At 29.5% G+C, this 70,480-nt stretch overlaps 1 protein-coding gene across 1 annotated transcript; it reads right to left on the bottom strand.

The window, feature by feature from the left end:
• Positions 1 to 11,884: 11,884 nt before the first annotated feature.
• LOC147066094 (trissin receptor-like) lies at positions 11,885 to 43,814 on the bottom strand. The gene is made up of 6 exons (XM_085955721.1): positions 43,601 to 43,814; positions 40,933 to 41,077; positions 32,118 to 32,277; positions 28,262 to 28,459; positions 23,341 to 23,472; positions 11,885 to 12,406 (listed from the first exon to the last, which is right to left on the bottom strand). Exons 1-6 carry the CDS (start codon positions 43,761 to 43,763, stop codon positions 11,885 to 11,887), a joined length of 1,320 nt encoding a protein of 439 aa, XP_085811847.1. The 5' UTR covers positions 43,764 to 43,814.
• Positions 43,815 to 70,480: the final 26,666 nt, after the last annotated feature.

The following is a 70,480-nucleotide window of genomic DNA, read 5'->3' as shown; positions in this document are numbered from 1 at the left end:
GATATTTATACCTAAGCATTTATATAAATTTTATAATTGTATCAATAAAACAAATGTCTCTATATCTCTATTTATTACTAGTGTTCTAGAAACACATACTTTATACTTGGTAATTTATTTATATCACATTTTTGTAATTAAACGTAGAAGTAGGTACATAGTATGTAGATAAATGTTTTTTTAATTCAATTATATTATCTTCAATATTATTATTTACTATTATAGTGGAGAGAATGTTTATATCTCAGTTTTTTTTTTTAAATATCGAAATCCAATTAATAAGTTATTTTCTTTTGAAAACTCTGAGCTATCACGAAAATTTAAAAAAAAAATTAATAAAATAAAGGGACGGGTGTTTTCTTATCAAAATTCTTTTATGCGAGAGCTTCCAGAAAATTTGCATAAAATATTGCCAATGACTTTCAAAAAATACGGTCTACTGAGATTGTCAGCTTTCGAAACAATCCCGGAGATTGTGAGGCATATTCACACGACCAATTCTGCAGAAGATTGGTCTGTATAGGGTGCGGCAAAAAAAATGGTGAGTTTAAATAGTAAGAAAAATAACACTTAATGTGAATTTTTCACGGCCCATTTCGTATCACTCGCTATAATAGTGGAGGCTCTCACGAGACAATAAATCAGATAAAAACAGAATAAACTAGCTACGCAAGGTAACTTTTATATTCTCATGAAAAATATATATACGCTTTTTGTTTTATAGTCTACTTTTAAGATAGGTCTACCTTGTAACTTATTGATGTAATTTGAGGGGAGTAAATAATATAGTGAGTATATTTAAAGTACACTATAGATGATAATATAGGTATTTAAATTATAATTTATTTCACTTTTGTACTATTCCACTTGAGTCATTTTTTGCAACTCGGGCTTTGTCTTTCGGCATCTTCATGCACTATGCGCACTCAAGTGGCAAATACCTACACACTGAAATAAATATAATAAAAGAATATTGTAAAAGTCTGTCTTATGGTAATTACTACGGGTTTTTACAATCACTTCAAATATTCAAAATCTATTTTTATACTTGATCCTTTACGTAATATTTTTTAACGTTATTTTAGTGTATTAAATTGCTAAATAAAACAATTAACTGTAATTAACTTCGTTGTCAGTGTGTATAAGCCATTAATAAGTGCACATAGTGCCTGAAGGGGTCTAGGACGATTTGGCACCGGACAACTGGACGCCACGGAAATGGAAAATAAATAGACGTTATGTACTTAGGTATAGGTACTTTAAAAAAAATATTCAATATTATTATTTATATTTAAATGATTATATTATGATTTAATAGTTGGTGAGAATGTAAATATGCAGACGTGAACAATGATTTATTCGTGCATATGTTTAAGTTCCAACGAAAAAAGAGTTTTTTTATTTTATATAAAGCCTTAGGCATGGTTATTCTCAATCTGCGATAAAGAATACATTATTTTAACAGTATAATGAATTCAAACTACTAAGTAGTAGATAGAAACTGATTAAAATACGTCGTCTACGTTATGTATACGTGTCTACGACAGTGCGGCGTCCAATTGTCTGGAGGTCAGTCGTCCCATTCCCTGCCTGAAGGTACCGAAAGAAGAAACCCAGTTTGCAAAAAATACTGAAATGTAATAGCATAAAACAGAAATGATTTACAATTTAAATTCAAATTCCATCAAGTACCTTGTATTAATTTTCTTTTATATTAAGTATATAATTATATGATGTGTGCTAACGGCGTTAGGGATAGTGTAGTGAAAATGAGTTGTTTGTGCGATTACATTATTTAAAATGTATTTTCTGATTATCAATGGTCTATTTAAATAGTGATACTGTGATGAAGTTATAACTATTTTTGGCATGATAAAAATTTATTATAAACCCATCAAAGTTTTTTTTTCAAATTGACTTTACACTGTTTGATATTAATCACGATTCATCACAAATTGACATGAAATCTTTTATTATGTTAACTGTAAATTCATGGTGAAAATGTATTGTATTATGAATTTAATTTGTATCGAACTTCCGTTGAAAATGTCCGTCTGAGGCGAACAAAGCCGGTCCAGATAATAATTAATAAAAGTGGAATAAGTACGATATAAATTTGCGTTATAATAAATATAATAAATAATACATTAACGTTAATTATTTAAGTATACTGTAAACATCGTTTGATATTTAGATTAATAATGCTTTCCAATTAATCATCCTAATCCGGCTGTGCTCTGTGCAAGATCAGATCTATGAACATGTCCAAAAAGACAGTTATACATCTTCGTTTGTTTAGTTGTTTTGTCTTGCTTATAATGTTGATTATTTACCTACCACAATTAAAGACGTTGTCACCAAACTACTTCCATTTATGTTATTAATTCAGTCACTTTCTTGATAATGTCACTCTATCGAGAAGGCGTAGGCCCGAATGACCACTTCTGCTCGGTGTTATCAGTTATCATCCTTCCCTCCAAACTATGGCATGTGTAATACCCTCCACTCCTAGAATAGAGATATTTTTGCGCATGGTGTTCATGTAATATGGTGTATCCTCCACCAGTTCCGACCATATCCGATCCTAATAAGATCATATGGGCCTCCACAGAATAGAAATTTTTATTATCAGAATTTTTATTACGAGAAATGGATGTCAGCCACTTACTCAACCTATTTAGTCCAGACTCTGACTCATACACAAATTGAAAAACAATGTGATGTGTGCTTGCCAGACCCAGGAGTCAAACATGAGATCCACGGCGCTATAGACCGATGCTTAAGCTGCGCGGCTATCGTGGGTACCAGTACCGCTAGTACCATATCAATAATACATAAAATCTCTTCCTATTTGATTCTCTAAAAGTCCAGATTTCAACATCGTACTGGAAGATTTATTTTTTCGCTTTTTATGAGTATTTTTTTCTGTTGTTATAATATAAATACCACTGCAATTTTTCTGACTCGAAACAACTTATAGCATTCTTGGGTATCGCAATTATTCACCTAATTTATTTCTTTCAGCTACTGGAGTCAATGAGGCATGAGTTGTTTTATGAGTTTTTAAAATAGGGTCTATCAACCTTGTTCTGTGTGCTTCCATGTGCTTTTATTGTTTATTATTTTATTATTTACTTATACTACCTACCCTGTATTTTTATTTTAACGTTATTAACACTTTGAATTCATAATTTGTTATGTTCATTATAATATGTAAAATAAATAAATTTGAATGAGAAAATATTTAGTTATTATTAATGAATAATGCAACCAAAGTATGACAAAACATATCGCATTCCTAAATCCAGTTTAGGGTAGTTTAATTACATCACCTTGTTGTGTTTTGCTAGTGTATGTGAATATTTAAATCGTTTAATTTTTTCACAACTGTCAGTTGAAATAGTTTTCTGATTTATTGTTTAAATCCCAAGGTTTCGCGCCCTACTAACAAGACTTACCCCGCAGCGTAAGAACGTTAAGTATGATTCAGTTGAATGTAGCTGGAATTCTTTGCTGGGAATCTCTCCAGGGGATCTCGGCATCAATTACGTAAGATGTACTTATGTGCTTTACCGAAAATAATACTATCGGGATTTATGCGACGATTCATTTTTTTTAAATCGCCAGACTTAAATTATCACTTCTTTTAAAATAAGCTTTAGCCCTTAAAATAATTTACTCTGAAAAAGCTACACGTTTTATTGAATGAAATGAAATAGCAGCCCACTCAGTATTTTAAATCCGAGAATAAAACTAATTAAGCTTCAAGTTAGAAAGATATTATAATATTATTTATATGAATGAAAAATAAATGACTAATATTTATATAAGCATCGTACTTAACGAATAAAGGTCGTTAGCCTTAAATGACTTTTTCAGTACTGAGTATTTTCATTTTAATTAGTTTCTCTTAATAATCTCCCTTAAATCGTTTCAATCTTAATTAACCGCTACTCAGCTCATTCGTCGTTTCACTAAAAAATGATACAATATTTGACTATTTAAAATAAATATTTTGCACACTGTTAAACTTACAACACAAATGAATGGCTAGAGTTATTAATTTAGCTTAATCGCTTGTTATATATTTCAATTTATTTATTTTTAGCATATTCTGGACATTACAAATTATAAGTTTTAAGACGCTCACAACATGACATGAAACATTATTATAAAGAAGGAAGAAAAAAATAATAAAAGCGATAAAAATAAAAATATAAAAAGAGAACATAATATAAACATACAAAAGCAATGACAATACAATTAAGTATACATCTATAGAAGTTCACAGAAGTACACCAAGTTTGTTAAGAAGGCTCTATTTTAATAATTTATAAAATAGCGTCCACATAAACTGACTCTCTCGCAAGTGGAATATATCAACACTCGAAGCAATTTGGTTGAACATATGTATCGCCCTCCCAATTGGCATTACCAGTAGCATGTTGGTTCTGCACCTTGAGAGAATAAACAACTGGTGCTCTCTATTTCTAAGATAGTTATCAGCAACATACAGGTCAACACTGCCCAGAATGGCAGAGTTCTCATTTATACGTAATTTATACCTATATTATATTTAGTTATTCATTTAAAAAACTTATTGAGGCCACATCAAAATATATTTTATTATAATTAATTCAATAAGTTCACAAAATGACATTTAAAATAAATAATTACAAGATAAAAGAACTTTTTATATAACACGTTTTTAAATTTTCTGTTGAATCATATAAACTTGACAATTCTATGTATTAAATAATACTTTTTATTGTACTTGATAGAAATACTGAATAAATATAGTATACTGAAATGTCATTTTGACATTTCATATTGATTTCCATAGTAACGCATGTATATATTAATAATTAATTGCTTAGCAACCAACAATAATAAGTTTCCATACAAAACAGAATTAACTGAAAATTAATTCAATGCTGCTTAAAAATGGCTAATAGTATTAAAAGAATGCATTGTCGTCGTGTTCTGATATATTTTTAAAGTTTTAAATGTCTAGCTAGTCGGGAAGTTAGTTAAAAATCTTCAATCGTTAATACAAATCTTGGACAAACAAGAACAAATGTATACTGGACACACAAGAATACAAGCTAATAAAATCGTGGTAAAATGACAGGTAGGTAAATCTAGTTATAATAGAAAAACAAATCAAAGAATAATAGTAAGTATAAAAAAAGAAAAAAAATAAACACCGAAGGAAAATTTCCCAATGAAAAATAATGCTAGAAATGCGATAAAATTTAATTTAAAAACAAAATACACAGCACATCACTAAAATGAAATGAAATGAAAAATGAATCATATTGACAAACCGCACAGCCCTAACTATTGGTGGTACCTGATAAGGCTGACATGACGAACATTTTCATCCATAAGAGACCACGCATGTAAAGAGACGAACATTCTTTGAAGAAATATCGTCGTTTGAGAAAATGCTTATATGCGTTGAAATGAAAGATGTCGAAAAACTTGTTCTGGAGACGTTCTAAAACAAGCTTGTACGACATTTGGTTTCTTAAATAGCTTAACGGCCCACATGCTCGTCGTAGGTCAAAATTGAGTTTTTATTGTATTTTCAAACCATGATCCTGGACACTCCTTAAACGTTGTAGATAATCTATTTATATAATTTTGTAGCCTTATTATTCTATATATTTATTTTAAACATTTGATGACTGCACAAAGTATTTTTGTTACATAAAATAGTATTCTTTTAAACCTCTCGCTCTAATGTTTTAGAATATAGTCATATTTCGGTACATGAATGTGCAGTGGTGTTAAGATTTTTTACATTTATTAATTTTTAATCGCATTTATAAAACCATTAGTATAATTTATAACGAGATAATTTTAGTAAAATATTTACGATAAAAAATTATATTGATAATCTCTGTGATCCCAAATTTGACAAGAATTAGGCATTTTATTATTCAAAAAATCGGCAAGATTAACACATTTGAAGATAATTCTAAAGATACTTATTATAATCTATGTCTTTGACCATTCAAATGTGATGAACATTTTATGAATAATGATTGCTTTATAATAATTATTGACCTAAGAATAAGGTAGTGTTTTTTTGAAATACGCCATTTTTTTGTCATTTCCCAGTAGTTAAGCTACAACATACGGCCGTAGCCATAAATTGACAAACTGCAATTGAAGTAGGGAGTAAAATGATATCAACGCGCGTGTTTGAACATTGTCTCATGATGAATCCTAGAATCTTGCTTGCACACAGAGCTGTGTTAGTAGAAGTGATGTGTGAATGAAACAATAATCTTGAGTTAAACAATATATCAAGATATTTTTGTTCTTACATTGACAATTCAGTAAGCTGTTTGACATATACGTAAGACATATTTTGGTCCAATGCGGCAGATATTATACATACAGTAAATGGTACAATAAAAAATATATGTATTTAATTAACAATTAAAAATGGTATGTCTTTTTCATCAGCCAGTGATAATCCATTGCTGCATGAATACCTCTCCAAACTGATTTAATTTCTCATCTTTCTGTGTGTTGAACTGTCATGTTTTTTCAGCAATCTCTTGATTTACGTTTTTTTTAATTTAAAGTTTCAAAATTTTATAAACTTTCGGGAACTGTGTTTCTCTGAGTTTTCCCTTACTCAAACTATCTCCCTGCCGACTTTCATTTAAGGTTTTTACCAAACTCTATTACATCCTATACCTTTCATACCCAATTATTCGGCTTTTTGTCTTTCCCGTTATGCCCAAAATGATCCTCTCCATACAACGCTGTGCTACTTGAACGTTCAACAAAACATATTTCCATTTTAACAGCGTATTTAAATAGTTCAACGTCATTGTGTCATAATGCAGAATATTATTTCTATTAACGCGAACAAATACATCACTCAGAAGAATTCTAGAAGAAGAATCTAATTTCAACATAATATATTATATTTATATTATAAATAGCTCAAACTTGCAATATCGAAAACAAAGGATATTTAATTATTTGTTATTCATAGTTATACTTTTATTTTAATTCTCTGCTTCAAAATATTCCCTCTTTCAGGGACTTGGCCAAAACCAGCTTCCAGCGGTCTTATAATCAAGAGTTGGCTTCAACATATATACATATTATTATTTTTATTATTATAAGTATTGGTATTCTTATTAATATTATTGTTGTTATTATTATTATGTTTTATTTAAGCAGTTTTATAAATATCCAAAACTATGCATAAAATGGTAACTAACCGTGTACCTGATTTTTTTTACTTTATGGATTTGTATTGCATTTTCTTTTAACATGCTGTGTCTTACTGAGGACGTGAATGAAAATGACTCAACACGTAGAATATTGTCACGTCAGTTTAAATTAGGTTAGTTCTTCGTGCTTTTGTCTACCGTGGACCGTGTGATTAACAAATTCAATTTAAACTCAGTCAAAGCACACTTACGTGCGTGGCGATCTTGGTCTGTGACAATTTATTGTTGAAGCTTTACGTCTGAACGTAAGTCCGCTTGATTGTTCGATTAAGATGGCGTATTGTATGGGGCTGTTTGGTTTGCTAATCCATGAATGTGTTGAACTTGAATGCTCTGTTAGTGATCCATTTCCGAGAAATTCACACTTGCGCTTCTCAACGGGAGGAAGCAGCCAATAATTATTAGATATTATTGAGTGTGAGATATTCAGGTAATGCCAATTAGTAGCCCAACCCTGGCCGGGCAAACCACTTCATTTTAATTGTTAATTTTATGAAATAATTATTTTAAACTGTACGCTGTCTGTATTGACTTATAAAACATTAACCGGTCTACAACCAAATATTGAATAAATAAAAAAACATGATGATGTAAAAAAGGATTTTTGTTAAAATTAATTTTTCATGAATTAAATCAGTATTCATATAAATGTTTTTGATAGAAGTAACATCATTTGTTTTAAATCTAGTTTTTTACTGATAGAAAATGTGATATGCGTGTAATGCTCAAATTATAATTTTTCTCCCCGACAAGAAATTTTAAATTTCGTTATCATTATGATGCTACATTTTACAGTGCAATTTAAAAAATGATTTTTTTTATCTCGAAAAATTTTCATGGTCGATTATTTGAGTGAAAAATATGTGTATCTTTGCCGGCAACGACGGCGGATAAAGGTTAATGTGCGGAACGTGAGCTATAAGGTGATTTGCTGCCACGCCACATAGGCACTCGTAGGTTAAGTATCTGCCGGAGGTTATCACCGTGTCTACATTATTAAATTTAAGTAATAGACAACTATTTTGGTATCATCAAACGTTATGCCAAGTTTGTAGATAGTTTAGTTCCGATTTTCTAACAGTGTCCCATGGATAGGGACGTCAAAGATGTTGTGATATTTTTTTTAATAAATAAATCCCTCGCAGAGTATCATTGCATATTATCGATACTTTTTGACTGATACTAATACCGTAATTGTCACTTTTTCTTTCGATATGACGTCCCTAGTGTCACACCCCCAAATCGGCACCAATAAAATGCGGGATGTCTCCTCTGGGGGACTAGAGAGGCCGGAGCCATTTTTGAGCTGACTCATAATAATGGTCGATTACGAGAAAATAAAAATACGCGGCAACGTTGTTTGTCGCTGTAACAAAAATACTTTATGCAGTCATCAAATGTATAAAATAACTATAATGGATAATAAGGCTTCAAAATTATATAAATAGATTATCTACTACGTTTAAGGAGTGTCCAGGATCATGGTTTGAAAATACAATAAAAACTCAATTTTGACCTTCGACGAGCATGTCCCCCCTTAAGTTTTAAAATATATTTCTTAATACATACTATAATAATTTATAATATCTTGAATGATAATAACAAAGGGTAGTTATGTGCTATTTCAGTTATTAAATCAATATTAATTTGTATTTTTTTTTCGACCATGTCCGATCCGAATAGGATCATATGGGCCTCCACAGAGTAAAGGTTTGTATTAACAGATTTTTTTTACGAGAAATGGGTGTTAGCCACTTGCTCAACCTATTAGGTCCATACCCTGACTCACACACATATTGAAAAACAATATGTGTACTTGCCAGACCCAGGATTCGAACCTGGGACCCACGGCATGATATTCCATATATTAATATATTATAGTATATATATATTAATTATTGTAATATTCTAGTTGTGGATAATTAAATTTCACGCTAGTAAAATAATTTTGATAAATAATATTAGGTATTATGATGAATGAGGTGGTTCATTTATTGAAATATAAGTTCAGTACATTGACATTTGAAGACAAACTAGAAGTGAAACGATTAAGACCTCACCAACCAGTCACCAACAGATTTAGTTATTGTGTATGAACTAATCAAAACAAAAAAAGCATTTAACTCCGAACAGTTTACCAAAAAAACATGGTTGACGGCGAGTGTATCCTTGAAAAGACTATTTTGTTTTTCTTGTAGCAATAAGATTCTTTTGAATGCAGGAGGCATATGAAGATGAAGTAATAGCTACAAAAGATATTATGTTTTTTACGATCTGATTAATATTGATTAGGTATGTACTTATTAGATATTTCACTCCATCTGACCCCACTTACTAAAAGATGCTAGAGCCGCCACTGATGACTAGCATACTGAGCGAGAAAAGGAAAGCGCTCCTCGCTCTCGCAGATGAGATGATGGGATGGGATGATCTCGGGAGATGACACTAGCCGTGAGGCTTGTCAAAGATATGAACATTTTTTATTACTTTTTACTTCGACTCATGTTTATATCGAGTTATTAAGTTGGTGCTCTAGATCCAAATACATATTGAAAAAAACAACACGTGGATTTGTCAAATCCACGATTCGAATCTGATACACATATCTTTATAAGTTGACACCTTACCGTTTGGCCAGTCGAACAGTACTAAAATACGATTCCAAAACAAAATATGTAATACAACCTCCACTCCGAGGAGGCCCATAATATACTTTAGAATTAATCATGGTAATTTACTTTTAGATTACATTACATCACCATATTTCTTTCTAAGATAACCATATTGGCCACCACAGAGAGGAGGTTGTACTAAAAAAATACCACGAGAAATATTTATGTTAACAACTTGCTCAACCTATTCGGTCCATACTCTGATTCTTTTTCTGAAGTTTACATAATGTAAGATCTGTTTCTGAAAATGCTCCTTACGATTTTATATAATATGATAATTTAAATAATTTACTTATATACTCGTAAACTATTTTTTTCTAGCAATTAAATTTTACAAAAAATCCATGTTCCCAAATTTTAAAATACCACTTACAATCATAAGGAATAGATTCATTTAGCGGGATTGTTTTGATTTTCTTACTTGTCTTTTATTTGATCGCCTCCATGACCCTATATGCCAATCTCTGTCTCTTACTATTCTCCAGTCCCCATGCCCTTTCTATTCAGTCTTCTGTGACGTATATTGCCCACCTACTCCCAACCCCTTCTCTAGATTATTTCCTTTGGGACACTGACTTGGTCAAGATCTTTAGCGTATATTTTTGCATTTCCATTTATGTTAAATAGATAACACAAAATTACACGTAACTACCCTACCACTAGGGCTATAATTAATAGCATGGCAATTAACTCAAAAATCAAAAAAGGTGATAAATATGGTCCACCGTATTCAGATAATTAATTATCCCGGGATGTGAACTGTCGTCTGGTGTGATATTTTTAACACGGCCGCTCATGACTGATTTAGAGCGACAAATTGCATATTGAGAATTGCAATACAGCGATTTCTAAAAATTGCCGCTTCATACTTGATTCCAAATGCATCCCATTATAATTTACAATTGTATAAAAATATCTAATTAATGTATTATTCATTGAAAAAAATGTTTAATTAAAAATTATGACCAAATGCAAGTAGGTACGTTAAAACTAAAATTTGGAGAGATCCTGGTGAATTCCAGGAATTGAGTAGGTACCTATTGTTAATACCGTGATTCATAACCACAAAATATGGTTGACTATATTAACGAAATTTGATAATACTTCAGACGCATAACTATTAGTTAATTTTTGCGTAATTGTGTTTTCAAAAATATTTTTTATAATATGTACTTATGTGTATTTCTGAGGTATTCCGAATTAAGTCTGTTAAATAATTATTCATAACTTTAAACAAAAAAGAGTTAAGTAACTTAAATTTATTTTGATTAAAAAAATAAAACACAGCTTATTTTAATATATTGTAAAAAATGATTTTTATTCCGTTGTATAAAGTAAATTGTGAATAATGATAACAATATGCTTACAAATATGGATAACAGTTTTGTACTTCATTAAATATTTCTTACATTGGATAGTTTCTTCATAAAACTAATTTTTATAATTTCATATAAAAACATATTACACGGTAAATTAGTTTTCGATGTGAAATTACCAATGATATTAGAAGGCGTCGCATCCAAACTGACAAAATGAAAGTTTGAAAAAAGTAAATGGTATCACTATCGCTTTCTTTTCTTTACGCGTACCTACATATGTGTATTTACCCGTTTCAATAAGTCTTGCTTCAATACCCATAATACTAAATTCGGTCTCATGGTAGTCAATACTGATCGGTTACAGCCATTTTTCAATATTTTAGTAAGTCTACATTTTGGTAAAATATAAGATATTTTTTCATTAAAAAAAATATATATATATAAATTGCAAATTATCTTCAAGATTATCTTATGTCAAAATTCTTTATTGTGATAACATATTTTTTAAAGTTTTACACCGATAATATTATGTACATTAAGTTTAATTTAAGTTGTATTTAATAATTTAATTTTACATAGGTAAGTATATATTGTGTAAAACATTAATACTATTATCTCATAAAACTTTCATTCAGCCAGTTACGGTGTCTGAACTAGTTGTAGGCACCACATATGAACTATAAGTCGCTCTTGTAGATGTGGAACTTCTCCTTAGAAACGTAGCCAGCTGACTACTCGAGTTTCTTTTCAAAAGCAATTGTTTCTTTTTCTTCTGAGACGCCCTGCAGTTACAAAACAGCAGTTCCCTCATACCGCGGCGAAAATTTCTCGACAAGAATGCGTAGACAAAAGGATTGACGCCCGAATTGGAAAAGGATATCAGGAATGTTAGGGGTGTGAAAAGGGTACTGAAATCGCTGCTACCCCTATAGTCCGAGGACCAGTACTGCCACATTTTCCGGGCGTGAAAAGGTAAATTGCAGATTGCAAACGTTAGAACGACTACGATGAGCATTCTGACGACTCTCCGACGTGCTCGCAATACGTTCTGTGATGGGTCCGTCATGCGGAGGATATTCGGGTAGACGCCTCGTGTCCGCCATGTTGTTATTCCGTTTCTGCAGCACGTAGACTGGTCGATTTTCCGCACAAACTGCCAAAGTAAAAAATGTACATGTAGTTAATTTAAACAACACGTAAAGTAAAACAAGTATACTACATATTAAACCCCTTATACCATTATTATATATATTATTTTCAACACCTCAGGAGCATACCCAGAATAACTATACTATGATGAAAAATATATATCCGTTTCTGATCGGTTCGAAATTATCTCAATGATAATATTATGTTCTATGATGAATACTACAATATTAAATGATTCATTATCAATGGTCGTATTATTATATGCGTACGATTAATCAATAAATATATATATTATAGCAGGTACAATAGTATTTATGAATTTTATTCACTATTCAATATTGACATATATTCTGTAAAAACCACAGAATTATATTATATAAGTACACCTATTAGAACATTTTCAAATATCGTCAAAAAATAGCTACGTACATAATAAAAAAATAACAAGTACGATATATATATATATAAACAAAATATGGATTACTACTGATGCCAACTGTACATCATATTAATTATTTCATTACCTTAATTTAAATTACAAGTTGGTAATCATCTTTTAAGAAAATTAAAACACCTCAATCATTTGTATATTTTTCAAGATATATATTTATAATTAATAGTATTATCAAATTTCAAATTAAGGATATTTTAAATAACGTGAAATAGACTAGACACCAATTTTGTATCTTATCGAAAGAAAAAAAATATTCTTGAAAAGTATCAGGTATACATTTTAATTGTAATAATAATTACTTAGTGAAATTATAATCATCTTTATTCTCCTTATAAAGTGAGATATAATTAGATGTAGTACGATACGATTTGAACACGCCGTCTGGGAAATGATTAATTCAATTTCAAATCTTAAAGTGAAACCATATTTTGTTAGCGTCGTCGGAAGTTCTCTCTAAAATGTTCAATGTGATACCGGTGATACCTATCTACCCATAAAGTACTTGATACAGTAAGTTGAAGTGTGGTACGCATATTAAATTATAAGCAATCGGCTTATCTCAACTCAATGTCACAAATGGAAGTCCTCGAAGATGGTTTTTTCTTTTACAAAAGAAAAAATATGAACAGCCTAAATGAAATACATATAGGTTGTTTCATAAAATATGTATATTAAATAATAAAATCAGTGGCAATATATATTTTTTAATATAATAAAATTAATATTCAAATTAATTGTTCTGCGTCAACATATTATATCGCGAAAGTCACCAAGTTTATAGGCATAGTTTTTTTAGAATAACTAGTTGCATATAAAATGAATAAAACCATATTTTCTTAAACTATGATTTCAAATTGACATATTGTATGAGATTTAGTTTCAAAAATGATACTCAGTTTTTTATAGTGCTATAAAATTATTATTTAACAATGATTGTCTTTGGTATTAAGTCAATCATAATAAAGTGGAAATTGTTAAATTAGTGATAGGAATACATTTTTACTAAGTTTTGTATGCACTTTCGTGAGATCAACAGACTATTAAAATAAAGATGGTATTTCATAAATTGTTTAATAAATTTAGCAGTGTAACCCTTTTTATGTAACATTGACACTGTGTTACCAAACACTGTAGATATATTTTGTGTATATTGAAAGTATCACCTGCCTAACGGGTTTATTTAAGTGAAAATAATGTTAAGAAAATTGTTTATCGGTAATAGAGCTGTGGTAGCGATCTTATCGCTCATGAGCTACCGGTAGCCCGCGACAACCTTTTGATTGTGATTGATTGACACATCTCAGTTTTCTATATTTTTAAGGATGATCTTCACCGGTTTTAGTAAAGCGCTAAAAATATTTTTGTTTTAAAAACTTATGGTAAACCAATAATTTTCACTTCCTACTCAAAAAATTTTGCCTGTGGCACATTTTTATTTTAATTTGATTAACATTACAGTAATTAATATTATAGTTACATATATTTTATGTACAAAGTGGCTTGCTACCTAACACCAAAAATATTGAACATAGAACACGCATCGTTGACATTGTTTAGTTTTAGAATGAAATATTTTTTTAAATATGTATTTTTCACTAAACTTAATGGTGATAAATGTAAATTTTTAGTGGAAAAACATTGTATCAATTAAAATAAAAGACAATATTATTTTATACTTATTTCACATAATTGAATAATGATCAAATCTGGGTTTATTCATTTCAATAGGACTATTTTAACCAATATAATAATATGTATTTTTTTGTGAATTAAGATTTTTCAAACTATTAAATAGGTACGTAATATCGGTAAAGCAATAATCAATATAAAATAATAATAAATAAATAATTTCAAAAATTTTATGATGAAAAATATTTTTTGTAGAAATGTGCTTTCAAAAACACTTTCAATCAACATTTTCAGGATTTTCTCGTTAAAAGGTAGACCTCTTATAACACGTTTAAAAAGTGACGTTGAGAGGTTTCTTGCCAGCGAGCATACTCAAAATAATATCAGTTACAAGAAGTCGAGTGGCTGTAAATTTCTCTGGCTTTATTGAAATTTAACAGACAGAAAAAATATTGCCAAGTATGTAATAAGTAAGCAGTCACGAGAAAAAAACCGCCCGCAAATTGAAAATTCCGCACCTAAAATTTACTCATTGTCTAAAATTGTATTTAAATGCATTTCATTTTTTGGGCTATATTAAAGCCGAAAAATTAGTCGAAAAAATGTATCCGAGCTCTGAAAAGTATGTTTCTGTATCATTACTTCACAGTTCCTTATTTTTTACCAATGAAAATGTGCCGCTTCCAAGCAGCGAATGGCATGTTATAACTTTCACAGACCGTCACTGTGAGGGTTACATGTAAATTGAATGGAAAACATTTTACCGTGAGCTTTTTTCTCGGAAAGAGATGATCGTACACTATACGGTCTCCAATTTTATTAGATTCAATATGAACATTAATTCAATTTTCACAGCTAATTTTGGCAAAATTCATGAATTCAAGATTGAAAACCTAACCTAACCTAACAAATAATCTATATAATATATCGGTTATTTTCAAAATTTGTTTGCTGCTGGCTTCTTGCAAAGTATAAACCAACAAGAACCGTGTTTTATTTAGACATGAATTTTATGTCAATACTATACGACCCAAAGAGGTTCGACGGTCTTTACTACTTCCCGTGATACTCTCGATTCCCGTGATACTCTCGATTTCCCGTGATACTCTCGATTAAGACCGAGGGTGGTACGGGGCGGGTTTGGTGGAGGGACATTAACTTCAATGGTCTTTACTATACGGCCATATATTTCCGATACAACATTTTGCGGTGAATTACGGCGAACTGCATACGTACAAGTTTCCGGACACGCACTGTGAGTTAGTGATATCTACTGATAAGTATCAAAACAAATAATCATTTTAAAATGATCTTTTCATACTATCGAAATAAAAAAGGTATATCTTAAGTATTATAATGAGAAAGGAGAAGCCATAAACCTGATGCATCCACATGAAAATATAAATATTTAAAATTAATTATTCGAGAAATCCAACCTATCTACGATCCATCGTCACCATTAACAACAATATGGAAATAAAAACCAGATGGAATCTGTAAAGATCTTAAATCCAAACATAAAAATCTGTATGTGCAAAATACTGCTGAGACCAGCCTTCATACATGGATCAAAATGTATGGTTGTTGTCAGTAACAAAAAATAATAAAACTGCTTCAAAGAAGGTCGAAATTCGGTGGAAAGCAACTTTCGTTCCGTTAGGCCATCCCGTGGGGTTCTAAAGACTTCTTCGTGAGTAATTGCACTTTTCCTGGTAAAATATAAAATCTCTTTGACAAGATTCGTATAATATTATAATTTATTCAAAAATAAAACATTATATATACCTAATAACAAACTCATATTTCAGGATATTAACATTAAAAATCTATCAATCTAAGGCTTAAATTAATCTCAGAAGAGAGAAAAAATCACAATACACAGCACATCACTAAAATGTATATTATGTCTCTGGGGAGCACATTGACAAGTCTGGCAACCTTTGTTAATATTGATTTACATAAAGAAACACTTTTGATCAACAAAAAATTCATAGCTACGTTTTTCCAGTTTTTTTAGATAAAATTTTACTCGAAATTAAGGATGTTATAAGACAATGTCAAGAATTGAAGAGTCCGTCTTTAAAAAATTACTTGCTAGGTCTCAGCAGTACTAAAAGTTTCAAGACCCACGGGATAAGTATACAATTATTGCGGAGCTAATTTAAATGGCACTAAAGTGTAATGAGATTAGTGAGTAAACTCATTCTTTTTTAATAATGTAATGGAACTTTCCTTAGAAATGGAAATAGGGAGGGTAAGTTATCATGTAATAATCTTTAGATTAAAAACTATATAGATACATATCATTATAACCCAATAAAAGCCTGTTTATGTAAACGCATAATGGTGAACAAAACAAATCAGAGACGATAAATAACACACCAGCGTAAATGGAGTAATTTATGTAATAGCTTCATAAATATAGAAAAAAACTTCACGTTATAGTAAAATTGGTTATGGCCCATTTATAAATAATGCCTAGTCGATATATAAAATTTTGAATACTGTAGGTGCTTAATAGCAAGTTACACCTGTATGGGGGTAGTAAATTAAGTCACTGACTAAGGGTGGTACTAAAAAATACAGTATAAATTTTAAGAAATAATATAAATGTGTTATGCAAACTCTTTTTTATTGTTTAAAGAATTTCAGTAACCATAACATCAAATATATTTTATATTAAGGGCGGACGTGCTCAGCGTGGGTCAAAATGGAGCTTTTTTTCTATTTTCAAAGCATGATCCTGGACAAACCTTAAACGTTGTAGATAATCTATTTATATAATTTTGAAGCCTTATTATCCTTTATATTTATTTTAGACATTTGATGACTGCATAAAGTATTTTTATTATATAAAATAGTATTCTTTTAAACCGTGTTGTATTCTTTAAAACACGTTAAAAAATGTGTTAATCTTGCCCATTTTTTGAATAATAAAATGCCCAATTCTTGTCAAATTTGGGATCACAGAGATTATCAATATAATTTCTTATCGTAAATATTTCACTATAATAATGTCAATATAAATTATACTGATGGTTTTATAAATGCGTTTAAATATTAATAAATGTAAAAAATCATAAGACCACTGCACATTTATGTACTGAAATATGACTTTATTCTAAAACATTAGAGCGAGAGGCTTAAAAGAATACTATTTTATGTACTCGTAATAAAAATACTTTATGCAGTCATCAAATGTTTAAAATAAATATAAAGAATAATAAGGCTTCAAAATTATATAAATAGAGTATCTACAACGTTTAAGGTATGTCCAGGATCATGCTTTGAAAATAGAACAAAAGCTCCATTTTAACCTACGCTGAGCATGTCCCTCCTTAACCTAATGAATAAACGATAACCAATTTATTCCTACATTCGATGGACTTTCATGTTTAAAAAGACAGTATTTGTTTCTGCCTCAGGATAAACCTATTCTTAGAACTGTGATTATTAAAAACGCTATCATTTATTTCAGACATTAATATTATTTATTCTGCTTTATAGCTCTTCTGAGTTTTGCGGGAAAATTACTATATCATCAGCAAAGCGCAGGTATTCTCCATTTATGAGGATCATTTTGTCATTCCAGTCAAGTTGCCTGAATAAGTGTTCAAGTGAGCAACAAAGTATGCTTGAAAATAAATATAACATAGACAAAAGTCATGTTCAACTGCTTAACGTGCCAAAAAAAGATCCTTATCAATGGCCCTAAGTTCAAACAAGTGAAAAACTACATCTATCTAAGACAACAAGTGTCTATAGATAGATGGATGTATGTTTGATGAAATTGTTTGCAGAATAAAACTGGGGTGGAGTGCTTTTGGCTGCCTGAATAATGTCTTCAAAAATGACCTACCACTGTGCCTAAAGCGCAAAATATTCAACCAGTGTGTGATTCCCGTAATCACATATACGTGTGAAATAATATTTCCATATTATGGATCCTAAGTAAAAGAAAGATCCAGAAACTTAGAGTTGCACAGCGTGGTATGGAGAAGTGAATGCTCGACATAACGCGACAGGGCAAAAAGCAGAATGATTGGATAAAATAAGGGTTTGCGATGTAATAGAGTTCGCTTAAAACCTCAAATTCTCATGCCATAGCTCAAATAAGGGACAATCGCTACACAGATCTTGTCATCCAGTGGTACCCAAAAGGTACAAACCATCCGCAAGGTAGACCTAAAGACCACTGGATCAATGAAATGGTTAAATTCTGCGAAAGTACGTGGAATTAGCTTGGAGAGACCTTCATCCAGCAGTGGATAGATTCACGCTGATAATGATGATGATGAATATTATTTAAAATATAGAAATAAGATGAGGTTTCAAATTTAAAGCTCTCAGATATTTAAAGATATTATATTATATTATATTATATCTAAGTTTTCCGTACGTACTTAATAATCTGAACAATGTCAGATAATAATTAAATGATAACTATGAAGTTTATGAAATGTAAATTCATTTTACATACCTAATATAAAACCTTTTCCATTTGTATATGCCTTACAGATTACATACAAACTATTAATTAAAATAAAACATAGTAATGTAGCATAGTACGAGAGTGGGTCAATAAGTCCTTAGAAAAGCCGACAGGTGGCGCGACTAGTACTGTAAGAGGTTTGTTTTCATGCAGCGGCACTACCGATTCAGTATGCTGCGAAGTTTCAATCAGATTGGTCGGGTTGTTGTTTTTTATTTTCGTACATTTAAAAAAAAATTGCTTGTTTACGAAAATGGAGAAAATTGAGTTTAGAGCTGTTATTAAACATTTTAATATAAAAGAGTTAACAGCAAAGGAAATAAAAAATGAGTTGGATTTAGTTCACGGCATATCTGTTCCTTCACTTGCAACTATTTATAACTGGTTAAATGAATTTAAACGTGGTCGTACATCAACAAAGGATGAACCACGTCCAGGACGTCCTGTAGAGGTGACTACACCAGAAATGATCAATAAAATCCACGATATGGTGTTAAGTGACCGAAGATTAAAGTTGAGTGAGATAATTGAGGTTACAGGGATCTCAAAAGGTAGCGTCATTTCTATTTTACATGACAAATTTGGCATGAAAAAAGTTTCTGCAAGATGGGTGCCGCGTTTGCTCACAGTCGACAATAAACGCAATAGGGTGGTGGCCTCTAAAGCCCTGTTGTCGCTCATACAACACAATCGGGATGAATTTTTTCGTCGCTTTGTGACTGTAGATGAAACATGGATACACCACTATACTCCCGAGACGAAAGAACAGTCAAAGCAGTGGATTGCGAAAGGCGAACCATGTCCAAAGAAGGCGAAAACCGTAAAATCAGCTGGTAAGGTTATGGCTACTGTATTTTGGGATGCACGTGGAATTATTTTCGTTGACTATTTGGAAAAAGGAAAAACAATAACAGGGGATTATCATGCATCTTTATTGGACCAGCTAAAAAACAAAATTGAAGAAAAACGGCCTCATTTAAACAGGAAAAAAATCCTCTTTCATCAGGACAATGCCCGTGTTCACACATGTTTACGATCAATGGCTAAAATTGAAGAATTGAAGTTCGAATTGGTCGACCACCCACCGTATTCGCCAGATTTAGCCCCCAGTGACTTTTTCCTTTTCCCAAACTTAAACAAATGGCTAAGTGGACAACGTTTTTTTTCAAATGAAGAAGTTATCGATCGGACAAATGCTTATTTTGAGGACCTTCCGAAAACTTATTTTTCTGACGGTTTAAAAAAATTGAGAAACGTCTAACCAAATGTATTGAGCTCCAAGGAGATTATGTTGAGAAATAAAAAAAAAATACAAAAATAAAAACTGTTTTAATGCTTTTTTCTAAGGAATTATTGACCCACCCTCGTATCTAATATATATTATATTTTATGTAATTGTTTTATTCAATGTCTATCTACCATTAATGTTGTTCGTATATAGTCAGTAATGATACATAATATGCCAGCTATTCAAATCCACGATCATAATAATTTCGCAATCATTATGATTTTATTCAAATAAAGTTTTGGTACTTATCTATACTAAAAGATTACAATGATTCCTTATTTTCGAGTACAAACATATAACGTTTGGGAACATTTTTGAAATATAACTATACTTAAGCTTTACTGAGTAAAAATTTGACACAATGACATATCTTGTACGTTTAGCAGACATTTCCAAAAAAAATGTTAAATTATGTCATAATACCGCGGAGAAGAAAATAATACGATCATATTGCGATTTATAATTTAATAGTGTTTCAACAATTTAATTTTCAATTTAATCAAAAACAAAACGTTGTGAATATTTAAATATAAGCTATATACGATATAATAAATATAAATAACATTCCATTTCCTCTTTTCAATATTTCAACGGAAACTTCGTTTTGCGTGCGTCAAACATTCGTTTGAAAACTAAGCAAAAAATCAAAAAAATATATACTCTTATGTAGTTGGGAAATGTTCATTCAAACATTCAAAAATCATATTTTACTTTATTCAGCAGGTATACGAAATCTGTTAAAAGTTAGAAAGTTAAATATGTGGTACATGTTGGATAGGTCACCAGTGAGACATGTGTAGACACCTGATAAATTTTTATTTCAGTTGATTACAAATAATATTAATAATAAGATGTTAATTTATCAACGTATAAGTTACAACGCATGACAACTTTTTATGACTTGAAAATGTACGTGTTGCCTATGCCGAGGCCCGTAGCGGACTACCTGAGTCGGCGACGCTACAAATATTGTTTACCTCAGAATAAGTTTAAAAAAAGTAGATATATTTTAAATATAAAACAATGATAAACTGACTAATATTTAAGATAATAAAAAGCCTGAAAGTGGAGTTAATAAAACATTAGTAAAAAATAATTAAGGTGCGTCATACTCTCAATATTTTCTATGCATTCAGAATAATAATTGTTTGATAATTTAAATAATGTAAAATAATTAGTCTGTATCTAAGAAAAGGGCAAAAGAAATATTTTGCGAATTCATTCAAAATTCTTTCAATCATGTTGAATCACTTTTATTACAAAACACGTGTCACGTAAACTGTATTATGTATATTGTAATGGATTCCAAAATGAAATCCGTAGACCTCTTACAGTGAACTGTATAAAGACTGCCGTGAATTAAAAAGGAAATTCTGTTATATATTTTGCTTCTACATTGAAACAACAATAAATAGCTCTTTTTATATTGCTAAATAAATAAAATGGACAAAACGTCTGGAATCATCAATCGTAAATTCGGAATGGGAAAAAAATATTATAATTTCTATTATGTTAAGTCAACTATGATACAGTGGGTTAAAAAATCGATCATCTATTAATATGGCGTAGCGACTAGTATTGAGTTGGTTTACAATTAAAATGTATAATAATTATCACGTAGGCAGCTATCGTGGTGCAGTGCATAAGGCGTTTGCCTTCCATGTGAAAGTTTTGGGTTCAATTTCCGGTGAGTACACAATATTTATTTATGTCATTTTCACAAAGCCATTAATTATATGGTTATTAATAATTACAAAAAAAAATGACGTTTACAACACAATATGAAAAATCAAAGAAATACTATTAAAAACAAAGAAATGGAAGCTGTATTAAAAAGAGTATTAATTAATTTTTCATATTTTTCAAGAATTTATAAAACGACGTCCACGTAAACTCATCATGTAGGTAAAATGTATCTTTGGCGATTTGGTTGAATACAGCTATTGCTCTTCCAATTGATGAAAGTAAATTTCAAATTTCAAAAATAAACTAAAACTTCACTTGAAATGTATATGTGTATGTCTCTGAGGAGTGCAATGATTAGTTTCGCACCGCTCGCTAATAGTGCCTGATAAGCCTGATAGAGAAACAGTGCTGATCTAGAAGAAGTCATGACTACGACCACATAAATACCAAAAAAAAATATTCTTTATGACGTGAGCATTCATTCAAAACCATCCCTCGTGAGAGCAGGCAAAAATTTCTTACAAGCATAAGTGACCTGTGAGTTAATAGATAGAGAGATAATAGAGTAAAAAACAAGAATGCTTGAAATAAAGGCATTTGTAAAATAATCGTTTGGCATATCATTGTAAGGTCAGTAGTTATATTTGTTAAAATAAATACGAGTGCTTAAAGTCAGACAACGTTATCTACAAAAAAGTGTTTCTTTTTTTTTTGAGATAACGTTATTTTACATTGATGGCTACATGATAGTCAAACAACGTTATGTCAATCTTTTCTAATTTCTTATTAAATCGTCACTAAAGTTTAACGCTAACTACATAAGTTACCCTTATTTTCATATTTTTTAAAAACTATCCCTATAAATTTTCACATCATCATAAGCAAGATAAATGTACAATACACATTAAACTATAAAATATTAACATTAGGTTTTAAATAAACATTTTCCTTGTTGAGTTAAAAGAATCTAAAATAACGATTTTTGGCTCTCCTGTAAAGTTGCACTTTTGTAGATAGTGTTGTTTGACACTAAGCCCTCGAATATATCGAATACATGTATTCTGAACGCGGTGCGGTCTACATTAAACTTGTAGGAAACTTCATAATGATTCCAGATAATTGACCCATATTCAAGACTACTACGTGACAAACTCACTTTAGTGTTAGTGTCATTGAAAAATAACGATACCAATACATATATGAGTCACCTGCACTGCCAGAAGAATTTTATGCCATTCTACCATTAAATTATTTAAATTACAGTAAAGTTCAGGAACTGCTTCCTGGCCAATGGAAAAAAAATATTTACATAAACCAGTAATAATGCAGATGAAATTCTTTTCAATAAAATGCACTTGGATTCATATAAATGCATTAAAGTTATCTTACCTGTTTCTCCTGCGGCATTCTGAAGCATTGACGTGTGCAATGGGAAGCTCCGCACGTCCCGTTTATGGCGGCCGACGTGGTAATCCCTCGAGAACTCTTCCAAAGTCCTACTGCTATGCGGGTGTAAAGTACCTGCAGGATTTAAAACGTGTAAAATCTTATATTCACAAATCGACTTTTGGCACAATACACATCGATGACGCAGCGCGTCAACCCAGATGGAAAATATTTAAGTAATTCATTCACTCTTTCAGCCGCAGGGTGTCGACAACGATCTAGAAAAATCTATAGAAATAAAACGAGTCACCAAAACAAAATCGTAATGTCAAAAATTATAGAGGTATTCATAGAAAGTTTTCTATGCCAACGCATTTACTTTAGCTTGGAGAAAACAAAAATACCCCCAGGAGAACAATACAGGACACAGGTATCATAATCATTGATTTTTATAACGGGATTTTATTCCCACTATACATGCTATCACATAGGTTGTGTTAGACCATTTAGATAATAATACTGAGCATTTATTCTAAGCCATCTGCACTATGTTTCCTTTACTTTTTCTAAGAGCTTGTGTACACGGATTTATTACTAATTATTAGTATTTGCACGAATATCGACACGTTCTAATAAGTCCAATACTAATGTTTGTTACTAATACGGCCTATTCACACATGACAGTATTATTTATGTATTATTATTTTTTATGTTTGTTTCTTTATTAAACGCCACAACAGGCCGTGAAGCCCAATAATAGTGGTAAAACTCCCAGGTTTGAGGAATTTACATATGATATTATTACCTCACTGGGAATTGAACCCAGAACTCCGTGATGGAAGGCCAGCGCCTTGCGCACTGCACCACGAGAGCCGTCAAAATTGATTACTAATGATTAGTACTAAGCCTGTGTAAACAATCTTTTACATACGACAGTATCACAAGTTAATCAAGCTCTAATGAATACGTTTATGAAGTTGTCCGAAATTATGTAGACAATTTTATAAAATAAAATATTACCAACTTAATCATTTAACAATAAAATTAAGAAATATTTTAATAATTACTACTTTTACAAATATATTCCATCTCGTTATAATGACCAAAACGTATATTATTATTTTTGTCTCCTAAAAAATGATACTTTTCAAAAAGGTTTTAATTTTAATGTTTAACAACAGATTCAAAAACAGAGTTTTACACTGTTATTAGTTATATGCCACAAGTAAATAACATTGATTATTAAATTGATCATCATCATCAGCTTATTTCAATTCACTACTGGATGAAGGTATCCTCAAACTCTCTCCACACTGTTCGGTTCTTTGTTCTTCGTTACTACGTAAATCCGCCTATATATCTCTGGTACCACTGAATTGGTAGGCTGTATTTACAGCTTAGGTACACAACCAAAATAAATCTGTATTTCAACGACATTTTACACAATGTCAGAAAAAAATTCTAACGTTTATCATTAATATTCAACGCTTCGTGGAGACCATGATCATATATTTTAATATTAGTAAGCAATGTTATACGACAGCGAACTATCTTTCCCATTTGAAAAAAATATTAGCGCTAATCTGAAAGAATTTCGTGATCTTCAACGTAATACATTGCAAATATATACGTGATATTGCGTTATGCTGTCTATCGTGCGGTTGACAGATTTGATATAAAAGTAAAGTTTCACTTTATTTTAACAATTACTATTAATTTTGAGGATTCGTTAAATATTTTTGATTTATAATAGCTATCTTTATTAATTTATTTTATCTGTTATCTACTTTAACATTCGTTTTCTCTGTATAACCTTATCATTTATCATGTTATCATTTTTGTCTATTGCGTGTTTTTCGTTGAACTGTTTATTCAAATTAAACTGTACTTTTTACTTTTACTGTAATTGTTCAATTAATAATATGCCATTATAATATTTGTCTTAATTATTCAATAAAATGAGGTTATATTTGTTGATTATATAATTGGCATCAAACGATTTAATGAAATCATATATTGTTACTTACTTATGATATACTTACATAAAAACCATAAACAATGAGAAGGGATATAAATAAGTTTCCTAAAATTGGTAGTATGCATAATAAATCTTATGTCTATATTACAGAAAACTCATTTATTTTTCATCCGTGATTTTGGCTTATCATTAATAAAATATCCGTATATTGTCTTCATACATTCCGTATTCGCATCCGTGATTTTGCAAAAATAAGCGTTCTCTATAATGTTATATTATAACCGGTATCTTTTGTTTGCGTTGACAATGAATTATTAAACTCTATAGAGGTCAAATTAATCCATCTCAAAAAACATCCACTATAAAAAAGATGAAAAATTATAGTTCTTTATAGCGGAAAATAGTTCACTGTATAGTTTAATTAAATGGCAATTTTAACTAAACGACGAAATTTCTGATACTCAAGTTAGGTACTTTATTTAAAGATTTATTTTAAAAGGACGTAGTTAAATTCACAGCAAATTATTAAAACTGTTAAAGAGAAATATAATTTATATTTTTTATTCTTTTAATAACGTCTTAATCAAATTAATGCATAGAAATTATAAATAGTTTTCGAACAAGTTAATCTTTTCAGAGGGTTTTCTTGCCAAATAATATTGTTTAATTTTCTAACTTTTATGTTGTAGCATTTTGAACAAATAGCGGAAACCACTTTGTGGGAACAAGGGAAACTAATTAGATTATTTTGATGGGTACGTATAGAATTTACATAAATACATTTGTTTTTAATTGAAAATATTTAATCAAACCAAAATTCAATAATTATTTAATTAAATATGTTTTTCGAAATACCAAGTAAGAATCATTACGTATTCGTATTGCATCATTGATTCTACGATACTAATTTGAAAATGTGCGCATCTTTTGGCGGTTTTGAGTAAACATCGACATAGAAAATATTTTTCCTTAACTAGTTTAATTGATTTGTGTTTATAATTATCAAAATATTTTTCATTTGTTTGTAAAAGTCAAAATCGTTTACGTTAGTAGAAATATTAATGATTGTTTATTTTCATTCTTTAAATTGGATAATCTTCAGATTCAACTAACGTTATAAAGATTATTAAAATCAATCCATCTTTATTTTGTACCATTACAGTTTTTCCTTATGAACAATGCGTTTTCGTTTACTTGTCAAAATGGGTTAAATATATTTTTTTTAATATTTAACTAAATAATAAAATTCGGTCGATTTTATATTTTTGAGGAAATTTTTAAGCAAAATTTTAATGATAACAACTATTTATTTTCAGCAAACCGAAAATGTATATTCAGATAACCGTAAATGAATGTCTTTATCACAAATATATTTATTATGGATTGCTTATTAATAAATAGTTTTTTTTTAATTAAAATCAAAATAATTAGTGTTTCACTGTCAAGTTTAATATGATAAATTGTAACGAAATAAATGATAAACTATGTTGGCACCTTCAAAAAGAAAGGTTAGTTTAGTTAGGGAGGCACGGAATATTTTTATAAAATAATACACGTTTTTGTGGAATAATAATAATTAATAATAAAACCGTCACTTTTACTTAGTGAAAATTTTGTTACACTAAAGAGTAAAAATTTTAACTCACCCACCAAAAAATGGTTCAAATAATATCAAATATATAGTTAGGTATCAAAAAATATAATATAATAATATTTTAAATACGATTTTAAATAGGCCGTTATGGTCATTTTAGTGGTTTTGTAGAATGTTATTTTTATGTTTTTAGTAAACATAATAATATATCGCATATTAACTTGGGTGATTTCATTTTGTTGAAGTAAAGGTTAAACTCGATTTCTACTTCTGCTAAAATCTACACAATAATTTATTTATTCAGATAACCTGAAAATAATATTTTTATTTTTAGCCTTGAAAAGGGTGGGTACAAAAATATATATTTTTAATAAATATATTTCTTAGGTACAGATTTAAATATTTACTTTGAAATATTTTGTCAGTGAACTTTTTTAAACAGTTATTTTTATACAAACATAATATACCATTTCTCTATATTTATTATTGCTTAAAAAATATCCTTATTATTATATATAATATTATAAGGACGTGTTGACAGAGATTTTTAATTGGTTGTAGAATAACATAGTAGGTACTATAATACAGTAACGGCAAACCTAAGACATAAGTGCCACTTTTTCCATTCGGAGAAATTCTTTTTGCATGCAAAAGAATAAAGTTGTAGAATCATGTAAAACCTCAAGCACTGATATGCAGAATGTTCCGGTTGGCTTAGCACTAGACAAAACTTAAATTCTGAAATGAATTAAAAAATTGGAAGTTATGCCAAAAAAAGCTCTCGGACTGGTTTAAAAGCTGTTGAAGAACACATTCAATAAAAGTATTAGACTTTGACATTTTTCTATAATATTATATTAATATTCAAATTACATATTAAATAAATTAATACAAATATTACACATGTATGTTGTAACGCTAGAGAGGTCATTCAGTGTTAATTATTTGTTGTTATAATATAACGTATTTGCATCAGAGTACCAAAAGCTATAAATATTTTATTTAACTAAATGACTTATGTTTTGATGGATTTAAGTTTTATACTACGTATTCCATTTGAGTCACAAAACTTAAATTCAAATCCCATCAAGTACCCTCGGTTGATAGTAATAATATATAATTTATGCTTGCCTCATATATACTGACATTGATTACATTTCTAAAGAATGCATAATAAATTATTTTCGTTTATACCAAACGTATTTAAGATTAAGATTAGTATCAATTAGCATGTTTTAAAATTGTATTACAGTATAAGATAATAAAACTGATATTATAGCCCACTTGTTGGCATAACATAATAAATTGCACCGAATGGCGTCGGAAAAATATAATAGCCATAGATTACTTACGGACATGATGCAGAGTGGAGTTAGGTAAAGAAAGCAGAAGTTGATTATGTCGAACAATTCCGAGTCGTACTTCTTTCTGTGCGAAATACAAATAGTTTCCGTTTGATTATTCCCCAAGTCATTCGTAATGGTTTGCACCCAGATAAACTTCGGAGCACTGTATATTGCGCTGGTAAACCAAACTCCCACTATAACCAGCTGAAAGTGAAATACTTTATAAAAATAAAGAAAATAGTGTGGTTACAAAGAAAACTTTAATAAAATTGTATGAAATATTATATAACAAATTATGGTATAGCAAAAAAAAACATTATTAATACACATATATACGGGCTATAAAATAAATATTTGGTAATACGGTGCCGCGAAACTGCCATTCGAAGAACCATAGATTAAAAGATTAGGAGAAATAAATTGTTTTTATTGTATGTAATTCCTTTTTTTCCCTTTTACGTTAATGCGAAATTATTATATTAGTGTTTGTTAATCTATTAAGGAACACATTTTTATTATATAATTGGTATAGAGTTACTTGTTGCTGAAATTATTAAACCCTGTTTTCATATGAAAATATTTTATATTTATTTATAGTTTTCATGAATTTTATAATTTATCTTAGATTTGGTTAATTAATTAATCATTGTACACGAATCTTTGTAAATAACTACTGTAGGTATAAGTAACATTGTCGGAAGGGTTGAATAATTATAACCCGTTTACTGAGTATTGTTGCGTTTATTCGGATTGATACCAATACTATAAGTTAAGTCACTTGAGCCAGTATTGGTATAGTACCCCCCTCGTAGTGAAATGCTTCATTTAATCAAAAATCAATCAATAAAAACTAAGCTACTGCAGTGTCTGAAAGTGGTGACTTCAGTATATTCTGTGTCAGTTGTGTATAACTTTTTTTTTGTTTACAATTGTGTTGTGAGATTCGAAAAAAAATGTTAATGTACTTTTTTTACAAAGGCGCGTTTTATTGATACCAATAATTTTAGCAGACTCATTTGTATGAGTGTTGCTACACTGCAAGGCAATGTGAAAATATTTTTTTCTAAATCAACCAATATGACAATAACATGAAATTTATTGCACGTGAAATGATTATAATTACTAATATATGTGTATATTAATTCATAATTAGTTTACAACGTCATTATATATAATTATTTATCAATATATTATATTAGATGATGATTACATGTATGGAGTTTATAAATTTAACCCTACTTTGTTAAAAAATATTTCTTTTGATATCATTATCAAGTGCTTTAATTTCATAACGAATTGAATTGTGTTTTGTGAAGACGCTATTAATAGTAAAGCATTGTCATTATAATAAAATTATTAAACGAGTTTAATCAGGTTGTGGTATGAATTTCGTAAGACACTAATGTGTCTATATGAATGGAAATTAAGATAATGATCCGGTTCTATCAAAAAAAAAACACTTATTTGGCCACATAACTAGAAGAGATGACAAACATTAAATGAAACTTATTGTCTATGGCGGCAATTCTCTATTCAATTAAATATTCTACTATGTTTAACTTTGAGTACATGGAATGCGGATATTACTAAAGAGTAATAACGGTTTAAGTTAAATAACAATCCTCAATTTGAAAAAAAAATTAAAGTATTTCAATATCTATAAAAAAAGATTTAAATCATCTTGTAGATTTAGTAAAAAAAACAGAAATATATAATTTTCGCTGTTTATTAGTGATTCGTTTCACTAAATCAAGTAAACATTTAACAATGTATGGAAATGTAGTAAATCGTCGTTGATCTGTAAAAACTTACAACGTGATAAAAAATTATGTTTTCTAGGAGAGACAAAAAATGTTTTACAAGCACATTGACTTTTAATAATAATTGTATTTAAATGAATAAGGCTAATAAGTGGATCATCATCATGGAGTGGTTGATATATCTGCAATGCGATGATTACATACATTATTATGGTTTTTTTTTAAATTATAAATGGTAAATCGAAGGTTTCATATTATCATTGAAGGTTTTGTAAAACTAAGCGATTTATTATAAATGAAAATCAAACATAAAACAACTTAATTTGTTAAAGAGTATTGCTGTTTATTGTTATGATTGATATTTTCCAATATAAATAAGGTTCAATCAAGTATGTATCAAAAGCTCGTTTTTTTATTATTATTTCACTAAATACCTTTTATCAAAAGCAAATTGTAAAGAATATTTTTATCTATTTTGGCCTAGAACTATTGCTTTTACATTATGTAATATGTAAGAAAATGTAATTTTCACTGAAGCAAGCTTTGCGCTAGCTTATGTAACCTAAAAATATACGGTGTTTTAAGAAATACTGTAAAACAAAAAAGATAACACTAAAACGGTCGGTGTTTGACTTCAGGCATGTTTTTTGAATTGTAATAAGATGACACAATACGGCTGTAATAAATTTTATATTTTTATGTGCCATAAAAGTCTCCTCTGCAATCTTTTACTTTTAAAGTGTACCCTTTGTGGCACACTTGTTTGATGAAATTGCGTTGATTTTATGAACCAAGCGTAACCTAAATTAACTTACACATGGCAAAGTTTTATAGTATCTACCTACTTTGTATTGTATTTAACATCCAATTCTTCGCTACCTTATTTTTATTAGAAGAACGTGATTATTAAGGGAAGAAAGTGTCCAATTAATAAAAATCGTTTGTTCAAAAAATATAAATAAAAGTTTTCAAAAAACAAACTTTATTATACGGTCGAAGAAATTGTAAATTTAAAAGTTTCCATGCTATGAGGAGCTATAAGATATTTCAGCTCATTGAATCGATGGATGTGATTATGGTCTCAAAATAAATTCAATTTAGATGAATTTAGAGAAGACCATCGTTATAAATAGATGGGGATTTTTCTTTGATCATTGCATCAGTATTGACGAAATATGTTACTTATAAAGCTCTGGTATTTTTACTTAATTCGCAAATTATCAACGAATATAAGTACAACAACTTGACAAGAATACTCAATGTTCCAAGTCCCGGACCGCCCCCAAATTGAAGCATTACAATTTACACTGGGTATAATTTTTATTACATCCATTGACAGCTTAAGCAGCAGATATATAAATATACATAATATAATAATATTACATATTAAGGTAATATAAATTTATAAAGTATATTATGTAATACATTACAATATAATATACCACTTTTATTCTCAATGTGTACCCCAATGTTAGTATTTGCATTTAATGGAAGAAGAAAAACATTGTATTTAATATTTTGGCATATACTTAGGTATTTAATTATCACAGCTTATAATAATACAGTAATTATCATTATTTAACAATAATATTACGCCCTACACTGAAATATTTAACTGTCTTAATGTGTCAATCAATTAACTAACAGTTAAGTGAGTAAAATTTCTAATTCATATGTAACCGGATTATAAATCCCCCTACGTCGTGTATGGCTAATCCGTTAGGTTATTTTACTGGATCAAAAATACTTGGAAAAAACAACCACCACCAATAACAGGAAACAGACCCATGGTTTCAGACTCTACCAAATAAACTACCCTCAGTGCATGGTTATGAATTTGAATTATTTTATATTTTCTCTCTAACATCTACAACTGAGTTAACATTTTTATTATGACAGGATCTTCGTAATGCAATAAGTGTCGGGTAGGATGATAGTTAAAAACTCAATAAAAAATCAATCATATCTTTATATCAATGCAATAAATTTAAACAGTATTCTATCATTTACTTGTTTATACTTTATAATAGTTTGCACATTTTTTTAAAAATAAGTATAATATTATCATAATACATATAAAAAATACAAATTAATGTTCTTACCCTTAATCGTGATGGAGTCATAATTTGTTTACAAGTTATGGGATGTATAATAGCAAAGTATCTCTCTGTACAAATCACTACCAAAATAAATATGGATGCTGTATAACTCAATGAATGAATAAATTGATACATCTTGCATAAAAAGTCTCCAAACACCCAGCTGAAAGAAAAAAAAACAATTTTATTAATTGTTTAATACAGTTAGCTCGCATAAAAAATCACATAATTATATAATGTATGTATGCGGAACGTTGAGAAGAATCTTATGTAATATAATAATATTATATGAAAAGTTGGGATAAAAGCGACGGCAAAATACAAGGATAATGAGATAAAGTACTGTATCAGAATTCATCGAATTACACGGTCTTTGTATTACCATATGTTTAGGTGAATAGTACTTGTATGGATGTGTAAGGATTATTTTTTCCCAACTTGCCACAATTCAAATGATTTATATACAAGATACTGCACTAAAAATGCCCACCTGAAGCAAACTCGTCCACTCGATTTCTCCAGAATAAACCACCGGAATCGTTTTCCATTTGGACCATTAAGCAAGGGGCGCTTCGTTGGTGCTTGTTCATAATATAATATACACATCGCGTGGCCAATATAAATAAGATGATTAGTTTATATAAATCTGACTACGTCTAGCTTATCGAAAGGATTATAAAACTCATGATTACATCGACGTCACCAAGTGCCATCCTCATAGAATAAGTCAAAAATGTTTCCCAAGATTGTGAACTGTAAAACCTATAGCATCTAGGAAACACTGATAGTTTAATGTTAACTTGAAACAAGGCATTTTTTTAATCTAATGTGTGTGTATAATATGAGCTTGTTTAAAATGCTGTTATTTAAAAAAAAATATTTTTACATTTACACTAGACAATATTTGAAATTCGAAATCATTTTCCACATAACATTATCTCGACCCTCTTTGTATTTTGTGAAAACATATACAGCCATACAACTCTATATCCATTGTTAGTATTTTCCAAGTCAAATTTGAAATTCCTAGTGCATTCAATTTGAATTTTAGACAAAATTTGAAACACAAAAGCTGAGAAAAGTTTTATCGAGAATGAAACTATAATAGAAATAATTTTCATCTTCTCCCATACCTATAATGAGATTCAAAACCGTTATCACTCGGGGCACTTAAGCACTAACATCAATGTAACCTAAATCCGATTATCGAATTAATACGATATTATTAGACGCAAATGTAATTACAATTTAATATTGAACGAAATTTGTAACATGTATTTTGTATAATATGTAATAAAAATTTGTAAATTAGTAATCTTCAGTCGATATATTTTAATGAAACCATACACAAAATGTTACTTTATCACAGAATTACTCTTGATGATGATATTGGATGCTGAAAATAAAATTGTGACTATGTAAAACAATGACTTATTCATGTTCTTCAAAATGTTCTTTAAGCCTTTTTTATAAACAACCTCAATATATAAATGCTAAATGGAGTATAAAATATAAGTGTACATTACAAATAGAACTTTTTCGATGATAAAAATGAAATTCTGAATAATCTAACTTTATAAATAATTAATTTTTGACAAAATTGTTTTTAAACCTTTTTTAACCAATCTCGATATATAATTTTTAACTGGGGTATATAATTCAGTTGTAGGTACATAATAATCTCGCAGTTATTTATAATTTTTACTGACAGGACTTTTAGGATACTGAAATTTCTGAATAAACTAATCCCATAGGTGATTAATGTTCATCAAAATGTTCCTTAAGCTATTTTTATAATGATTTTTAGAATATAGTTTTACATAACAATATTGCAGTTATGTATCATCTTTATCAACAGGATTTTTAGAATGCTGAAAATAAAATTCTGAACAATCAAACCCGATACGTATTTGATCTCGTCAAAATATCCCTTAAGTCCTTTTTTATATATTAGATATTATAAATTTAAAAAGTTGTATAAAATATAGTTTTACATAAAAATATGACAGCTTTTCATTGCTCTAATAGCATAAGGCTATGGAAATAAAATCCCATCCGAAAGTTATACCAATATAATTGTACGCCATTTTACTGGAAGAATGCCTTATTAATAAAAACACAACTTACCGATAATAATATATATGTACCAAGAAATCAGAAAGTGATAATTTTCTAAGCCCATTAAATTCATAGCCACTTTTACGATCACGGAATAAAATGTCAAATCACAAAACAGATACGTTTTAAATATTTAACAATAATTAATGAACATCGCCATAAATTCGAATACATACAATATACTAAATTGTTAATTCATTTATCATACCATATGGTTTCAGATGAATCAATAAAAGATGTATACATATTGAAAACGTTACTTATCCATGTAAACATAATATTTATATAATATAAAGAACCTGAACATCAATAATTTAACAGAATGCAGTGTTTTTGTATTGTCGAGCTTCTGGTTATTTCGAGGTAAAATGGTAAAAAGATACACTGTTTAAAATTTTTTTGTAGTAATTAACAGCTGCTATCACATTATGGAAAGATGAGTTATAGTAATCTTGTATACCTATACAAAGAACCCAAGTGAAATCAATTTAAGGTTAGTAATAATAAATGCACAGCAATAAAGAGAGAAAGGTGAACCGTAATAATCGAAGAAATATTATGGAATTGTTTTGAAACCCCTTCGACAATTAAAATGGGGCAACGTGTTTTTCTTTTGTATAAAAATGAAGTGAATCAAACTATAAAATCTTTTGCGTTGACTTTTAGATGAAATTTCCATGTTTTCGTCTAATTTTACTTTCCTATATATTTTGGGTCATTGATTTTTTGCAAAGTTCACAATGTTAATATTTTACATAACCGTCAACACTTCTGCCAACGTCTTCTTTTCCTTAGATATATTCACGTCTCACCAAAGTTAACAAGCTCCGCTAGTATAATAATTTATATATTGCCAGAGGCGACAGATTACTTTTTATTTTTTTGACAATTTGATATTTTAATTTAAATACTAATAAATGTTTACCTTTACATAATATTTGAACAAGGTAGTATATTTTTAAAACGTTTTCACGTAATTATTTAATATTATCAAAATGCTATTACTAATTATTTAAATTTTTAAATTAAAACATTGATTTTATTTTTTTCGGTTACGAATATTATACTATAGCAAATGCATTCTTTATATTCGTATATTGAACAATTTTAATACTGTAAAAATTTTAGCAAGGTGTATTCATATCATGATTTTTATATTTAAATGTGTGTGTCATTCTTCTTCCCCATTTTTTAATTTATTTCTGAGTACACTTAACAACTATTTAGATATATTTAGAAAACTATAAATTCAATGCCTACTATTTGTTATAATTTAATAATATCAACTAAAATGATACAAACAGATGGTTACTGAGGTAAGTATTTATTTAAATATAACGATTTCTAATACATTTCAAATCAAGTGTATATTATAATCATGTTTGTTACAAAATATAATTTATACGCCTACACACATTTCATCTCTTATTTGTTTTTATTCCTGTTACATAACAATGCTAGTTAACTTTATCATCATTAGTAATAGTAATGTTCATTCATATTATACACCATAAAGCAAATTTTAATAGATTACATAAGCTAAGAACTTAAATCTTAGTTGCTTATTACTGTAACTAGCGTTTCGGACCATTTTACTCCATATCCAACCGCATAACCGTTCTCTAGGAGTCGTATCCTGACTAGTTACTCTTTTTCTCTCTATTCGGTCAGCTTCGTTATCTCCGTCTTGGCGGTGTTCGCCCATATTCTTTGAGACCAATCCAAGGGGTGATTGCCTGAGGTACATACACCCAATAAATTACTTACAAAAGTTGTATGCAACGTTCACGGTTATTTGTTTTTTGAGTTGTTACCACATTTTTTTTTCTCATAATTCTTATGAAAAAGTCTATATCTGATAATATGACCATCTGAATCTTCATATTCTCAAAATGTTACCTGACCTTAAAATGCCAGAAAAGCTTCTTAGCGTTTCTTTAACCGGTCCAAGTATTCTTCAGAGAATTTTATTTTCATACTTGGATAGCCTTTTATTAATTTTGCGTCAAATTACAAGTTTCTCACACATACATAACTATTAATTTCATGGTCACGTTGTAGGTATATTTGAAGTTTTGTTTTTTTTTTTATAAAAGCTTGGATTTTAAGAGATTCATCAGTGCAATACCATGGAGAACTATTGTCAGCGCATAACACCTAATCGTGAGTTACGATAGTTGCTAAATATTTACTATCTTCGAATGCAATGCTGTAACCTAATAAATGTAAACAAATGAAGATTTTTGTTTACGTATTTTGTTTAAATTATTGCCGTTTATTTTAATATGCAACATTCATCATTCTCTAAAAACAGTTTAACATACATATTGCATTTAAAGTATGATCAATATCTAGCGCTACTATCGAAGTTTACAGTTTAATATCATGACCTGACTATGTATAGTGGACATTATGCAAAACACCCTGCATTTCCGCTCTTCCCTCTTAAAGTGTTTTCCAGGTTCATTTTATTATTTCGGAGATTTTGGTATCCATGTATGACCACAAAAGTGCTTTCAGATATATTTTCTGTCTATTTTATCAAAATTTTCGGTTTTTAGATTTATTTGTTTTGGTCCATCCTCTATTATAATGAGAATTAAATTTCATGCATAGGTATATGCAAGCACTACCAGATTATTTACAAATCACAATAGTTCTTTGTGGGATTCGTTTAGCTTTAATCCGACTTCGACTATGAGATTTTTTTACAGCTTTCTCTAAAGCAAAATGTCATTATTACTTTTCAATCTTCTTGCATTTCCTCAGGCCGTACCAACATCCCGTCCTCTCCTTGTAACGTATACACCTATACATGGTATTTTGTATCATTAGAATGCCGGAATTCAGTTAGTTTTTATAAAAAAACATGCCAGATTGAGACTATCTAGAAACATTTTTCGAACTTGGCCGAACTGGGTCCAACGTCAATAATATAACGAGCGGTTGCATGGTCCACTCTATACGCCCAGTATCCACCACAAGCATTTATTTTTAAAGCTCGGAATATTTTTATTCTGAGCCTTCATAAAGTATCATTATTCGCTACCGTAAATCAGCACCGTCAGAATACAATCGTCAAATAGGCGGCAATGATTTGTTTTTACAAATTTACGAATTGAAGATTCCATACTATACCCATCATATTCAATATTAATTCTATTTATATTCGTTATTTAAAACACATTTAAGAAATAAAAAAAAACGTTTTTTCACTCCAGTGCCGTTCGGATGCGGTGTAGAAAAATGTCAAGCTTTCCCTCTGCTCTTAATTGACTCTGAAAAGCCTGAAAAGCTGTCTAACCCTTATTTGCATGTTGGTTTACTTTTTTGCATGAATTATGCATTTATTAAAAACAGTGTTCCCACAAAAACGTCGCACATCATAAAACGTAACAAGTCATACAGAAGTACCTAGTACTTACTGTTTTTGCCACAGTCAAAATATAACTTTATTTTCATGGCGATTTATTCTGATATACTTTAGATTGGGAGTGATAAGTAATAAAAAAGAACAATATTGTATTCTCGACTTTGAGGTAGGAATCAGTAAAACTGTCAGAAATTGAATTAAGTCGTTCCTGCCAACGGTAAGTGTTATTCAGTGTTATCTTGATTCCAGATGTGAATACAAATTTGGCAAGAAAAGCTCTTTGCCTGTTAAAAATATATCTCTACCCAATACCAAATATTTACCTACTTTTTCACAGTTTAAATAGATCATAATACTATTATATTATCATACAAATGAAAACGTTTTTTTTATTAGTACTACCATCTACATACAAATAGCTAAAAACTTTAGCAATATAACAGCTAGAAAGATTCATATAAGATCCATAATTTCTAAATAATTAAGTAAATAAAATTTATAATCGAAAATACGAAAATATCTCATTTTTACTAGGAATCCGATGTGAATACAGAAGTTGTTTATAGGTTTTTACTGTTCATAGGTTTTAGGTTTTACATCCAATAATTAAATTCAAGTGATAACGGTTATTTGTTGATTCATTTTAGAACATCATGAATCATTTCACAATAAAATTTAGAGTTTTTTGAAGAGATTCATGATCTTATAAATAAAGTGTAATGAATACAAAATATTCTCAAAAAAAAAATAGTATTGATTTTCAAATTTTAAATACGCATAATAAATTTGAATGGATTTTTCATTAAAACTGATTTGAAAAGGACCTGAAGTGTGAATGGTACCAGAGAATAGGAATAAAATAGGTACCCCGATAAGTGATACTTTTTTTTTTAAAGTCAACTTCATGATACATATAGCATAGCTCTCTCCATCACAAGTGAACGATTACCGAAAATATAATACAAATATGTATTACAAAATTAAAAATGCAGGAATTTTGTTATGTTTTAAAAATGTTCTAATATTTTATTTTCAATTTGTGAGAAATATTTACGCATCTTTTTTCAAATTTCAATGTAATTTAATAACTGATTTTTAAAATTTCTCACGAATCAGTTGCATCGTGTTGCGTTAAAGAAACGCGCTTCTGTGACTGTTTGAGTTAGATCAATGAATTTAGAGGAAACTGATAAATTTACTGCACATCATTGGCGCTACAAAGTAGATCAAAAATAATACTTTCTATTAGAATTATTTGTATGTACTCGTATGTTGGCTTTGTTGAATAACTCTAAAAATCAACGTTACCGAGACTTAAATAAAGTCATGTTTTTTTATGAAACTATTTTTGCATAAACGGATAAAGGGAATTTCACTAAATAAATATAATTCTGTTTGTTAAAAGCACCGCATTTTAAGCTTCATCTAGAAATAACGATCAATTAGTTTGTCCTGTAAACTTTTGTAAGTCGAAGCTTAAGCGAAATCTGTTTGATCCGGATCTAGTTATAACACACATAAACTTTACGCAATAAAGTCCATATTATCTAACTCCTACGTATGTGGATATAATATTCATAATAATCTTCACTGAGTCTACATATCTTTTATATTCGTACCCGACGTTACGCGAGTCAAAACACTGATTTTAAAACCGTTCATTATTGATTGAAGTTATTAAGAATTGTTTATTTGGTTATGAATAATTAATTTTTTATTCGTCTAATACGTCATGATATCATTATCGGTATTTGCAATGTTGCGCATGTTTTTAGTCGACGCACAGTAAACAGGATTATTTTTACTTTGAATATTTTTAATAATGTATTTTAAACATCCATTTCCAAGCATCCAAATATATTTATTGATACTTCATAATATATTCGGTTATCCTTATTTTCTAACTACAAACATCTAATATTGTATATATTTTTATATAGAATTCAACCATTGTTTAATAATTACCATGAATAAAATAATTTGGGAACTACTGGTAATACTATATATTAATTAAAATCAATTGAGAATGTTGATATATTACGTAACTTCTTTATGAATAACATATTACTAAGCAACACATAAGACGTAGTAAGAAAATTCATTTTATAGTCTCTATACTGGTTTAAAATATGACATTGTTTATAAATATTTAAGGACGGACATGCTCAGCGTAGGTCAAAATGGAGCTTTTATTGCATTTTCAAAGCATGATCCTAAACATTCCTTAAACGTAGTAGATAATCTATTTATATAATTTTGAATCCTTGTTATCCTTTATATTTATTTTAAACATTTGATGACTGCATAAAGTATTTTTATTACATAAAATAGTATTCATTTAAACCTCTCGCTCTAATGTTTTAGAATATAATCATATTTCAGTACATGCATGTGCAGTGGTGTTTTTTTCAGATTTTCAGATTTTTTACATTTATTAATTTTTAAAAGCATTTATTAAACCATTACTATAATTTATGTCGACATTATTATAGTGAAATATTTACGATAAAAATAATATTGATAATCTCTGTGATCCCAAATTTGACAAGAATTAGGCATTTTATTATTCAAAAAATGGGCAAGATTTACACATTTGAAGATAATTCTAAAGATAATATTTATAATCTATATTTTTGACAATTCAAGTGTGATAAACATCCTACAAATAATGATTGCTTTATAATAATTATTGACCTAAGAATAACGTAGTGTTTTTTTGAAATACGCTATTTTTTTTGGAATTCCCCAGTGGTTAAGCTACAACATACGGCCGTAGCCATAAATTGACAAACTATAATTGAAGTAGGGAGTAAAATGATGTTAACGCGCCTGTTTGAACATGTACCTAACCGATTTTTTTTAAACGGTATATATACATTATAGTTAAGCTACAACATACGGCCGTAGCCATAAATTGACAAGCTAAAACTGAAGTAGGGAGTAAGATTATGTTAACGCGCGTGTTTGAACATTTTTATTTTCAATTTCATTTTCATACAAAACAGAATTAACTGAAAATGAATTCAATTCTACTTAAAGATGGCTAATAGTATTACAAGAATACATTGGCATCATGTTCTGATATATTCTAAAAGTTTCAAATGTCTAGCTAGTCAGAAAGTTAGTTAAAAATCAATTTCAAGTTTTGTACCGCACAAACAACCACCGGACAAGTAAGAATACGACCTAATAAAAACGTTGTAAAAAAATAAGAAGTTCATCAAATAAATAACCGAATTCCACAATGCCTTAACATAGTGTGTTAGCAATTTTTAGTAAAAGATTATAGACGGAAACTCACAAAGAATAATAATTAGTCGTACTTACCTCGGGATTAAATATATCGATAAATTTTGGAAGACACAAAAAACGCCAACACAGAAATCTGCCAAAGCGAGATTTGCTAAGAAAAAGTTGGTGACAGATCGCAATCTTCTGGACAGAGTTACAACCATTATGACTAGTAAATTTCCTGAAAGAAAAAAGACACATTATTACTTGAACATTCGTAGAAAATGCACGTAGTAGCTAAATAAATATGTTTTTTTTTTAATTTATAATAAAAACTATAATATGGTGGTACATAAAATCGTTTCTTAATAAGAATACCCATAAGTCAATGATTTTGTTTATTAGGTGTATGAATTGGTTTTATTTTCAATCAATATTTGGCCACGTATTTTTTTCGACTTATACGTGGTGTGAATGAGAACTCTGCCGTTCTTGGTAGTATTGACTTGTGTGTCCCTAATAACTATCTTAGAAATCGGGAGCATCAGTTGTTTGTTCTCCCGAGGAGCAGAACTAACCTGCCATTGGTGATGCCAATTGGGAGGGCAATAACTCTGTTCAACCAAATCGCTTCGGATGTTGATATATTCCATCTACGTGAGATGAGTATAGGTGAATGTTATTTTATAAATTCTTAAAATAGGGTCTGCTTAACTCGTCCGGTGTACTTACTTGTACTTATATATTTTTTTTGTATTTACACATTTATACTGTAGAATATCTTAATATTGATCTATCTCTTTTGTTATGTACCTAATATTGTTTTAATAATATTTCGTTGTTTCTGAATGTATTTTGTGAACGTCTTAAACTTATAAATTGTAATTTCCACAATATGTAAAATAAATGAATTGAATTGAATTGAATTGAATTTTGAATTAAGTTTTTTACATTATTTGTGAAAAAGTTTTTTTTTGTCATAGAAGTACATAATATCATAGACCAGATTGTGAATTTATTGATAAACTTTTTTAATGACCAATAGAAAAAATTACCGACTACCAAATTTTAAAATAACACGTCAAACAGAATGAACAACTGCAACATAGGAAATATTATAGTAAATCCATGGATAATTTAAAAGGTCAATGTGTCAACTTTGGTTCATAAATTTGCCGATAGTGGTTTTAAATTCGCAGATAGTGTTCGAATAATAATGCTTAAAATTACTATAATATACTGCATAAGTCGATTCTAAGACAAAACGCGCAAAAAATAACTGATACTTGGGGCGACTTGGTCAAGAGTGCAATGACACCTTCATGAAATTTGGAAGCTATCTAAGCGCGACAATGATAATGAGACCCCACGCAGCAAAAACAGCCCAAAAAAATACACCACCACATTCTTTCAATATTGCGCTATCAAATTGTGTATTTAGATCTATGAAACATTCCAACAAAATATTTCAAAATATCAGTGATATTTAAGTTCACCGCGAATCATATTTTTCATCTCAGCCAGATTTTTTTTATAAAAGTCTAATTAAAATTTTACAGAAATAATAACAAGATGTTCGTGGATAATATTGGTAAATTTGTAATTGTTCGAATAATAAAAATACTGTTTATTTTATTGATTACTAATGGGTATACCTAATATTTTATTTACAAAGTATGGAGTTATATTATGTACTTTTAAATTATGTTTTCTATCGAAGTGCATTATAACAACGATATTTTTAATTCTTTATTTTTTTTTATAAAATCATTGACGTTTAAAAGTAATTAGTTACTAATAGTAACCCACACCCACGATGGCCGCGCGGCTTAAGCGTTGGCCTATTGCGTCGTGGGTCCTAGGTTCAAATCCTGGTTCTGGCAAGTACACATATTGTTTTTCAATTTGTCTATGAGTCATAGTATGGACCTAATATGTTGAGCAAGTGGCTGACTTCCATTTCTCGTAAAAACAAAAATTTGTCAATACAAACCTCCACTCTGTGGAGGCCCATATGATCCTATTAGGATCAGACATGGTCGAAAGAAGAAAAGAAAGAATAGTAATATATTACATAGTATACTAAAAGTATACCTACATAATAATGAGTATAGATAGAGGGTATCACAAGGCCCTACGTTTGAATGTGAAGCATTACCAGTTGTTTATGCCTGGGAAAGTTTCAGGAGCAGATGACCAAGACTGAGGTCGCCACGCACTCATGTGTGCTTTGACTGAGTTTATAATGTTTACATAAGTTTCAATGTAATATTTTTGATTGACTTCGTTATTATAATAAGTTAATGAAATACCAGGCAGTCGGTACCAAAAAAAAAGTTTAAGAAACTTTGAATTCTGCCTCATATAAAAATGGAAAGAATCAGTGTAGAATGTTATAATCTTATGAAATATATGCTGGAAAGAAAGATATATTTTGACTAGCTTTTATATTATATTTATACAAAACCCTGGGGGTGCTTTTCAATAACTGTGTTTTTTTTTCAATTTTCGATCAGTAGATAGTCTTCGCTATTGACTTAAAAAAATATCTATAATAATGCCAATGGTGAATATCTAAAATAACGGTGTTACATTATTGTTTTGGTACCCTGTCTCAATCAATATTATTTGATTCTTCATCAAAATATTAAAATACTACCTTGAATCGATTTGATTAATTAAAACCAGTCAAAATATTTTCTTCCTTTTGTGTAGGTAAATAATGACATTTCAAACAAAAGAAAATACTGAATAGACGACTCACCGAAGAAGCAGCAGCAGAATACAATTGAATAAAGTGTGATGAAAATAGCTCGCACGTCATTCCTGTCAAATATATAATCGTCTCCTTCGAAATTCGATGTATTATAATATTTATGAGTAGAATTTCTCTCCACAATATCATGATTCATTAGCTCATTGTTCATAATAATGGAAGATTTGTGCGCATTGATTTCGGTATCGTTGAAAAAGTATATTTCCTCCATGCGCAACTTCAATCTGGGATCCATATTTGTTTTTATTTTGATTCGCCTAAAATTTAAAAAAAGAACAATTATTAATTATAAATCACAAATTGAAATTAAATAATACTGTCAATGTATGATTATAACATTTAAAAATGACAAAAAACAATAACAATAGTGGTCTTAAAAATATATTACCTCATTAATGAAAAGATTATATTAAAAATTGGGGTTTAATTAATTTTAATTAAAAAGCCAACAGTGTAAATTTATTTAACGGGCAAAAATGCTTTATTTAATAATAAAAAAATAACAGTATTCTCTCTCATGCCTGTTTTATCTTTTAGTTTATTAAAAGAATTGCCTCAAGATATTCTTTAATAAAGTCAAGTAGAAGCTAAATTAGGTTATTTTACTGCGGAATAAGAATAAACACTTTTTGAGTTTTAATCAACGAATATTAAATTCATATTATGATATAAATTTTATATGAGTGTTATTTATACTATTCCTGTAAGGATATAATATTTTTAAGTATGTAAATAATATTTTCAGTATCTCACTTACCTTATAAATGATTAGGAGGGTACGTAATTAATTTATTGATTCAGCTATCCACATATTGATATAATTATTTCAAATAATATTGATCAGTATGATTTAGGCATAAATAGATATTTGAAAATATATTAACAACACTTTATAACAACACAAAATAATACTAAAAAGTTGCGCATGTACGTGTGTATACAGTTAGTAGGCGTATCTGTATTGGTAGGTATATAAATATTTACAAGTAGTGTCACAATCACATAAAGTTTTTTTTGTGTTGTGTTATGATACTGTGATAAATAGTTAATTTGATATTAATAATAATAACAACGACACTGTCACAAACTTCATTATTTTAACAATATAATAAATAATAACATGGTTTTCCGTGAAAATTGAAAAGGCGTCGTGCAGACGAAAGCGACGCAGTTTTGCGACTGGCTCACGCACCGTCGTGTTTTCCAAGTGGGCTAAAGCTCTGCCGAATTTCCCCCGCCTTTCGAAGAAACCTTTCGTCACCCTATAGAGCTTATTTTGAGATTAAACTCATTAATAGGATATTTGAGAATTATTCAATATTTACGGAATGACTGTCCGAAATTATATGCCCGTGTTGAACAATTTTAATGTGTACAGTTACAAAAGTACAAATTGTAACATACATTTTAACTGTATTTGACTTAGTTAAGTAAATAATTCGAGACGTGTTAACATACAATATATTATTTATTCAGGATTACATGTAAATACGGAATAAATTTTCGATGTAATTATTATTAAAAATTAACCTTTAACATCATAATTTAATTATAAAAACAGCCTTCAATAAATCAACATTAAAAAGTTATATTAATTTGTAATACCTGTTTATTAAATTACTTGGAAAATATTTCTAATAAAAATAATATTGATTTATTACTTAATTATACATACACACATTATTGAAATGAAATTAAATTGACATAGTGATTGATATACAATATCCAATAACTCATGGATTGGTAGCACAGAGATAATAAATAGCCGATCAGGATAACTAATTGAATAATTTACTCGTAATTGCTTTCAATGTTAAAAACAGAGGGAATTGAGGGATGAATGTTATACGTTTTTAATTTCTATTGATCACTTTATAAACGATTCTGTTATAGTTAAAAATGTATGATTATTGTAAAAATTCACCAGTATCATTTGGTTTTAGTAAGACAAGTATAAAATTTATATAAGTACATATTATTTTATTATTCTTGTAATTTTATATAACGATAATTCAACTCCCTTAAGATTCATTTTGAGATAGAAGTTTCTTATCATTAATTATTATCGCGCTTTTGTAAAAGTTTCTTTCAATGTAATACTATTATGTTGTAATGCTTTGGGAGTTTATGTATGTACCTAATGAAAATAAAATAGGTAAAAAAGTTACATTATTAAATTATGTTATTACTTTCCAAAATAATACTTATTCTGCCATCAACAGACTCATTTCTCTGATTTTTTATTTATTTATTTTTTTAAGTTATTCTACAGATTTATTATTTATTTATTTTGTCCTTCAAATTAATTGTATTTTTCAATTATTGATCAAATATTTTTTTAAATTTTCAAATTCGAAAAATAAATTGTAATTATATCTTTAATACCCACTCATACACGATTAAATTCAAATTTCAGCAAATATCTATCGCCAAATATTCCAGTTATTACATTCGTTTACATAGGACAAAATAAATATATAATAAATTCTAAGAAATGAGATGGTGCGTTTTTATAAAGAAGTTGACTTTCATGTTCAATAATTGTTAAGCTTATTTTTAAACCAATCGTTCGTTTTTTCATTATATTATATTTGATACTGGCGATCACCAACGCCTTCACCCGCGTGTTTTTTTTTACCATATTCGATCCTGAGAAGATCATATGGGCCTCTACAGAATACAGATTTACCGTATGATTTGATTTGTTTTTATGAGAAATGGATATTTGCCACTCGCTTAATGTTCTAGGCCCAAACTCACATTGAAAAATGACATATTTTTTTTCGCCAGATCCGGGATTTGAACCCGAGTTCCACGACATAATTCTCGGCCATCACGTGAAATACAGATAGAAAAAAATAGGCAGATATATACTGAAAGTAGACAGGTTTGTATTATTAACTGTTAGATTTAAAGTGCTCTTTTATCTGCGCTTCGCCTCATATTGTTACAGATGCGTTATTTTCAAGAATTTTCTTTTGAGATATTTGAGAAACAAAATGAAAATATATTAACAATATTCCCAGATTGTATTTACAATGTAGCATATAAACTGTGCAAGTTTCGTATTAGCACCTATTTTCATTTATTTTTATTTATAACTGAACAAACGGAACGACCTGCACCACAATTTTAATATTACCTAGTATAGAAAACGACTAACTAAATAAAGTCAATAATCCTTTATCGTTTTAACCGACGTAACATACCACCATATTGCTTATTTTATCCATTAATTTAATGGGCGAGAGAATATGCCTCGACATTTTTTTATTATACTTGAGATATGCAAAAAAGTCTCAAAGTGTATGCATAATTCGTCGACGCTATTTCGTTTTGCCGCATTAAATGCGAAGCAACCACTTTTGATACACCACAATATAAAGGATGAAAAGAGTATTCATTTAAGAATATCTTGAACATGTACATGTACTCATAATTATATATCTCAAAACAAAAAATTATATGAAAAAATATTCTTATGTAGGTACTGACATTAATTATACAAATTATTATAAATCTTTTTGTTTATAGATAATAATAAAATAAGCTCTGGGTCATCTTTACCATTTTAAATGTAAATGATAGCATTTATTTTTTTCTATACAATTATATAAATACTTTATACTCTATACTTATTAAAATACAAATCAATCACAAGGCTTTTAAAATTGTTTCTGAAAACTACAAAGATGCTCCTGTTTTTTGCAATACCTTTTTTGAGAACTATGATTTTACTCTTGTGTCAATAAAACGTACAGAAATCGGTTGGACCTCGACGACCGATATCAATGTTGTTTTATCAAAAAAATGTATTGAATGAAATTTTTTATTAAATAATCATTTTTTATTAATTATGTATGTATTATAGTATTATCACATAATATGTAAGTATTTTTTTTTAAATTATTGACCTTGAGAGAAGTTTGTTTGTCTCAATTTTCAAACCAATTGTTTGTTGCTTATTTTTGATTACGTTCAAGTCTCGGAAGACAATATTATTTAATACAAATAAATTTCGGGTGATACCCAAAAAGGTTCTACTTGGCTTTATAAAGGTAGTTTGTGGGTATCGTAAGAGATTTTTTCCAATAGACAACGTACATAATTTTGTCCAACAGCAAATAAAAACTTGACACAGACATTTGTAAAAATATTTTTTTCTTCGTATTCCGGCGCAAATATGGGAAAATATTTTGACAAATATTCTAATTGTCACATTGTAGTAAGTTGACGTCTAATCTATGATATTAGCAACAGCATATTTACAGGTATGAATAATCATTGTCTTCAAATAGATATTGACTTGAATACACTTGAGTCAAAGTAATATTAATAAATATAATATCATCTTCAATTTTTTTATTGCACGAAATTCATAATAAATTAGAAGACGCTATATATAAGAAAACTTTACAAAATTTTATAAACGACATGATTACAATCATTTTTATTTTCTACAACCCTTAAATATGTGTGCACTTACTACAAAAATTACATTAAAAGACGAATAAATCATTTTTAACTACAGATTGAACATTCCAGTAAAAAAAAATGTATTAAAACGTTTAAATCAGTACATAACATGCGAATAAAGGGTTAAAGCTTTCAAACCCTCTGAAATGCCAACTCGCAACTTCAGTATGCAACTGTCTTGAAAATATACTATAGCTAACTACCCAATACATCAATTCTATTTTCAGTTGTAGGTATACCCTATTGAAAGATATTTGAAAATTGAAATTTTTTGAACCAGAACGGACAACGGATTTCAGCATAGATTGATCAAAGGTACGAATAGTCTCCATTCATGTGTAAACAAATAACTAATATAAACAGAATTGGAGATGAAAAATATATAACTATGTACGTTTTCATAATCAACTGTAGAAATGAAAAGGAAGATTACCTTCACTTATTTCAAAATAGGTTTCATTGAAAATAACGTTGTACATGACTAAATACACATTGTGCCCAAAGGATTTAAGCTCCAAATGCCGATTTATTGTGTAAATTTAGCTGACAATTTTAAATTTTAAATTTTCCTTTGATTAACTCAATGATTAATATAAAATTAGGAATATAAAAACTAAATTATTAATTATCATTCACTTTAAGGTTGTCTATTTTTTATTTTAACTTTGACCGAAAACCATAATAAAAGCGTGTAAAATTTTATTTGTGTGGTTTACGACTTTTTTCCTTTCTACAGTCGAATTATTATTATGAACAATTGCTTATCTTCTGATAAAAATCAACCGCTTCTATCTAGGCACCGAGGCCTGGTTACAAAGAGTATTTTATTTAAATATAAATAAATTATCTCTCATTTCCATTTTCCTCAGATTTCATTTATACATATTATTTAAATGTTACAGGATGTTTTTTATTAATTTAATACCGCTTTTTGTATTTATTATTAACATGCGAAAAACACACACTTTGAATTAAAAAAATCTAATAATGTGATGGATTAATGAAGATAATATATAAAGATTAATGGTAAACAATGAATAATATTCGTTATGCCGACGATAAAGTGCTACTGACGGATAATACATGACTTTCAATGTTTAGTGAGACATACGGATTTGGTATGCATATCCAAATAAACGTTTTTATGGTAAGCAAAAAGTCGGAGATGTCCGCCTTCATAGTGAGGGTAGGCCAACAAGGTTGAATCATGTAATGTATCTCGTTTACATGAAGACTCAAATGCCCAAACCGTGAGATTAAGATCAGGATTGATATGGCAAAAAGCACTTTTGAGCAAATGAAACATCTCTTCTGCAATCGGGACATAGCTCTAGCTACATCATAGTCTACAAACTGTCACTACAAACTTGGATGTTAAAGTAACAGATAATAATAAGACTGTAGGCTTTCGAGATATGACTATATATGCACTATCTTGAAGAGATATCCTGTACAATCACATTACCAAGATGCGCTTTTTGCAGTAGACTGTAATTTGAAGATGCTGGCGGATTACTGATCATGGGGAGATGGTTTAAACAGGATGCCAGACAGTCCAGACACTGACTTTTTATGTTGAGAGGGCTGGCTTGCGCTGGAGCTGGTTTGGTGTTCACGCACTCACACTTGGGTTTTGCGATGAATGATGATGATAAATTCAGTATAGATGATAGACACGACGTTTACTCAAACCGTATCAGATTTAGCGCAAGTAAGGTTGAACAGATGCGTTCTAGATGAGTCACTTTGTGGCTAACGCGGCCTCGGTCTTATCGTATCAGATAGTGCGCGATATAGTCTTAGCTTTAACAAATCTAGGCGCGTCGACTGTTTCGAAGTAGCTAACTAAATGTATCTTGCAATCACGGTCAACTAATGACCCGTAACTGCTAACTTGCAACAATATCTAGAGATTCGAGGTAGGTGGGAATGGCCCAACCAGAGATTTAAAGACGAACCAATATATCAAGAGAACTTATATTTACTATCAAGCGCAAAATAGCTGCATACTTTGACTTATATTTTATATTTTCCGCAATGAAAAGTATGATTTACTCAAACTCGTAATACAGGAGAATGTAGAAAGCAGTTGAAGCGTATATAGAAAAAGATTCTCTTAGCTACTCAACCTCTGTAAGTAGCTCAATTTCCAATGTGTTGGGAATCTCATACGACTGGTTCAGTATAGGAAGGTGTATTTATCAAGCTGTTTGCTAACTTTAGATAGAAAGTGGCACTAAAACAAAAGGAATTAAAGTAATCAAATCTATTAAAAATAAATTAATTTATATAAGTACGTCATTGCTATATACGCAGGAGGCTCTCACGGTGGAGTGAGTAAGGCACTGGCCTTCCATCCGGGAGCTTTTGGTTCGATCCCGGTGAGGACACAATATATTTATGTGATTTTCTCAAAGCATGGGTGTTTGTGATTGTTCAAAATTACCAACAACCACTTTGTACGAAAAAGCAAGAACATGGTTATTAAAATAGTTCTTACAAAATATCTTGAAGGCCGAATATCCAAATCTGAATTTCGAAAGGTTTTTGAAGTAATGCTTCTTTTGGCGCATTTGGGAAAACAGATCAGAGTGTATTTTTGGCGTGTGACAAAGTTGTGCGCGCCGATGTAATACGTTTGGCGTGTGACGGAAGTTGCGCGCGCCGATGCAACACATAATTTATTATTATGATTATATTCATTTCGGTCTCTAGAGTACATGCGCATGCGCATAGTGTCATTTAGTTAGTCATTCAATACAACCAAGTAAACAGCACGTGTTGTAAACATAACCAATATTGTGTCATAATAAATATATATGTTTATAAATAAATTTCTGGAGACTAACATTCTACACTGTTATTTTATATTCATAAAACTTTATTTATATTGGAGTATATATTTATTTTTCATTGTAAATATTGTGTATCAAGATTTGAGGCTATATTTATGTAAGTATTATTTAAGAGTAAAATTATATATCAATAAATAAATAAATTTTGTTAATGTTGAGTTGGTAAATAATTCAAAAAATATATCAAATTTTTTTTTTTTAATAATTCATCATGGGCACTTCTGAATCGATTATAACCGCTGTATGGCAAAGATGAGTTTTGATCCAATACAATAATTAAATTGCAATTATCGTGTGCTATATGAGACACAGACCTCTACCCTGTAGAGGCCCATATAATCCTATTAGGATCGGACATGATCGAAAAAAAAATCCACTGTAATAATAATAGACTCAGGTAACGGCTTATTTTGTTGTATTACGCCAAGGAACTATAACTTCTAAGGCGCGTACATAAGTACACACACCGATTTTTTTTTATGTATCGTCTGTAAACCATTAAAAGTCATTTTATATTAATGTCAAATTAGTTAGCACTTAAAAGGGTGATATTATCATTCGTCATGGCACTACTACATTGGCGGTCCATGGCATCCATCAAAAACTTCTTCCATCTCGGACGATCCAGCACCGACAGACCCCAGTTACGTTTCCAAGCGTTCTTATATCTCATGTTTATTATTTAGGTAGTTACTTCTAATTTAGGTAGCCCACTTGTACTATGTATGCTAGTACAAGATCATAAGTTTTACGTTCACAAAATATGCACTATATATTTGCATGCTTATTAATATTTTTTTAATGTGCTGGATTCAAATAGTGGGCCTAATGGATTGAGTGAATGATTGGCAAGTACTATTACAGAAGAATGTTTATATAACTTCCAATTGACTCTGTTTATTTGAATTGAAGGTAGAAGTAGGCTGTTAAGATCCGCCATAAATAGTGCACACTAAACTTTGTCAGTCATTGAAATAAGACTACAAGATGGTGTTGGTTAGTTTTTAAAATTCAATTAAACCCTGCGAAAATCATGCCATAATTGATAATTGTTAAAAATACCTGTCTATCTATGAAATATTTAAAATTATGCAATCAAATCCAACATTACTTTTAATATTTTATAGATAGAATAATATTTTGTATCTATTATACTTTGGTTAGGCAGGGTTTAATGAATTTTAAAAAATTAACCAACAATATTTGTAATATTATGTATTCTTAATCCAACGAAAACAAATTGTTATCAATGAAAACGTGTCCATAATTTTATCGTATTGCTCAAAATATACAAAAACTTTTATGATTTAGTTAGACAGTTAGGCAGGGCAGTTAGGCATATATTTGTTAAAACTAACCAATACCATCTGTAAATTTTAGTATTTTTTCAATAAAAACAAATACCAATGACTAACAAAGTTTAATGTGCACTATTTATGGCGGATCTTAGCAGTCTAACTCCACTCTTTGCTACTGAAATGACCATAAGTGCGTGCTTTTATGTTGATTCCATAGACTATAGATACATCTAGACGCCACCCGTTGCATTTCTAAATGAAGCTACGTGCCGTGCGTTTGGTTTGTGGGAGAGCGAACGCATTTGCCTACAAATGCTCGAGACCATAGACCATTTCGCTAGTGCTCGCCTAAAGTGCTCGCACTAGACGCTCAGAATTTAAATATAATTTTCTATTTTTTTACGTTATATAGTATTTTTAAGCGGTCAAAATGCAACCATTAAGTAAAGATATCCATAATTTAAGTTATTTTAAAGAAACACTAGGTCACTGATATTCATTATTAACTTAACCCATAGCTTACGGGCCGCACAAAATTGTGCTTTTGCTAATTACTTATCAAATGAAAATTAACACGTTAATTACAAAATTAATTAAAAGGGCCCGTAAGCATTGTGTTAAGCAATTGTGAATAATTGTATATTTTTCTCAAATATGAGTGGGAGATAATACCTAATTTGTTTTTTAATTACCCATTCCATAAACAAATTACTTTTCCATCAAAACAAAAAATAATCCTTAAAACTCTTTAAACAGCTCTCAGGTGTGGTGGAACTTTAAAGAGTGTTTTCTGCTTTTCGACTGCCTAACAGCAACATTAATATTATATGCCTCGGGCACGTCCCCGTTTGTTACTGACGACACCAACCAAAGCGATTGCAGGCTTAGTTGGAATAAGCTTTAACCGTTTGTTTGTACAAAAAAGTTATTTAATTTTTAAAAGTTCATTTTGATTTCTGGTGCAGAATAGAATATAATATTATATACATTGTTTGGACGTAAATTAGCAGACTATTTACATGGATTTTTAAACCTTGAAGTTACCCTGTCAACCCATTCAATTAATACTCTGAATCAATATACAATACGTTATTATTTGAAAAAACTTCATGTGAACCTAAGCCACAAGTCACGAATTAGCAAGTTAAAAATGATTTGTCATTAATTTACTACCCACTTATTTAAATTGTATTTTGAGTTAAATTAAGTTATAATATTTTTGGATTAATTATATTTAGCAATATGGATTTATCAGTACCTAAGAGTAGGGCCTCGTAGTGACAAGAGGCGCTCACAAAAACACTAAAAAAAGCCAAATACTTCGCAATAATGTTTTAAAATGGTTCCAAGTATACTGTATAAATCGTTAATTGCAGAGAATAAATATAGTAAGAACAGACATCACTGCAATATAAAATGGTCATTTATAAATTAGTAGAATTGTTTTCTTCCCACAAAACATTCTAGTATTAAAAAAATACATTGTCTAACGAAATTTATAGATAATCTTGATTATATACACACTGTACACATACCAATAAAAATATCAGACAAATTAGAGCAATGTTATAAAAAAAAAATCTGCAATAGTCTGATGTTGTGTGTGAGGAATTAACTTACCAATAACTATTGAATTGTTTTAAACTACTATGCTCAAAAATACGCATTGCTTATAAAAATAGCTAGGTTAGGTTAGATTTAGACTTTTTATATCATTCAATCTTCATTACTATCAGTCAATCAGACATTATTCTTGCATCCACCAAGTTTCATAGCATACACCAATAATTTGTCCCTCGATTATTATAAGACGCACCTATATTTTTATAAATCATTAACAAATAATAAAAAATGAAAACCATTTGATCGTTGCTTTGCAAGAAAATGTAAGAATACGATCAATTAATTATCCAACGACGAATATTCGTTTCACTTACCTATGACAAATTTACGGCATGCACCTCATCAGTCCTCATCATCAATCAATTTTCTTTTCAACGCAGCATCGTAATGTAGTCTTCTTGCCGACATTTTAAACGGTAATTGGGGACAAAATTATTATTCAACCTCAAATGTATTCAGGCAGTAAGCTACTGTAATTCGACTACCTGCCCCGTTGCGCCGGACCAACTGATTCCTCCACTACTAGTCATCAGTGATGTTTCATCACAGGTACGGAATTTTACAGCAATATGAAACAAAATTGGAAATAATTACAAGATAAATACAACGTTTTTAAATTTTCTGTTGAATCATATAAACTTGACTTGACTAGCTTAAACGATCAAAAAAAAAATGTACTTGATAGAAATACTGAATAATTATAGAATACTGAAATGTCATTTTGACAATTCATATTGATTTCTATAGTAACGCACGTATATATTCATAATTTAGTTGCTAGGACTCCATACCCCTAGAATTAACTGAAAATTAATTCAATTCTACTTAAAGATGGCTAAAAGATCTTGTAAATCGTGTCTTTGTAGTTAACATATTAAAACACCTGCATAAAGTAATAATTATAAATAATTATAAGATAAAAAGAACTTTTTACATATAACGTTTTTAAATTTTCTGTTGAGTTATTAAATTATTATGCTTAATATGCTCAAACTTGTACTTGATATTAAGTAAATAAAAAACAAACAAACAAACAAATATAGAATACTGAAATTTCATTTTGATTTCCATAATAACGCACGTATATATTAATAATTTAGTTGTTAGGACCACCCCCTTAGCAACCAATAATAGTGTTTTACTTTTTACGGATTTCTTCCGAAATAACTTTTCATACAAAACAGAATTAACTGAAAATGAATTCAATTCTGCTTAAAGATGGCTAATAGTATTAAAACAATCCATTGGCATCGTGTTCTGATAAATTCTAAAAGTTTCACATGTCTAGCTAGTCGGGAAGTTAGTTAAAAATCGATTGCAAGATTTGTACTGGATAAAAAAGAATACGACCTAATAAAAACGTTGTAAAAACATGTATCTTATAATCGAGGAAATATGTTATAAGCTGCATATAATGTGTCAAGCAGCTCTTGCAGTTTATGAATCGTAGCAATGTGGGATATGACGGGAAAAGTGTTAATTTTAGTATAAATAATAATGCTATCGTGATATCGGAAATCGGGATCAGTTTCGGTGCTAACGGACGAAAGCATAATATTGATTTTATTGAAAACAGTATAACGCGTAGGTAATCTATCATGGCCGTACATGACGCGACGGGTAATAATTATTTCCTTGTTCATATTGAAACACCATTATTATTAAATAATCCTCGGCTAAATTCAGTGCCTACGCATTCACGTCGGAGGTTACGTATAAACAAATAAAATCTGTATCGTTGAAATGAATTTTTTTATTCGAGACATTATTCGGGATTATTTTGTGCACAACGCGAAAGGTTAATCCGTCGGGAAAACACGATTATTCTAAAAATAATTATTACGTAGGTACTTATAATGCATATCAAATGTTGGTTTCAGTACGTATACGTATGACTTTTAGACAGTTATAATTAATAATTACTTCAGAGTGAGCTCACGTGGAATTATTGTGCCCACTATATGGTGATTACATTTTTTTTTAATTAAGTAAACTATATTTTATTTATGTTAAACTAGTGGACCTGACGACACTAGCTTGAAAAGTTTTTGATTTAAAACTGACTGAGCAGAGAAATGCTGGAAAACTGAAATTTCGGTGGTTGAATTTCGTAGCCCAGGATGTGTGAGCGATTGAAATTCTGGATTGAAGAAGGATTTCGAAGGATAAACCAAACTAGGGAGGACGACTCGAGGAAGCCAGGGCACACTTCTAGTATAAGTTGCATCAACAAGAGTGTATAATATATTATTTTGTTTTATTGAAAAACATTAGGTACTTTTTTATTTTAATAAAAAAAGTTAAGTAGTTATAAGTACTAAGTAGTTATAAGAAATTAAAATTTGGAAAGATCCTGCCACTGCACCGTCGAGAAATCAATGTTAGTAATAAAAGAGTAAATTATCATTAACACATTGACTGCTGACTAGATAATTACTTTTTAATTACCACATTTAAATAGCATGCTAATTATATCGAATAGCCACCTTAATCGTTACGCGCTGGGCATGTCTTTAGCGTCCAATGTATTAAATGGACCATGTTGATCTTCAAATAGTAGCTTCTTATCGAGGAATAGTTGTTAAGCGGTTGCCCAATCAGTTGGGTCATACGATTACATTGAAAAAAACCCACATTCATTATTGTGCCTAGATACACATAAGACAGCTTTAGAAATCGACGCTCCACAAACATATACAACTATAAACTATTTTAAAATATTTTCTTTTACTCTACAAGTTTTTGCAGCAAGTTACGTCACACTTACAGGACGTATCAGTTAAGGTAAGACTAATAATATTGTGTTGTTTCGGCCTATTATTAGAAATTTCTCAGGAGAAATTATTACATAAAACATGTTTACTAATAATTTATTCATTTTTATTTATTGTGGGCTTTGTAGTACAATAATATAATAGTACCTAAATGAAGGAAAACTTCTGATAACTATTGACATCGATTCGATTTCTATATATAACGAGACCTTAAGTAATATTAGTACACAAACATCAGAGATGCTAGAGGTGGATGTTAAGAAACCGATAAATAAATAGCCAGGCAAATTATTAATAAAGCTCGGAGTCTAACATCAGTGACAAACTCACGTCGTTTTTCGTGCTCCATACTTTACAATTGTTTCGCCACGTCGCCCGGAAGAGAATACCACCTTTTAAAAGCTCGTGGTATCTGGTATGGTTGAAGGTCAAAGAGAACGTGGAAAATCTCCCGATGGACCAAATTATAAGTACTACGGGATATCATTACCACAGGCCATGCGTACCATTATGTGCCGGAAGGTGTGGCTTTAGGCCGCCTAGAAGGCTAACTCTCGCACTAATTAACAATATTAAGAAGTAATAAGCAATATGTATCATTTTTATTACAACGTTTTTATTAGCTCGTATTCTTGTGTTGGGTCACTCTAGTGTGGTGTTCGATGTGTAGGTAGAGGATGATGACAATCACGAAGTCTACGATTTAGCGGGGTGAGATTTATTAGCAGCGTATCGGTACAATAGTATATTATACATGATAGTTACTAGCTAAGTACTCTGATTCAAGTGACATTGAGATAAATTGTTCTTCGTTATTTATACAATAAAAAATTAATACATTTACATTAAAATTCTGTTACATAATCATATTGAACTAAATATAGAGTCAGCGTTTTAAATTGAGTAGCGAAAAGAAATATTATTTGTTATTACAGTTGTAAGAAAATACTATGATAAATGTTTATTCAGCTCATACACCGTAATGGTATAATGTGCTGTGATATGATGTAATAATACACCGTCTCTCATTTTGCCTAATCGACTTGCTGGTCTAGCTGAGTTGTTTACTGGAAATGGATTGGGAATATATTACTGCAAAGTAATTTAATATTTTTATAAACAATAGATATTCGATCGCTTATTATTCTGCAGCTACACTTGTTTTTCCGGTGGTTGTATGTCTAGTACAAATCTTGTAATCGATTTTTAACTAACTTCTCGACTAGCTAGACATTTGAAACTTTTAGAATACATCAGAACACGGTGCCAATGCTTTCTTTTAATACTTTTAGCCATCTTTAAACAGAATTGAATTCATTTTCAGTTAATTCTGTTTTGTATGGAAAGTTATTTCAGAAAAATCCGTAAAAGTAAAAAACTTCTATTGGTTGCTAAGTGGGTGGTCCTAGCAACTAATTATTAATATATACGCGCGTTACTATGGAAATCAAAATGAAATGTCAAAATGACATTTCACTATTCTATATTTGTTTGTTTGTTGGTTTTTATTTACTACATATCAACTACAAGTTTGACCATATTCAGCATAATAATTCAACAGAAAATTTAAAAATGTTGTATATAAAAAGTTCTTTTTATATGTCAACTACAAAGACACGATTTACAAGATTTTTTTAGAGAAAAACGCGTGAATTATTTATACCTTGAAAAACGTTCAAAATATACAAATATTTTATAAATCACATCTCAATATTTAATTAGGTGTTTGAATATATTAGTCTTAGTATTACCTATATCATAATTTTGTTTTAGAACAAACGAAATAGAGCACATGAAATTATGGTTCAGTGATTATTCTGAATAAGAAAATTCACAGATAAAAAAATCAGCACACAAACATAATATTCAGATATAAAAGAAATATTTTACAGTGTATTTTTGAAAATTTTGAGGGTTAATTACATTAACGAAATATTAGATTATAAACATTTATTATTAAATTATTTTTAATTTATTTAATTTAAAATTTAAATGATAATTATATTAATGATGTAGATATAATTCATAACCCGTAGACAAACTTGTGTAATATAAATTGAGTATGATAAATAGAATCATGTTAAATGTATTACCTTTTATTTATTATTTTTAGTGTTAGTACATTTCTATTCTATTTTATTTTCACTATTTTATTTATGTTTTATCTACGAGTATAATATTAAGAAATTATTTTTTTTAAATCACAATCGTGTGCGGAGTTTTTGTGTGATTTCAAGAGATTATTTACAGTAGCATGTATAGTCCAGACGAAGATACATCCATCAGTCAACAAATGAACATTGTATAAAACTATTTACTTACACATATTTTTATAAATAGTTTGAAATATTTTTACACAAAAGACCATGTTTTTTTATTTTTTTCAGAGAATGGAAATCGAATAAAAATGAAGTACTGACTAAAAGGTGTGACCATTTTTTTACTGTTTCATCGAAAGTAGCGACGAAATGTTTTTTTTATTAAAACGTGCAAATATGTACTGTCCAAAATATATTTAATTTGGTAGCAATGTTTGCAAGTGTAAACTTGCGTTAAGTTTCAAAATGTTCAAAACTATACACCTATAAATACATGTAGCGTCAAAAGTTTACACACCTTTGTATAATTTGTATGCATAAATTTATCTATCTTGGTCTGAACTAAACATTAGGGTTGAATATCTACTTAATGACCAATAGAAAATGATTTTCTTCGCTTAATTTTAAGGTAATTCAATAAATATAAAATAAAACATTATTACTAGGTATGTTGATATAAGAATCGACTAATAGTCATAATTCATAATAAACCATAATCATCATAATACAAGTGCACCCTTAAGCGCCGGCTAAACGCTTATGCTTTACCACAAGCTTACCTACGCAAACCGGTTTGAATCGGGAAGCCCGTGCGTATGGACGGGAATAATATAGTTTGCGCAAACGAAAAGTGTTCCGTATTTTTTGCACAAACTATACCGCGCAGGCACGTCACTGCCGTCTAGCCGATGCATTAAGTAACATTGTTATTAAAAGCTATTTTAATTTAATTAAGCTGTTTCATTCACGAAATTTATAATAAATATCGCGAGGTGATGCCCCTATATTTTTAGAATTCGATATAAATTCGAAAGTAATACCGAAGTAAGACGAATGAATAAATATCACAAAATATATATCAAAGAATATATTTCCTATATAAATTAATCAAAGTTTCATAACTTTACTATTGTTATGTCGGTATAGTATATTTAAATCACAAAGTGCCCTCTCCATAGACCGCGCCCATAGACCAGTTTCGTCTTTTATTTTTGCTACTAGGTATACATTCTCCCTATCAGAATGGGGTTGATCTTTCGTGATATGAATCCATGATACCATGATATAACATTGTGTACCTAATACCGGAGTACCTCACAATGGGTTTAATTATTTTCCCATTAGGGTAGATATAATAACATGTTACGCATACATATATCATAATATAGTATGTATAATATAATTAAGCATTGAAACGCAGTTATGTATGAATCACGTTAGTATTATAATATCTCAGTAGCGGAATTACATGCTGCAAAATCCCGCAGAAGAGAGTGAATGCAGAGCTTACGAGGCCCTTTTAAAATATATATACGTATATCGACACATTATTAAAGGTAACTTATATAGATAGCTAGTCTGCATAAAATTCAATGTAGATGTTTCTTTCCCACTCGTTACATGTCATAAAATATGCATCCCTCACGTCAAAAACATCATGTTAAAAAGCACGTAAATAAAACTGAAAATATATTTTTACTTATGTATATCGTTTTACTTTATACCTTTTGTCACGTATTTTGTTTTGCTCTTGTATTGTTATTATTGTTTCTCTAAGTATATAACTTATTAACTCGTTATGAAATTCTCAATGTAATATAATATGTGACTAAGTTTTATAAATTCCCGTTTTAAAATGGATTCAACTGACTACTAAAAATATATTCAAGAATATTCTTTCAGAACATATTTTGTCGTATCTAACAATTTGCAGAGGATGCATCTTTGTGACTATTTTGTATTTAAAAAATGGTGATATTTTCTTATTTCACTTTATGTACTTAATATGTTATATTAAAATCACTTACCCTTCAATTATACAATGATTTAATTTACACGCGACTACCGTGTTGATCTTACCAAAGGATCAAAACTAAAATACGTATAAACATATTATGCACTTGCATGTGAAATAAATGTCACAGTATATTATATGGTTTTTATAGAAAATCATTATGATAGTTATCCAGAAGACCATAATATATTTTTATGGGGAAAACCGAATTTGAAAGTTCCGCTACTGATATACCTACTACGACTGTAGTTTCGACGGTTTCATGAATGGCTGCTTATTGAATAACCTGAGTAGGTGGTTGGTTATTTGCACGTATAAGTTTGTGCGTGTTACATAACAATATTATACTAATAGAACTTACAACTTATATCAACATATGCTCGGCTATAATTATCTAAGAAACTTTGATGTTGGTACCAACCTATTTATTATGTCCAAAATGAAAGCAATGAAATCAGTACACTGATAATGTTTTCGTGGAAAGGTCGAATCGAGAGATATTTAATACTGTTCAACTATTTTTAGAAATATGATCAAAATATCTTATCTACTATGTATTTTTAGACAATAATATTATTAAATTATAATAATATAATCAATGTATTATTTATTCATATGGTAGTAATAATTATTTGACATTGACAAAAGTAAATATTCTAACATACAATCACATTGTGTGATTGTATTTTTGTTGTATTTTTACTTCGTTTATTATTTACCCTATTAAACAGCAATCTTTCCTGAGATTTACTGACATAATGTGATTTTTAGAGCTCCCTACATTCAATATCAAATCATTTTCAAACCCTATTTAAATATGGAACAAATTTTTAAGTAAGGTTATTTTCAAATCCATTTTGTCATGTTTTCTATGTCATTGCAAAAATAGACGCCATCTTGCTAAATGGTATACATTATTACAATTATTAGATAGATGACGTGTTTACTTTGTTTCTAGTAATACAAATAAAGTAAAAAAATATTACATTTTCTCAATTTTTCAAAAAGTGCGTCTAACCAGATTTGAAAACTTATTCCTGTATGTGTATTTATATAGCCGTCGTTCATATTATCATATTACTAAGAAAATATTTTTTTTCCATTTATTCTGCAAAATTATTTTAAAACTGCCTCAATGATCCACACAATGTACGAGTGTCGAATCCCACGTCTAGCAATCGAATGTGTATAGACAGAGCATAGCTAACGTTCACTTCTCGTAAAATAAATGTGAAAAAACCTATTTCTGAAAATTAGAGTTCTTAACGGATCTTTTTAATTTTTTTAAACTGTATTTAATGATAAAACATTTGAAATTATCTTAATTAGATCCCGCAATCTACGGCTTCAAAAACGTACACTACCGTTATCCCATCATAAGCGAGGGATTATTAATTTATTTGAATTTTTAGAGTTGCTGAAAGTAGATCAACTTCAAATATATTCCTTTTTGTCTTTGTTTACAAGTAACTCTAGATGAAGACCAGCTAATCAGTGTGTTTATTTCGTCCTTTATACACATTGTTAATTACCATTACATTCTGTTACATTACCTACTATCCAAGGGAGGTTTTTTTGATACAATAAACCTTCTGAAAACAATCAAATAGCGAGGAGAGCCAACTGAACTAGGTGAGTGTATGTATGGCAAATACTAATATTCCGTTTAAATACAGTACCATTAAAATATTTTAAATGGATGACATAATTATATGGTTACAAATATACGTTTTTGAAAGTCATAATATATTTTAATAATTGAGCGAGTAGGTAAACAAAACCCTTACGTGTTTTTATATTATTCCACATTTACCAATTATTTAGAATAAGTTTTTGAAATCAGGTATTAAAGTGATACATAAATGAATGACAAGTTTTCTCATCACATCATTAGTAGGTATCTATTTTGTTATAAACATTGTATTTTTAATATTGTATAACACTGGAAGAAAAATATTTTATTGTTGTTTTATTGCAACACAAATTTTTTTGCCTGTCAATTGAGGTAGAAACATTAAAAATACTAATAAATACTTAACTATTTTTTCATCAAACGAATAATTCACAAGAATTAAGAATGTAACATTATTTTTACTGGACATACATAATTTTGAAAACACTTCTGTGAAAATAAATAACCAATAACAAAATCTTTTTTTTTTTTTTGAAAAAAAAGGCATCCGTGACTCTGGTCAGTAATTAAAATAATTACCTACCTACTTTTATTTAAAATACAAAAGCCGATCACCAATAGTAACTCAATTTGAAAAGCGCTTCAGAGAGTATTGTAACAGCGATTAGTTAAAATTTGTCGCAATTAGATAGGATACCTATAGCATTGTTGTCAATGTGCGTGAGCGCGAAACCCTAGAGACGCAGGTTTAATTCCTGCTGGGCGTCTTATTTTTTTGTTCAAAAAAAAAATTCTATTGGTTATATATGTTCACAGAAGTGTTAAATTATGTATGTTTTCTAATAACTACACAGAAATACAAATAGTTTATAAAATAGTAATAATATATCATTTGATAATAATGTGTAATGTACGGAATTATATAGAATTAACAATCGCGCATTTAAATTTAAAGTCAATTTGCTCAACTTGATTACCTATTTATTTGGATCCTTTTAATCATTATGTCATCATATTTATCCATTGCAGTATTTTATTCTACAATACGATGATTAATATAATAATTTAACTTCAAAGTGAATGTCCAATATGAATACCTTACCATCCGCATGACTTAGCAGGAAACTATCAATTTATAATAACAATGTATCTTGCAACATAATATTGTTAAAATTGCAAATCAAGCGATGTATGTGAATCAATCAAATTTCAACAAAGCTAATTTAGCAAAAATAATTCAATAATTATATTAATCAATTATTTATAATTTACCAAACGATTTATCATGATATGCACAGAAGTTGTTTATATGAAAATCAATCTTGCCTAATTATTAAAAACTGCTTAATTGTTCAAATTAAAATCAATTATTTATAAACGAGCTATGCATTACACAACAAAGCATGATTATCAAAATATTCAAGTAGTGATAGCAGCATTTTCTATTGTATCGAATCACTATAAAAATACTCATTACATGAAATCAATATGTCAGTCAGTTATCAAAGATTTAACCGTAAGGTTATCGTCCGCTCCGCCCGGTCGATCTCGTAAATCCATCAAAACGCATAGTCGTGATTTCACACATCTAAATTATAATCTGTAAAGCTATCTGTAATAATTAAATTAATATTTATTTGGAAGGAGATAATACAACCAGGGTTCATTTCATTCACGCATTAATCTTCTTATTATTGGAGTCAAACCAACCTACCCTGCCTGTTCCTTATTCCATCTCACTTCCGATATATTTTTATATTGTCAACAACTCTTTTACCTAACTCCCATATACCATTGTATTCTAGTAAATATAATGTAAATACAGTGACGAGAATTTGTATCAAAACTTGAGAACTGTGAAATCCTCCAAACACGTTCGCGTTAAAAGTAAATGATTCAAATGAAAATATTTTTGGAATATCTTCCTGTTATTTCGTTATCTCAATTTTATTACAAAAAGTCTTTTAGAAAGATAAAATTATCCAAGAAAAGAGGTGGAAAATTAGGGTGCCAAACTTTAACTTCAATCATAATTTTCTGATTAATTTTAAAATTTTGGTAGATAACGAAGTTAAACTAATTTTTGTTAGAAAAGGGTGTAATTTAATTTAGTAATAGGTATCTTGGTTAAGATTTAAATTATTAATCAACATCAATTTTTAAATGGAGTTTATTAAAACGCTTTGACGTCGTTATGATTTATTGGATTTTTACATAATATTGTGTCGCCATTATGTATCATAAAGTAATATACATTTTTGATTGTAAACTTTATTTTATTATTTTTCATACCATGTCCGATCCTAATAAGATTATAATATGGGTCTCCACAGTTTTGTTTTTACGTGAAATGGATGTTAGCCACTTGCTCAACCTATTAGGTCCATACTCTTACTTAGACACACATTGATAAATAATTTGTATTTTCCGGACCCAGGATTCGAACCTAGGACTCACGACATTACAGGCCGACGCTTAAGCCGTTCGGCTATCGTAGGTCGAAAACTAAAGAACAAGTATTAATATTATCTGGGTTGGCAGCATTGAATGCATTTTTAGTAAACAAAATGAAAATGTCTCCCTGCTGTTGATTGCTTTATACTCTTGTATGTACTATTTTCTTCACATGTTAATCTAAATTCTCAATAATGATGTTTCATTAACTAGTTGACCGCGGAGCATTTAATTATTATTTAATTACTGCATTTAAATAACATGCTATTTGTGTCAAATTTCCAATTAATTAGTGTACAACAGGTGTACCGTCCGCGTGGAAATAATTAATAAAAAAAGACTTTTTTTCAGATCAACAAGAATGTATAATATCCCGCAGATAATTTAATTACATATTAACTTATTTTTAGCTTCATATAAGTATATTAATTTTTTTGAGGGATTTTAGATTTTTTCAATATTTCCATTTATATCATTTTCGATATACATATTGAAAATTTTAGTAGTTTTTCAGGAAAATCTTTTTGAATTCCCTCTGTAAACATAATTTACTATTTATGGAAGTGTACAAATGCTTAAGTTTTTTTGTTCAAAGAAGAGGTACAGTTAGTCTAGTAAAAACTTTTGTAAACATTGCTTCATTTTTACGATTACGAAGTTTTAAACCCCTAAGTTTTGTCCTAGCGTGCTGTAAAATCAGCTTCTATTATCAAAATTTGCTGTTAAAACTTTCTTACTTAACATTACTCATTCTACTCCTAAAAACTTTTATTAAGATCAAAAACTTATCTCAGTTCAAGATTCATAAATTATAAATTACAAACTCAGATGAAACAAAAATGACTATCCATTTAAATAATAATGTCGCTAACCACTTGAAAATTATTTTAATGTTTCTATTGTACACTTAAGTTAACAAACAATTATTTACGTTAAAAAGTTGCAAGATCAATTATAATTTCCTAATTCTTTATAATTACAATATCGTGATGTTCCTGGAATATCTAATTAGAATTAATTGGATTGTTAACTTACAGGTAATAATATAGAATCATTCTTTTATGCTTCTTTCAATGGCGCTATAGCCCAAAATGATCCTGGGCTCTCTAAATTCTCTGCCTCCGTCAGTGACGTCCCTAAGGAAAATGCCGTCTTAACAGACTCCAAAGTCCAACCAACGCCATTCTTAATCTCACTAATTAATAATTAATTAAGTTAGTATCAACTAGGCATACATAATAATTATTGTATTGTTTTATCTCAGCTATGTTTAACACATCGAATGTGGAAATAAACTCATTAAGATTTTCACATAAGTACGTGATATCTACGACGTTTTTCTTGTGCATCGTCACCTGCATTCTGAACTAAATACTGAAAAATTCTTTATCACCTTTTTTAACCTTCTATATCCTCTTTTGGTGGATTCTATCGGTTTTCCAATGAACTCATTCACATAGTCCTTCCACCTCATCGATATTCGCCATCTGCTCTTTTTTTCAGACACACTACATAAAATAATTAACTTTTCGAATTATACGTATCTACTGACATTACAGTGTATTACTAGTACAAATTGTTAGCGCCGCAGGGGAAAAAATATTTATCTTCGCGGAACCTACTTTCAACAATTGTATTATTTGCATTCCTTCTTCAATTTTCTGTCCATAAGTACCACTTAACCCGATTAACCCCAATGGGGCATCATTGTCTTTTATTTTTCTTGGCGACCAGCAGTTTCCGATACTTCAAACAGTTCTAATGCTTCCTCCCTCACTCCCATAATCTAGCAAAGCTGTGACCTTCCCACCAGTGTTTCTGATGAATATTGTAATGACAGGTTATTTTATTCAGTTGGTAGGGCTGGTGTCCATAGACAAAATACAATAATATTATAATGTGTGACTGTAAAAGTAAATATTATTATTATGCATCTAAAATGTGGTAAAAAGCAATACACCTATTATTAATTATATCATTCACACAAAATAGTAATATTATCATAATTAGACTAAAATATATGTATTTTTCGGGCTTTTTTTATATGTTGTGATAATATTCCTATAAAACAAATTGTAATAAGTTAAAAATATGTTCTACATATCAAACAAATGCTGAATCGTAAAATTTTATAAAAATTCAACCAATGAAAAATATTGTATATTTTGTTCCAAAATCCATTTTTTTAAATGCCGAGTTCTCAAAACAAAAACTCTTATCCAACGGATAAGAGTGTGAATGTCATACACATGAAATATTTAAATCATCAATCACGTTACGTAAAAACTTGAAGCTTTGTGAATTGGCATCATACCCCAAGAAAAACATTTTTTGTCCATCATAGCTACCAGGGATTGCAATCTGGGACAGAATTATCAATCCTTAGATTACGGGATTATTTAAATTCCCGAATTACATAAAATCATGTGCAAGTTTTAAAATATGTTTAAAACAAAGCATACCAGAACTTTTAGTAGGATTGTCTTGATAATGATCGGTGAATGAATTTTAATTATACGGTATAGGTATTGCGTACATTTTTCCGATTTTATTCTCTTGTCAGTGTTAGTAGGCTAGTGGTTAGTATGTAAATATGTTTAAATACATAAACTAACTTAACTAACATTGTTCTTTTTGGTAAAAACTGTATAAAAAACTAATCCCAAAATTCCAGAATACCGCCATTCTTAATCACGATATTGGGTGAGCAAGAAAGAATAGGTACGGGATCCCGGGATTACAAACCCTAGTACAAGGGTGGTGAACCTATGGCACGCGTGTCACTATTGGGCACGCGGGATGATTTTGCATGGCACGCGAGTGTTTTATTTTGAAGAGAAAAGAAATTATTATTTTATTTATATTTAAAAAATATTCTTTTTAAAAAAGTTTTACAAATAAATATATAAGTACTTATATAATTTTTTTTTTAAATAATGACCACATAGCCGTGCTTATTTTTTTTGGTTTTTCATAGTATGTTTACCAATCGATGCGCAAATGGAAACGACGAAATTCATGCATAAATGACAAATCGCATTGTATAAAAAAATTCAGGTAATTAAGAATAATCATTACGTTTAATATAAATATACAATCGCATAGTCCTTAGGATCGGGGAATTAAAAATAAAAATATTCAAGCAACAACTCGTGTGATTACTGCTTGTTATTTTGCCTTAAACATAATCTCTAAAAATGGAAAACCGTTCAGTGATGGAGAATATAATATAAAAGAAGAGTAGATTAAATGCTTTCACAATCTCTTTGACTAATTTGAAAACAAGGGCAAAAAAAACAAAGAATTAAACATATGCCTTCGGCTAAAAATACGGTGAAAAATAGAATATCAAGAACTCAATTGTAATTTTCAAACTTTTTTAATAAAATTCTTAAATTCTTAACTTAAAAAAAACTATTTTTTGCCATGAAAAATTGTTTGGCACGTCAAACAGTCGAAAAATATTATTTGGGAAATTTTGGCACGCGTACGTAAAAAGGTTCGCCAACCCTGACCTAGTATCTACATCTGTGAAGCAATTTTTATCAGAAAAATAACCTTCAAAACAAGTCTAAAATATGTATTATGAAAAGTATGTAAATCATCTATTCCCAATGGTATCTGTACATACACCCCAAGGAATCTATTGATCTTAACCACGTAGGTAGATACTACATATAAAAAATAATATCCATTATCTTCTATTACCTACTAGATAAAATAATATATGAACTAGTATGTTCACTTTTGCTCAATACATGCCTTAAGATCGATTATATGGGACCGGTGGGTCTAATCTACTTGTTTATTTGCTTTTAGATACGTTTTTGAGAACGAGATTGAACTGATACGAAAAATTCATAGATTCAATAATTAAATTCACCTTAACATTCCTTTCTTTTCGATGTCGATGTCGATCACTCCTAGAGTCGGTCTGGAGATATAAATTATTATTGTATATAATATAATATGGCGGGTCATACAGTAAAATACTAATATTCACCTAAAATAAGTACATAAACATAGGGTTATTTATGGTTGAAGAGTATAGCTTTATTCTACTTAATGGAGACATAAACAAATGGAAAGTTTAGAAGTGTGGAAGATGGAACTAAATATCACAAAACTAAAAATTAAAAAGTCATTTTAACACTACAACAAACAATAATGTACAGTGTCAGTACAGTAAACCAATCAAATAAACACTCAATATTTAAGAAAAACGTGTAACCTCACTGAGAATCGACCTAGCACTCCTAAAAGAATAGTAAGTGCCTTGCACATTAAAACACGTAGGATTTATTTAACTATTTTAATGTAAGCAATATTTTAAGTTATCTATATACCTTATTTAATACTAAAATAATAGGAAGAAGAAACCTCACAAAAGTATACTTACCTATATTAAGGCCACCGGCAATTTTTGCAGTCACATAATATACTGAATAAACAACGAGGGGATGGAAATTGCTTGCCAATGGGGAGCAATTCAAAAAACAGTCCTTTTGGGCACATGTCACATCACCTGAAGATTCACGGAAGAAAGATACTATTCAATAGCTCGTACTTGTTCTAGCTGTCTTCTTGTATGAGAAAAGCTTTTTATTCCTGAAGTTCATGCCACCCAAAACAATTATAGTTACACAGAGCTATACTAAAACTATCACCGCTTTTCAAGAGTTTTACGAAAGAGAAAAGGCGTGGAAAGCCCACACCAAAAGTGTTACACATTCACGACAACGTTCACAATGAACATATTTATAAAAGCGCAAAATACCATACGAAGATGGTATTTACTAACTAAAACAGATTTTTAGAATTTTTATAATCTTATGCAATAATGCTTTTCAAGTGATAAGAAAGTCAAAGAGTATGAGTCTTACTTTTAGAAGATAAAAAAACACTATTTTTAAAGGGGTTAACTTCGATACAGTAGACGTAAACAAAATGTATTTTACTGTCAGGCGAACTATACTTAAAATTGAAATAATAAATTGTTTTATCAATACATAATATTATTACATTGTACTGTACCGATTGTTTCGTGGGGATGCTCCCATCCATAGGGTATGTGGACCGTACGCCACTGATCAATTGGTATGTGTTCTTTTACAATTTTATTGCCTCGTATAAACTCGTATGTTGAATGTTCGTTATTGATACGCGTTTTAATATTATTTTGCAAATATTCCTAAACATAAAATAAAGCTCTTTTATATTGACAACGTCATGACTACACAATAAAAAAGACGTGTGTTGTCATATTGCGAATATTTCCTATAACAAATATGCTAAATATTTCCATTTTCAGTCTATTTTGTAAAGTAAACCACTAAACATGCTCACATAAATGTTACCGTTTTATCACTTTGCTCCCTTTCAAAATTGCTATTTTTGCGTTGTGTGTATTATACCAAATCTGTAATTTAAAAAAATACATTTTCTTCTTTTATAATTTCCTCACAAAAATAATGGTTGTAATTTTCACATTCTTTTAAACATAATAGATAAATACTGTTGTATTCTTTCTATAGCAGCGTACGACGATCACCATCAATTGTATTAACCCACCATTGGTAATCCAATTGTTGTCAGACTACCATGTCAGGTTTCTCCAACCTATTAACATACAATCTTACGTC

The sequence above is a fragment of the Rhyacophila brunnea genome, unplaced genomic scaffold (assembly GCF_057557595.1).
Source record: "Rhyacophila brunnea isolate RB1 unplaced genomic scaffold, BYU_Rbru_1.0 scaffold_5, whole genome shotgun sequence".
Taxonomy (NCBI): Eukaryota; Metazoa; Arthropoda; class Insecta; order Trichoptera; family Rhyacophilidae; genus Rhyacophila; species Rhyacophila brunnea.
Note: the sequence above shows the minus strand (reverse complement) of the source record. Positions and strands in the feature narration are given on the sequence as shown.

Excerpts from the sequence above, each read along its gene's own strand:
- LOC147066094 (XM_085955721.1), bottom strand. The coding sequence starts at position 43,763 with ATGAACAATGAGCTAATGAATCATGATATTGTGGAGAGAAATTCTACT. Across the intron at positions 41,078-43,600 it reads ATTCTGCTGCTGCTTCTTCG|GAAATTTACTAGTCATAATG; the intron begins GTGAGTCGTCTA and ends TTTTTCTTTCAG. Across the intron at positions 23,473-28,261 it reads CTCCACTCTGCATCATGTCC|GTACTTTACACCCGCATAGC; the intron begins GTAAGTAATCTA and ends TAAATCCTGCAG.